General features: G+C 40.7%; 1 protein-coding gene across 1 annotated transcript; it reads left to right on the forward strand.

Annotated features, from left to right (window-relative positions):
- Positions 1–911: 911 nt before the first annotated feature.
- On the forward strand, positions 912–17,640 carry DLL1 (delta like canonical Notch ligand 1). Its single transcript, XM_063307333.1, has 11 exons — positions 912–1,967; positions 2,582–2,929; positions 4,907–4,967; positions 5,370–5,627; positions 11,223–11,283; positions 12,062–12,192; positions 12,325–12,494; positions 12,672–12,888; positions 15,440–16,232; positions 16,346–16,460; positions 16,928–17,640. Exons 1-11 carry the CDS (start codon positions 1,908–1,910, stop codon positions 16,931–16,933), a joined length of 2,220 nt encoding a protein of 739 aa, XP_063163403.1. The 5' UTR covers positions 912–1,907; the 3' UTR covers positions 16,934–17,640.
- Positions 17,641–72,089: the final 54,449 nt, after the last annotated feature.

Raw genomic sequence — 72,089 nt, forward strand, 5'->3', positions numbered from 1 at the left:
TAAAAAGCAAGACTGTTTACCCAGCCAAACTTCCCCCGTCCCTCCCACTTCTCCCCCTCTTGGAACTTAACACAAGGCGAGAGTCTTTCCCGGATTGTTTGCAACTGAAAGTCTTCGGGGTTTATTGCGCGTAAGGATCCAGGAAAAGAGCGCAGGGACTTTTTGGAAGCTTCCCATCCAATTCACCGCCCCTGGCTCTAGGATCCCCAAACTTCGTAGCACAAGCAGCCGAGGGTGGAAGCGCCTTTGAAAAAGCAACAGCCTGTACTCCGACTCTTTTTAAAGGTTGACTGCGTCCACGTCTCCCGAATTCGCGTCTCCTTCCCTTGTCCTGTTTCTCCCACACTGGGACATGATAAAACCTCAAAAATACAGAGTTCAGGAGACGCTGATTCCCAGCGTAAGAAGCTCATCTGCGCTCTATAGATGCGTTGTACTACAGTTCCCATCACTTTGGGTCAAACTGTAATCCAACATCGTCGAAAAGGCTAGAGGTTTGGAAAGGGCAATGGGTGGGCTTACGCATTCATGCAGACTATGTTTAAGAAAAAAACCAAAAAGGAAAAGTTGAACTGTGGGCACGTTAATACATATGCACACTTTAAGACGTTCCAAATCTCGCCGCTTTCCGTTGCTTGAAGCGTCAGGGTTCCTATATTTTTCATGTTCAGAGGAGAGTGCGCGAGGGCGAGGCTGCACTCGGAAAGCAGAAGAGCAAGCGTGCACATGTGGCGGGGAAGGTTGATTCTCGAGGTTACCAAATTTGCAGGAATGGAAATCAGTTCCCCCCGCCTTTTTTTTTTTTGGTGGGAGCTGGAGGGGAGGGGAAGAGGACGAGGGTTGCCCATTTTACAGCTCACTGACCATTTGGTGATCCATTGAGAGGAAGGCTTGGAAAAGTGGTTCCTTTGTGACCGCTCTAGCCAGATTGGGGGGCTGCTCATTTGCATCTCATTAGCCATGCAGGCGGCCGGCGAGATATAAGGCAGGCAGGCGCCCGAACACAGGCAGATCCCTAGCGCTTACAGAGCAAGCCAGCGAGCAAAAAAATAAAAAAAAACCGAAAAAAAACCGAAAAAAAAAGAAAAAGAAAAAAAAGGGGGGAAATTTCGCCCCAATCCAGCAGGCAGTTCCAAGGCGAAAGCAAAGCTCACCCCTGACTAAAGCGGAGAGCAGACATTAACGCGGGCACCGCCAGCCATCGACTTTGGAAACCAACGAAGCAACATTTTGCCAGTATTTTTGCGGGGGGAAAGGCTTGGATTTCTTTGTAAAAAAAGGGAACACATCGATCGGAATTCATTGCCAGAAAGTGGCGACCAGCAAACCTTGGGGGATTTGAAAACGGCTGCTTGTGCGTGATCGCCAATCCCTCCGCAAAAGTAAACACACGCACCCCCCCCCCCCCAAATCGCCACTCTTCGCCTGAAGCCAACGGGAATTATCTTCTCGTCCCCTGAGGGATTTCCAGATCGTTGATTATTTTAATCTGCTTTGGGAAGCCTTTTCTTCGTCCCTGGGAATTAAGTGGCTTTTCTCTCCTTTGCTTTGGTTGGAACAAGAAAACCAAAGCGCCAAGAACTGTATCTGGAGGGGGAAGCCAAGAGGAGGGTAGTTCTTTCCTTGAGCCTAATTCATCTTAAAACAAGATCTGTCAGTCAACTAAAGGGCGTATCTGAAACGCATCGACGAGGGGGGTCGCGGGGGGAGAAAGAGAGAGAGAGAGACTCCAAACGAATAAATCTTCACTCTAATCCTCCTCCGGCCAGGCTCGGAGCGGAGAACCGTCCGGAGCCCTCCACTTGACAGAAGCTCGTCCTGGTTTGCCGTTTCCTCCTTTGGACAGGAAAGCGGGGGACAAGAAGAGAAGCCCAGACCTCTCCCCCCGCTCCACCAGCCCTGCCAAAATGGGAGGGCGGTCCACGCTGGCTTTACTTGTCTTTTGCGTGCTTCAGTTTCCCTGCCAGGTAAGCCTCGGGGTGCGGGGAGGCAGAGGGTGCGCCTGCCGACGGGGCTCTGGAATTCCACCACCAAAGAAAGTTGGCCCCTCTCTGGGAGCGCAGCGGCGCTCACCCTTCCAGGCCCGGCGAAGGTTGGGGTGGGATGCGCGGAGAAAAGCGTCGGAAGACCGCGCCTGTCCTTCTCCCTCGGGAGAAGAGGGCGCGAGAGCCGCTTCCGCACGAGAAGCTTCCGTGTTCTCGTGGAGGAAAGCGCGGCTCGAGCGGGCTCTCAGGGCCTGCGGCATTCCCGGGACTGCGATACTTGGGACACGTGCGCTCCGCCGCGCGTTGGCCCCCTGTCGGAGCGTCGCGAGGTGCTGGGTGGCCCTCAACTGGGCGCTTCGCCACGGACAATTCAGCCTCCGCGATTGACTCGGCGGGAGGTTGCCCATTATGCGCGGCGGGGGGCGCGTCGAACGAGCGCCGCTGTCCGCCTGGAGCGCCGCGGCGGCAGAACTTTCATTGATCCACTCGCTCCGCCCCTTCGAGGCGATCCTGGACCGAGCGCGGCGCTGCCCCGAACAACCCTCGACGCTCCAGCCTCTAACCCTGTGCCGTCTCCCCGCGCCCCTTCTCCGCAGGTTTGGAATTCCGGCGTCTTCGAGCTGAAGCTGCAGGAGTTTGTCAATAAGAAAGGGCTTCTGGGCAACCGCAACTGCTGCCGAGAGGGCCTGGGCTCCGCTAATCCCAGCGCTGGCGCCCCGGCTGGCTTGCAACAGTGCGACTGCAAAACTTTCTTCCGCGTGTGCCTTAAGCACTACCAAGCTAGCGTGTCCCCTGAGCCGCCTTGTACCTACGGCAGCGCCGTCACTCCGGTTCTTGGAGCCAACTCATTCAGCGTCCCCGATAACGCCGCCAGCAGCAGCAGCAGCAGCAGCGACCCGTCCTTCAGCAACCCCATCCGGTTCCCCTTCGGCTTCACCTGGCCGGTAAGATTGCCGGAGCCCCTTAGGAGGGCCCCGGGGCGGAGGGGGGAGGTTTGCATGTGCATGCAAGAGGGTGGACTTGACGGAAGGCCACATCAAGGAGGCATATTGCTAATCTGTAATCAGGTGGCATTTTTATATGCAGTGGTAGAATATGTCAAATATTTGGAAATGGCAGTGCCTCTCTGTTTCTTTGGTCACAGATATAGATGAGAGCTACCTTCTCAGTAGGGATTTATGATGTAACTCAGTCATCTTGGCAGTGGTAAAAAGCCTGCCCATTACTGATAGATTGGCTTTGGTGATCTATGGTGGGATTACACTGCAAAATGCTATAAATCACTAGTGAGGAAATGACCTTGGAATGCCATTCTGTCTAGATTAGGAAATGGATGCTCACAATGGAAAATGCATAGTCCAGAAACCTAGAGAGGATGGATTATTTTTAGTCTTTCCAGAGGGTGGAACTCTTTAATGACACTCTTGAGAATGCACTTAATGGGGAGATTCTGGGTTCAGAACCAAGGCATCCAATTTATTTCAGGTCAAGTCATACCGAAGGAGCTTCCACGTGAGGCTTTTATTGGGCAGTTTTCCTCCCTTATTGACAGAATTTTATGTGGGTTCAGATGTCATTTTGCCTTGGCCAACCTCCAGTGCTGTTTTTTCCCCCTTTCCCTTTGTTTTTCTTTTTCCTCTTCTATTTTTCCTTTTGCCAAAGGAAAGGAAGTAAAAAGGAACAGCTGTGCGCCCATTTTAAACGCTAGAAGCCCCCTGTTTGGATGCTGTAATGTAAGAGCAGGCAACAGTGTAGCTTCTAGATCAGGGTTTCTCAACCTTGGCAACTTTAATGTGTGTGGACTTCAACGCCCAGAATTCCCCAGGCAGCATGGCTGGCTGGGGAATTCTGGGAGTTGAAGTCCACACAGATTAAAGTTGCCAAGGTTGGGAAACCCTGATCTAGATGTTTTGGATTACAGTTCCTGCAGTTCACTCCATTGGCCTTGCTGGCGGTAGTTGATGGGAGTGGAAATCTGAAACACCTGGAGTGCACCAGGTTGCCTTCGGTGGTGTAATCAACATGGGTATCTGGTTCGCAAACCTAGGACTTCTCCCTCGCCCTGCCTTTCTCAAGACCTTCAGCTGGGTGACTACTTTCCTGGTGCTTCAGAGATCATTGCAGCTGAACACTCAGGTTACCAATGCTGTTGAGCCAGAGGTGGTTCTTTCCTTTAAGGGAGCATCATTGCTCTACGGTTCTAGATCAGGGTTCCTCAACTGTGGCAACTATAAGACGTGTGGACTTTCAGCTCCCAGAATTCCATATGCTGGCTTGGGAATTCTGGGAGTTGAAGTCCACATGACTTAAAGTCGCCAAGGTTGAGAAACACTGCTTTAGATTGTATGGCGTGCTGAAACTCTGCCACTAGAAATGCAAAAGCTTTCGCAGCCTGCAATTTGGCAGTGGCAAGTTGACAGTTGATGTCCGTGCATCACTAGCAGCCAGTCCACTGAAGGAAACGCTGAAGGCAGGATTGGCGGATTATCTGAGTGTAAATCCACTCCCCTTGTCTGCCCACTGTGGAAAGACCGGTGTGGTTGCCAGTTCGGCCCAATACTCTTCTAGCATACACCCCCCCCATCCTACCCCACCCCCGCCATCCCTCATGGCTATTCATTACTTGTCAGTGCTGGGAGGCAAAGCAGAGGGGGGAGGATTGGCGATCATGGCTCTTCCCAGCCCCTCCCCGTTTCCCCTCTCTGCTCCATTTTAACACCATATCCTGTATGAACAGGCTGAAAAAACAGGCCAGGAAGCAAGTTTTCAAAAAGTGCTGCCATTTCCTTGAGGGGAAAAAAAAAAGAGGCCTGAGTCAGGGGATCATGCTGACTGCTGTGGCTGGAGTCTCCTGTGATCATATTATTCTGCTGACTGCAGGCCTTCACATTCATTGTTTCTCCGTTCTCTGTATTGTCCAGGGCACTTTCTCTCTCATCATTGAAGCTCTGCACACTGACTCTCCTGATGACCTCAGTACAGGTAAATAGTGTTTTCCCAAGTGGTATTCAGGAGCCTTTCTTAACTTGGTGCCTTCCTACCGCATGACTTCCATGCTGTCTTTCCATGATGGGGAAAACAGTCTGGCACTCCTGGAAGGCATCAGGTTGGGAAGGCCATTTTACACATTCCTGCAAATCTGATTGTCTGTTCAGTCGGCTTATTCTCCACTGTGATCTTCAGCTGCTTGGCTAGAGGTCAAGTCCAATAGAATTCTGGGGCCTGTGTGCCTAAATATCGGGCTTCTGCACACACGTTTTCAAAATACCCCATCCCTCCCAAAGATCTTCTACTGTAAGTCTCCAGTGGTATCCTCACTTTTTTCATTTAATGAGCTGTGTTGTTATTCCATTTCCCTATCCTACCGAACCCTGTCCTCTGCAGAGAATCCAGAGCGTCTCATTAGCCGCCTGGCTACCCAGAGGCATTTGACTGTTGGGGAAGAATGGTCCAGTGACCTGCATAGCAGTGGTCGTACGGACCTCAAATACTCCTACCGATTTGTGTGCGATGAGCATTACTATGGAGAAGGCTGTTCTGTCTTTTGTCGCCCTCGGGATGATGCCTTTGGCCACTTCACTTGTGGAGAGCGTGGGGAGAAGGTCTGCAACCCAGGCTGGAAGGGACAGTACTGCACTGACCGTGAGTATCCACAAATGAAAACGTCACCTTCCTTTCTCATCTTCTGTTAAATCTGATTATTCTTGCATAAATCCAAATATGCCCCATTCAATGAGTAATCAGTGAAATGATCTCTCGTTCCTATTGGACAAAATGATGGTTGCTGCCCATGGGAGATTGTCTGTTGGTATAGCCCATTTCCATGTCCAAATGCTAAGAAGTAAATCAATGCAAATAAAAAAATACTACCCCCCCCACACACATATAGCCATGAATCTGTACTCATTAATACACGGGGCAAGGATCAAATTAAACATGAATAGCATTTGATCCTGAAATGAGGCAAACCAACACATACTAATGATAAAAACAATATCATTATATCATACTAATTATATCAGTAGTTTGATGACTTCACTTAAAGGGAAAAAAGATTAAAGGCCTGTAAACATGGTTCATTATTTACAAAACTATGATCACAGTCCAGCTAACATTATGTCTTAAGGCTGTGTTTGTTCTTAAGAGTGATTTGGAAGAAAGAGCCTGACTGAAAAAAAAGGTCTCTTTGTTTTTAGAGTTGCCTTAACTTTCATGAGCTGATTCCTTAAAACAAACATCTGTTTTCAAATTTTCATAGAACCCTGAAAAAAGTCAAGCTATTATAATGAATAGCAGAGAGATGCTGCAAGATCCAAAACAATTCTTCATAATTTTTGAAATATGCACAGATCTATTAAGTATTAAGCAGTTTAAATTCCCATGGTTTTTGCTGGGAAAGTTGTGTTCTCCCACTAAAAACTGTGAGGATTGCAAGTGCTTAACATGGCTGGATCCTGTTCTTTGAAACTGCAAGTGAAACAAAACAAATCTCTCCAAAATTTAGGATCCTATCTTAAGTTCAAGGTTTTCTTCATAACGCATCAGCAAAACTATGTACAACAGCTTCCTCAACTTAGTATCCTCCAGCAGTTTTGGTTGTCAACTTCCGTACTTCCCAACCACCATAGCTATTCTTGGAGTTGAAGTCCAACACATCTGGAGGACATTACATTGGGGAAGGCTGATACAGAAGCTTTGGAAAAAGTTGGTAGTGTTTAAGAATCCTCATTCCATCTTTCAACAAATGAAGAATCTCATATTCTATCTTGATCAGTAGAACAATGGCCATTGGAGAATCAGAGCAACACTTCACTCAAATTATTTTGTTTGTGGGCCTGACTGCTATTTATTACTCGGTGAATGCAAAAAGGTAAAGAAATGCACACACATGCTCCATGTCAGCTTAAACAAATCTGCTATAGAACAAAGTCTCTTGAAGACCATAACTTTTCTCTTGAATAAATATGAATACATTTGTTTTATAATGGAGATTAAATGAGGCTAGCTATACCATAGGCGTAATGAGGAGATTCCTCGGGTGAAGACCAGTGGGGGCGGGGGATGTGTAGGAGTGCCAGTGCTCCTGCTGCTTCTCTTAGGCTCCTCAGCTGCTCTCTTCTGCTGTGGGAGAGGACTCTGAATGCTGGACTAAACTAACTCGCTGTCTCAAATACTGCTGCATCTTGTTGGCTTCTGCAAATGGCAAAGGAAGATAATGGCATCTTGTCATTCATCTCAGGTGGCAAAATGTCTTTGACAACCCTGACATTAAGGTTACAAACCCTTCAAAGGGCCGTATTATATGTTAATTCATTAGTAAGGTAAACCAAATAGATCCATCTAATTCCCTCTATAATTCACTGAGTATGTCCAACAAACTGAGCAGCTACATGCATCAAAATGGTTACCACAATTTAGCTGTCCTATCAGTTTTTTCTTCTTGCAAGCATTTACTTCTGTTACTAGCAAAGAAGGCAGTTCTTCGTTCAGTAAGTCCTTCTAGCTTGCATCTGCATTCCAATGTTTCTTTTGGATGGTATGCTTATCAGACCATCAAAAATGTCACAGACATTTTTGATGGTCTGATAAGCTTTCAGGTTCTCCAGAATTGTTCAACAGGTTAGATAGTAAACAAAGTGTCTAATTTTTCCCCTTTTCTTAACTTTATCCCCCTTCCCCACCCATTTCTTTCACTTACTGTCTAGCACAGGATTTCTCAACCTTGGCAACTTTAAGATGTGTGGACTTCAATGCCCAGAATTCCCCAGGCAGCATGGCTGGCTGGGGAATTCTGGGAGTTGAAGTCCACGCATCTTAAAGTTGCCAAGGTTGAGAAACACTGGTTTAGCACATAGCTCGGTGATATCTGGGTGGCTTAGTAAGTACCTTGTTGCAATCTGATATTTGGAATAGTTATTATAAACAACAGCAACCCCCTCCCTCATTTTCTGTACTTGGCATTTTAATATTATTTGAGACTATCCTTCCTTCTGAAAGACCAAATCACTATAACAATGGGAGGAGAAGAAACTAACATAGGGGAACTGTCATGAGTACTGATGGCGAGCAGGAGGGGGCCCCTATCCAGGGGGGAAAACGCATGCATAGTACTGAGGAGTTAAGCAGCCATTCAAAGAGACACAGATCAAACCCGCCTTGACTTTTGGGGTTTATCTGTCTGGGTTTTTCCCACGCTTCTTCAGTTTGTTAGGATTTTCTGTCTTATGTAGCAGCAATAAACACTAGAGACCTACTCCTCGTCTCAGCGTGGTTCCTGACTGTTAGGACAGGAACACCAGGGAAGTGCTGAAAGGGGTTAACTTATAAAAGGGAAGATCCCCCAAATCAATGGATGTTTGGCCCTTGATTTCAGTGGGTTGTCAGTAATGCTGTTCTTAAATCAAACAGCTACATTTTGATGCATGTAGTTGCTCAGTTTGTTGGACATACTCAGTGAATAATAGAGGGAATTAGATGGATCTATTTGGTTTACCTTGCTAATGAATTATCATTTTTGAAATCTCTCGAGTTCTGGCAGTTTTATTAAATGTCAATAGTGATAGTGAAATTCAGGAAAGTAAAGTTACAAAATATATCCAATTAAACCCGGAGCTGCTTCCCAGTAATTTGGATTACACCTTCCAGAATTCTTGGCTATCTTCTACGCTAGCTGCTGTTTATAAGAACTGTAGCTCAAAACATCTGGAGGGCATCAGGTGGCCTAACCTTGTACCAGACTGTCTTCATTCAAAGTCACACACTGGCTGCATTACAGGGACATAGCTACAAATATAAATATCTGGGGAAGAGAACAAGTAAGCACTCATATACTTACCTAGCCCGCGTGGATCATAAATAACATGAAAAACAGCCAAGGGCTATACTGGCCAGAATCCAAGGAATTGTATGATTAATTCTTATTCTCAGGAGGTTTTAGGTTTGTACCGCTTAGCAGAATTAAGTAATGTTGGTACCTCTACTTAATGGAATTTGCCCCTCCTCCCAATTTAGTCCTATATTATTTCATTAATTTTCAGATGTGCCCAGCCAGCCCTTGTGAGTTTGGAGCTATCCTTATGTATCTTTGCTTCTTAAAAAGAATTCCTTCATTCTGTGAACTCACAGACTTTCTGAAATAGATTATGATTTAGCATGAAAACCTCTGTTCTTTTGGGAGAAAAAAGTCTCTTCAGGAAGCCCCTTGGGGTTAAAAGTTGCTTGATACCTAGGCTGGTGGGATAGTGTTTAAGAGGTGGTGGTGCAGTCAGGGCAGGAAAAATAAGTGAAAAAAGTCTCACTGGACATCTCAGGTCTTCACTGTATGCCTCAATTTACTCTCTAGATTCTGGCTATCATGATAAGCCATATCCAGTGTGATTGTCACTATTGAGAGCTAGCATGGCATAATGGCTAAGGTACTGGACTAGGAACTGGAGAGATCCAGGTTTGACTCCATCCTGAACCATGCAAATTCCTTGGGTGACTTTGATCGCTCTCTCTTAGCCCATCCTACTACGCAGAGTTATTGTTATGAATAAAAGCCAAAGGGGTGTTTATGATGTATGTTGCCTTGAGCTCCTGGAGGAAATACAAAAAATAAATAAAACAGTGTTATGGATTCATAGGCCCAACATCTACTGGAGTTGTGCAGAGATTTGAAGGGGAACTTCAGCTGGATGAAGCTTTGATCAAAGTGCTTTGGCAAAGCACTAAATTGAAATGTCTCTTTTCTTCAAAGTGATGAATCAGAACAGTTGGCCATTTTAATCCAGGCCCTAAGAGGGCCTGCTCTGTTTATTCAGAGGCCTCTTTCCAGCGGAGGGAAGCAGCCAACTGAATTGAGCTGGCCTGGTTGTATGCTTCCATTTGATGTGTCAAAGTGGAGTCACTTGGTTTTCCCAATTAGGATGCTGCCTTAATGAATGCTGCAATGGTCCAGATCAAGGGGATGCCTCAAGGTGCAGAGAAGCTACTTTGTATAGGCCCAATGTCTACCCTTTGGCAGGAGGGCCAGCATGATTCTGAACTGCTTAGGGGTCAAGTTAGTAAGAAAACTTACATGTAACATGATCCAGTGCTTGCAGCCCCCTTTAATTTAGGTTTAGGGGAGGAGATGAGAAATAAGGTATTGGAAGCAACTGAAGAAAGGAATCCCTCTGAACCCTTCCTGCTTTTCTTTCCAAAATTCTGAGTATTGTGAGCAAGTTGTTAGAATGCATGGTGCATTTGCTTGGTGGGGTTGGGGAGGGGGAAATGATGTCAACCCAAAAGCCTGTCCCAAAATTGGCAAGCTTGTCTCGTCTGCACACTTGCCCCCATTCATTCCTTCTCTCTCTCTCTCTCCCTCTTGCCCTACCTCCCCTTTTAACAATCTGATGATCAGCCCTGTTCTTCTGCGTCTTCTGTTTCTCCTTCTGGGCTTGTCATTGTCTCTGGCTTGCTTTGTGGGGTTAAAACTCACAGTGCCTGCTTAATGAGTTCCATAACCAGGCAAAGTAATGAGCAGAAGTCTTCCCTCCCGCTCTGCTCCCAACCTCCCTCCTGCTGGCCTGCTTACCTCCTTCCTACGTCTGTGTACTTCAGGCTCCACTCCCCCTCCTTCCTTTTGGGGGTGTGTGTGAAAGAACTTTAGACTTAATTATTTGAATAAGAAAAACCCTCCCCCTTTGCCCAGAAATCATGCGCGTGCCATAGATTAGATCTGGGCAGGGATAGGCTGTTGAGAAAGCACATCTTGGCTCCGATTGGCTGTAAGGAGTTGGGGTATTGTTGCAATGGGGCAGCTGCTGGGAGAGAATAGACAATGGAGCAGCTGTCCCGGCTGGCACCCTGCACACCAGCTGTCTATCCTTATCTGTGCATGCATGCGCACACACACACACTCTCATATACTTTCTGAGGATGCTGAGGATACCAAGAGGAGGAGCTGTGGTATTGAATGGGGGTGGGGGGGATAGGACTTCTGACCCTTACTGGGAAGAAAAGGCGGATGGGATTTTGTGCGGAAGGGAGTTATTGTGTGCTTTCTTTTGTTTGTGTGCAACTGTATTAAAGGGAATGTTCATTCCTGGTGATAAGTAAAGCCTTCAGTTACTAAGCACGACCAATACTCTTAGCAAGCTCCGGAGATTCATTTAGCTGCTGTCACCAACTCGACTGTCATGAAAGGAGTTTGACCTAAGCCCACAAGACTCCAAAAGGCTTATGCATATATTTTGGTTTCTTTGTGTTTTGCAGCAATTTGCTTGCCAGGGTGTGATGACCAGCATGGATTCTGTGACAAGCCTGGAGAATGCAAGTAAGTTTCCACACCTCTCTTTCTCCTGCGCCCACCCCCTCCTTCTGCCTCTCAACTTCATTTGAGAATCCCAGATTTGATTATTTTCAGGCCTGCATTACTTCTTGCCTAGTGGCAGGGTAAGTCACATAAGAGGAAGCCAAAGCATCGGTCCAGAATTTATGGATATTTAGAAGAAGGAGTTGAATGGGGCTTACTGTCTAGCAGGAGCACATTAGCTTCAGCCATAATGGATGCACTGTGCCTTGTATCTAGCCTTTTGAAATCATGGAAGAATGATAATTAATTGGATGGAATAATTAGATGGCGGTTTGTGGGAGTGATTACTGGAATCACAGTAAGGGGAGAGTGGGTGTGTTTTAGTCAAGCAGGGAAGTCTATGTCTCTCTGATGAACTATGAAAATATATGGCCCTTGGGAAGTCAGTCTCTCTGTTAGCATAATCTTCTTTGCAGAGTTACTGTGGAGATTAAATGGGATTAGCATCCTTATCTTCTTGGAAGAAGGATGATTTATAAAAGTGATTGATAATAAACCAAGGCTACCAGCAGAAGATCTTGAACTTGGGAATAAGGACAACAAAAATCAAAGAGTGTGTTAACATACCTACAAGTGTTTCAGATAGTGAAAAAGCATCTGAGCTTAATGAGGTCAATGATACCGCAAAGAGTATAATGTTCTTAAGAAGTTTGATTTTTGCTTAGTTTGATTCAAATAAATTTTTGCAGTCTGTGACAGGACTGCCTGTACTAGAATTGTTTAAAATTTATTTTCACAGATGCCGTGTTGGCTGGCAAGGGCGCTACTGTGATGAATGCATCCGGTACCCGGGTTGTCTTCACGGTACCTGTCAACAACCTTGGCAGTGCAATTGTCAGGAAGGATGGGGTGGTCTTTTCTGTAACCAGGGTAAGTTCTTAATTTCTAACTTTAATACAGTCCAGTTTTCTAGGCTTGGGTCTTTCTTGAATTAAATGATGCAGTGTCCTTGCAGAGCCACAGGGACTCTTATGGATGTAACTTTTTTCTTGTCAACTACAGATCTTAATTACTGTACACACCATAAGCCTTGCAAAAATGGTGCCACTTGTACCAACACGGGCCAAGGAAGTTACACCTGTTCTTGCCGTCCTGGTTACACGGGTTCCAACTGTGAGATTGAAATCAATGAATGTGATATCAGCCCTTGCAAGAATGGAGGAAGTTGTACTGTAAGTTAATATTACTGCTACAATTGGTCTGAAAAGAGCATTTTGTTCCAATCAAGTATCGTTAAGTAAAGATTCCTAAATAGTTAAGATAGATTCCTAAATTGTTAAGGAATTTAAAAATAGATTCCTAAATCGTTAAGTAAAGATTCCTAAATAGGGTGGGTCTTTCTTCAACAGGACCTTGAGAACAGCTATTCCTGCACCTGCCCACCTGGTTTTTATGGTAAAAACTGTGAGCTGGGTGCAATGACTTGTGCTGATGGGCCATGCTTCAATGGAGGACGGTGTACAGACAACCCTGAAGGTGGATATAGTTGCCGTTGCCCAGTGGGTTACTCTGGATTTAACTGCGAAAAGAAAATTGACTATTGCAGCTCCAGTCCTTGTGCTAATGGTAAGCCAAATTGGTACCTGCATTTGATCACCCATTCAGTTTTATAGCCAGGTTGCCATAAACATCCATGGGAAATGAATGACCTTCCTGCTGCAGTTCACTTAACTTCTAAGGGGAAGTCAGTAAACTTCTTAGTGCAGTTCACTAGACATGCTATAATGTGAGGTCTTGATTTAATGGAGGAAGAGAGAGATCCAAGCAGAGCTGAACACTGCTAAGCCACACTGGTTTCTGTGGGAGAGAAGCAACAGGTTGTGGGTGGGTGTCATCAGTTCAGAGGAAGCCTCACACTGTTCAGTGATTCTGAAGCAATTCTGAAACTGTTATGCAGCCTATTATAAAACTGCCAAACTGGTAAGAACTCCAGAGAAACCAATCCGTTGCTCTCCTGTTTGGAGAATTTACTTTGGCATTTCTTAAGGAGAGGGATGCATTTAATATGAATGGCATTTTTGTGATAACATTCCTGAGTGGTTTTATCTGCCTTCCCCAGCTTCCTCTAGCCATGTTGGATTTCAATTCCTAAAGTTCCCCAATTCAGCCACCACTGAGCATGCCGGTTGAGGAATTATGGGAGATGAGGTACAACATAGTTGGAGGGCATCAGATTCAGAAAAGCTGAGTTATATGTCAGTTTATTTGTTTCTTCCTTTTCAAACTAGGCTCAAGGCAGATTCCAAAAAGAAACCTAAATACAAAATGTCAGTATGAAAACTAAAATCAATATAACTAAAATCAATATAGCTAGAATGTTCCAGTCACTGTGCAATAGTGTGCATCCAGACTAAAATTTGTCCATCCCCTTTCTCTGAGATAGTCCTAGAGGCTTCTCTGTTCTTTAACTTAACATTTGAAAGTCTGCAGCCTTTATTTGCCAATCTACATGTGTCACAAGACCCTGAAATCAAGTTGGTAAGATTGCAGGCCTATATGCCTTTATGTGGAAATAACCACCAGATTTTCTCTTAAGTGAGCCCTTTAGGATGGCACTGCATAGCACCCTTCTCCAGCAAAAATACTGTGCTTATGAATGTGGTGCCTAATGCCCCCAGTCCCCACATGGCGCCCACTAGATGTGTTGGGTCTCAGCCCATCTGATTGGTGATGAGACTTGCTGTCAACTATTCCTGAAATACCAGATTCTATGACACTGACCTGATAGGTTGGTTCATCCTTTTCAGTTAAAGCAAGCAATGACAATGTTTTCTTGGATTCTCAACTTTAATCTTTGGGTGAAAAGTTACATATTTGGAAGTTTCTTACACATTGGTCCTTTGTTTTCTGGTGGATTCTCATAGCAAATAGTCATATTTGGGAAGTGCAGAATCCCACCCAGTGCCTTTAGGAAGTGCTTGGGATTTCCTGAGCCCCTCAACCCAAAGGCTACTGGCAAAGCTGTATTCCTTTCCCTTTGCCTGGAGAAGCAGCGATGAAGGAGGCTTGAGCACTTCAGCGGTCAATGTTTGGAAGGAATACTGTGTGCTGTTAGCATTGATGGTACCTTTTGTAAGGGAGAAGTTAACTTTTCAGGGGCATGTTCCCTCCCACTCTTGTTCACGAGGTATTTGTGCAAAATAGGGCAGTTGACTAGGATTTGGTGTTCCCACAGTGTGACAGTAGAGTGAAATTATTTTAACTCTATGCAAGACTGGGTCTGATTTTAGCTAAATGTAACCTTTGAGTTAGTTAAATGGTTCAATTAACCCCTCTTTGGTGTTCCCATAACACATTAACCCCCACTTTGATCTAATTAAGAGTGTTGCGGGAACAGGTCCTGGAAAAACAAGAAGTTAAGGGGGAAAAAGATAATCTTATTTTTGCAATGTCCTGGGAGATTTTGTTTGTTTGTTTCATGTATGAAAAAAAGCCTCTTTTCTATTGTGTACAAAAATAGCCTGAGGTGGCACAGTTCAGGATAAGTGCTGCCACATGGTTCTGCTATGTACTTAAAGGAACCTGAAGGTTTTGTTTTATTCTGTTTTAAGGCTTTTGGTCACTTATTTGGCTCTTCTTTGTTGCTTGTACAATATTATGTTAATCAAGTACAACCCCCCCACCATATAAAAGCAGCCTGACAAGTGACCTGATTTTTAAACACATCAAGCATCCATTCATTAGAATAATTGAAACTTCCCTTAACAGTAATCAAAATAGTCATCCAATAATAAATAAAAATAGTCATCAAAATATTCAGGCTGATTTTCATATGAGCTATATGATTGACTAGAAGAATGGGCCATCTCTTTATTCATTCCCGACTGGTCTGTTATTACAAAGAGTCAGCTACATTGTGCCAACAGTAAAAAGCACCATAACAGTAAGCTCTGAGGTACTGATTTTGTAAATCCTGGTCCTCACGAATCCACAAAAAATTGTGGATGACCTTGAGTGGTCACTGTCTCTTATTCTTTGTAAGCTTGTTGTAAAGATGAAATAGGCAGCACTTTCCTCCTCTTTGGATAGGATGCAAAGATAATAGATCATCAGTAGCACTGTCAGTCCCTGTGACCAGTCCCCCCTATTTATCATTGTCCTATCCAATACTGTGCAGGAGCTCAGTGTGTTGATCTTACGAATTCCTACATATGCCAATGTCAAGCTGGCTTCACGGGAAGGCACTGTGATGATAACGTGGACGACTGTGCTTCCTTTCCTTGCTTAAACGGAGGGACCTGCCAGGATGGAGTCAACGACTATTCTTGCACCTGCCCCCCTGGATACAATGGGAAGAACTGTAGCACTCCTGTCAGCAAATGCGAACATGGTCCCTGCCACAATGGGGCTACTTGCCATGAAAGAAACAACCGTTACGTGTGTGAATGCGCACGTGGGTATGGGGGCCTCAATTGCCAGTTCTTGCTTCCTGAACCCCCTCAGGGGGCGGTCGTCGTTGACATCACTGAGAAGTACACGGAAGGTCAGAGCTCCCAGTTCCCTTGGATTGCAGTATGTGCTGGCATCATCCTAGTCCTGATGCTCTTGCTGGGCTGTGCCGCCATTGTTGTCTGTTTTCGCCTCAAAACGCAAAAGCAGCAGCCCCAGCAAGATGCCTGCAGGAGTGAGGTTGAGACCATGAACAACCTGGCCAATTGTCAGCGAGAGAAGGACATTTCCATAAGTGTCATTGGTGCCACCCAGATTAAGAACACCAATAAGAAAATAGACTTCCACAGCGAAAATGCTGACAAAAATGGCTACAAAGCCAGATACCCCTCAGTGGATTACAATTTGGTCCATGACCTCAAGCATGAGGACACTGTTAAAGAGGATCATGGCAGATGTGAAGCTAAAGGTGAAACGTATGATTTGGAAGCAGAAGAGAGAAATACCGTACAACCCAAAAGGTATGGGGGTAGCAAAGTGGCATGGCTGAATGGGTCAGGGCTTTAATTTGCCCGATGGGTGTATTGAAATTGGTCGTGAAACCGCCCCCTCATGTGAATTTTTTTCTTTGCAGTGAAACATCTGAAAGGAAACGGCCAGAATCGGTATATTCCACTTCAAAAGACACAAAGTACCAGTCAGTGTATGTTATATCAGAAGAGAAAGATGAATGCATCATAGCAACAGAGGTGGGTATATTCTCTCCTAGGCTCAAAACCCAAGTCTGCTGATCAAGTTTCCCACCTAATTGCACTAATTGGATCATTTCCTCTGATGCAACTCTGTTCTTTGAATTTGCTCCAATGGCAGCCCTAATTATGGTTTATTTGCTTTGTAGGGTGAGTTAGTAAGGCAACTTCCAAATTACTGCCCATGAGACTATGAAACTTCCCCATAATAATATGTGGTATCATCATCATCATCACAGTTATAACTGGTGAACAGATTCCTCAGTCTTCCAGTCCAGTCCAATCAAATTAGTCCCCTGTCTACACAGGAACTGAAGGGGTGGGGGGGAGTAAAACCTCTTTCCTTAATGTGCCTTATCTGGAGCAGATACTTGATTGCCCCAGTGATCAAATGAATACCCTTTTATGGCTTAACGGGTGTCCTTGGATTTTTTTTTCACCCTGCCTCCCTTCTGAACTCTTTGCAGGTGTAAAAGAAAGATGATACGGCAAAATTGTTGTTTTGAAACAATTTTCAGAGGTGATATGCCCCAATGAATGCTGCTGAACAAGGAAAGGGAGAAAGATTTCTTTGCTGACTGCTGCTGAGAAACTAAATTCAGGCTGAGCTGGTTCTCTACTGAAATTAGCAAAAGGGACTGCAAATAATACACAATGGACACTAAGTCAGGCTCTGTGTTCAAAGATAACTGTTGCACTGCCTTTTATGAAGATTTATCATTGCACTATGGCCAGTTGCTTTTTTCCTATATGTATTTAAATGAACGGACTGAATTCCTGCATAAGAAGTGTGCACTGCCTGGAGTGTGTATTTTGGATTCTTATGAGCCAGTCGATTCTTGAGATACAGACACTGCCTTTATTGTCCTTTTTTATACTAAAATGTGTTTTTATTAGGTGGGGAAAGAAAGCATGTTATTTTTTTTAATCTGTAAAAAAATTATTTTCAGGATACTGTATTTGTAAAGCTTGAGTATTTTGTGATTTTTTTTTAATAATTTAATTTTTTTGGTAAATATGTACAAAGGCACTTCGGGTCTATGTGACTATTTTTTTGTTTGTATATAATGTATTTATGGAATATTGTGCAAAATGTTATTTGAGGGTTTTTTTTACTGTTTTTGTTAATGAAGAAATTCATTTTTAAAATATTTTTCCAAAATAAATATTATTAATGATACCCAGAGCATATGCTTTCTTTGCAAAACACTTCTGCACACTCATGGTCAAGAAGCTGTTCTTGATACAGCAGCAACTTCAAGGGAAATGGAGTTGGCCGTGTATGAAATTCCATGTTCCACTGGTAACTAATCTTAGGATTTAAATGGCTTTAGCAGTAGGGTACATGGGGGAGGTCAAGGAAGGCAAGATGGTAGCTGTGTACAGGTAGTCCTCGCTGAACAATCATTTGTTTAGTGACGGTTCAGACTTACGGCAGTGCTGGAAAAACAACTTAAGGTCTCACACTTGCAACTGTTGCAGCATCCCCACCGATCACAATTTGGGCACTTGGCAACCAGTTCTCATTTATGACCATCACAGCATCCTGTAGTCACATGATCATCATTTTCAACCTTCCTGGCCAGCTTCTGGCGAGCAAAATCAATGGGGAACTGCCTGATTCACTTAACGACCATGTGGTTCACTTAATGACTGCTGCAAAAAAAGTCATAAGATTGGGCCGGATTTGCTTAATGATGGCTTCGCTTAGCAACTGAAATTCTAGTCCCAATTGTAGTTGTTAAGCAAGGACTACCTGTAGTGCAATCAAAGCCTTACCCCTTTGTGCTCCCATGTGATGGTAATCAACAGAAAAGCAGAACAAGGCATATGAAAGGGCAGAGTTATAATGGCACTGCTGCGGCATTGGGAAAGACCAAACAGATTTAGTTAGCTGTGATCAACCTAGCATTGAGCTAGATAGAACAGTTTTATAAACAGTATGACTACAGGCAGTTTCTTACATTTAAATGAGCGTTATGGGCCAAGAAGCACATAAAGCACTGAGAAGGAGGTTGGGTGAAATGACCCCTATGGCACCTTCCAAATTCTATGATTTTATTATTCTTAAACTGATGGTTCAGTTAGGACTTTCCCAGTTTTGGTAGTAGAAAGTGAAAACTTGTCCATTCATGGAATATTGCTATTCTACTTATTCAGTGTTGGTTCTGAGTTACAGTGTTAACAGGGGCCCAGTTAAAATTAAGACTCTTCTTGCCATACTCCTAAAACTTCCTATATACAGTCAAGATTCCTTAAATCCTGTTTTGTTTGTTTTGTTTTGTTTTGTTTTGAAGGAGTGTGTGTTTGTTTATTTATCTATCTATCTAATTTGTCCCTGCTCATCTCCTCCCATCGGGGGACTCTGGGCGGTTTACAACAATCGATTAAAAACAACAACCATAAAATACACAGTATGAAAATACAATAATAAATAATATAAATAAAGGTAAAGATAAAAAGTCCAAGTGGCGAAAGAATCTAAAACAGTCCAAGTGTGGGAGGAGTGGTCTATAGCAGCCATCCCCATGTAGATCTATTCCCCTCTCCACCCCAAGCGAGGCAGCAGAACCAGGTCTTCAGACTCCTCCGAAAGGCCAGGAGTGATGGGGCCAATCTCACCTCACCTTTAATATGTCTATCAATACCAGACTGCAGTGCATGGCAGTGAAACAGGATTTATTTTTGAATAAACATGGATCATAAGTAGATGCCTGCAGCCTCATTTTTGGATATCATATGTGCCTAATCTTGCTTCACACTTTAAAGAAAAACTTTTAAAAAATCCTGGTCTTGTCTTCTGCAAGGATCTCCATCTCTATCTAATCTCTATCGATCTCTATCTCTATCTCTAAAATAAAATAAAAATAATTTAACATACACAGAAACGAAAACATTTATTTATTTATTTTTCAAGTTTCTATCACCGCCCATCTCTCCCAAAAAGGGGACTCTGGGCGATTTACAATAAGATCAAAATTAAAACATATAAATTACAATATAAATAGATCAATAAAAAGATAAAATAGATATAAAATATAAAATCCTATCAGCACAGATCTTATTTTTGGGGAGAGATCTATGATACTAGCCACCACCAAGATGAACTGGTGCCCCTCCCTCCCCTTCTTATATAACAAAAAAATACTTAAAAAAGCAAACAAAAACTAATTTCAACTATATCCAGAGTTCACCTGATCTTTTAAATCTTTAAAAACAACAACTAAGAACTAAGCTTTCAGTGTTGACCAAGCCTATCCAAGATTTTTTTCCAAAGGGAAAGACACTTTCTGCTTAACCAAATATATAATTTTCTCATAAATTGTTAAGTCACACATCTCTGAAATCCAGTCCTTAAATCTGGAATAACAATATTTTCCCATCTCCTAAGGATTATCCTTTTTGCTATTATTTGAGCATGAAAAACCCATCTTTGTTCTAAATATGTTAAATTCCAAGTAGTGCAATTCAGTAAAATATACATGTCTTTAAAAACCAGAACTTGATTGAATGAATATTACTCAGAGCAGGATTAAGAAGACTGTACAAATAATTTTTTCCCATGAAAAAAACCAGAGGAGGAGGAGGGGAGGAGGAGAAAAAGATAAGAAAGAATATTAGGGGAAAAAAGGAAAGTGAATACTTTACCTTTAATATTACTGATGATGTCATAGCTACACAAAGGAATGTAATTAAGTTGTGTAACACCAAATTTAGTAATCAGTAACAAAAATGGCCAGAGATAAGGAATCTGAACCTTAATTAGAACTGCCTTGGTATATCACTGCCAGTCCTTTTACGCAGGCTCTGGGATTCTCAGCTTGGTGTTGCAATGTCGATGTGAGGATCTGCATCTTAACTTAGAAAATTTCCATGCTAGAGTTTGGAACCTGCACTATTTTTTTTTAGTTTAGAGAAAAATAAAAAGAACTTAGAAAGACTGCAGTTGGCTATATTAATGATACAGTATAGGCCCTAATCTAGGGAAAAGAGGAAAATCCTTTTAAAAAGGAAAGAGGCACAGTTCACTGATGGAGAACAAGCTTCCATGTAGAATCACTGGTCTTCCAAATCAGTAGGGTTCTCAGTGGAAGTGAGAAAATATCTGCTGATTATTAACATACTGCTGCCAAGGTATATAGCATTACAATCTAACTGCATAGTCCAATGGCCCAGCTCAGTACAAGGCAGCATCATACAGGTAGTCCTCATTTAGCTACCTCAGTTGGGATGGGCAACTTGGTTGTTAAGCAAAGGGGTTGCTAAGTGAAACTGTCATTGTGCTTACCATCTTACTTTACCTGTCCTTTGCTTCACAGACCTGCGAAGGTCATAAATGTGAGGATTGGTCACAAAGTTACTTTTTCATCATCATTGAAACTAAATAGTTGCTGTATGAGGCAGTCGCTAAATGAGGACTACCTGTATAGTATACATTTATCCAGGAAGCCCATACTTCACATGCAACTAAGAGGCAGCCCAATTCAACATTGTGGGATAGCTGCACATTGTTTCTTTTTTTAATTGTACGGCATAGTAGTTTGGTGTTCATGCTGTTTTTTCTTGCTGGGAAATCCTTGTGAGGTCCAGCAGCCAGATGTGTAAACTATTTAGCCATGACAAGTCACATTGCCTGGGGTGCACCACAAGGAGGCTAGTCTACATTGCACCGAGTTGGGCTGAGAGAAAGGTACTGGCCCAAGGTCACCCAGCTGGCTTTCAAGCCTAAGGCAGGACTAGAACTCATAGACTTCTGGTTTCTAGCCCAGAACCTTAGCCACTAGACCAAACTGGCTGTCGCTGCACATTGGTGATATGATAGTCACAGCTTTAGCATTCTAATTCCTGATCACAGTTCCAGAATCATTAGACATAGATCACATGTTCCTCAAGGGATACTTCAACACATCATTTTATTGTATTTCCTTATTTTGGTCCTAGCAGAGGAGATAGACAGCTCATCCTTTACCCTGTAATTGTAACCCATAGTTGAAACAATAGCTGAGAATATGAGCTTCACTTTACACAATGATTAAGAGGCCCAACAGCAAAAGCAAGAACAGCTAGACTAAAAAACATCAAAGCACAACTAACAACAGTAAAATGGTTAAGTACCAGCTAACCTCAAAGCACTTGGAAATAAATGCTTTCCTTTAGTCTTCTTAGCTCATTTATTTATGATTTGTTATCATAATAGTTTATTTTTCCACTGGTCAGTATCATAGGAACAAGGAGAACAACCAAATGCAATTTCCAAGCCAATGTCAGTGTCTCAAGGATTGTTTCAAGCATTGTGTAATTGATCAGATTATTGCATTTTACACACAACTTCCCCTAAATTGTATCATCAAAAAGTTCAAAATTATATCAATTGATATGCAACTAAAATTCACAAGTACCTATAGCCCACCAACTCATGATACATTTTTGGGATAGTCATTAATGTTGGACATCACTATTCCAACAACAAGAAATGCTTTGAGAAATGCTTAAAATCTAACTCAGAATGAAGCTCACTTAAGTCCCTTGACTTAAGTGGATTCCTCCATGTCCACTTGGTGTTAGATGTGGGCCATTTAATCTGATGAAGTTGTTTTAGACTTCATCTTGCTTTTCTTGCTTCCTAGTTTTAATGAAGAGGAAAGCAATATAACCTTAGATACTGTCAGGCTATTTGTGTAATGCTGCCCAGGTTGGCTTTGAATTAATTCTAGGAAGTGTTATCTATTTGAACAGTAGCTGTGAGCATCCAGGAGTTGGGCAGGTTTATCTAGGTTATTTATCTGTCAAATGCAAGAGTTCTTTTGACATTTCCTCTTGAGAAAGACAATGCCGTGCTTTGTTCAAATTTGCTGTTGAAGGATTGTTGTCTACTTACATTTGTCTTGTGGTATAATTTTGTAACAACATGTTTTCATAAAGTTCAAATGAACAGAACTGTTTTCACAAGTGTGTGGAAAAAACCCAGTGGGTTTGCTTACCTTAACAAAAAAATCACTTTTATTTTTGACATACATTTAGTATGATTAACTAATAAGCTTATAATTCAAACTGATAGAAAAAATGGTTTCACACTTACCTCAATTCGTAAAAGCGAAAAATTAAGCATTTAGATATTTTAAAATGTTGCAACTAAACTAGAGGAATTCTTTTAGGACTTAGGAATTCTCTTACTTTTACCTGCAGTCTTTAAATACAAGGTCTTCCTTCTTGATAACATCTAAACTAAAACTATAATTTAAAGTGGAAAGAGACAGCTCTCAGTTCCTGACTTAGAAAAATCTGATCATTCCAGAAGTTTGTAACAAAAATTGAATCATATCTTCCTATTTGGGCTTTATACATATGGGACATATGATTTAATTATTAGAAGTTTGTCTTCCTGTTACATCCCATGTTCTTAGAATTGATAGGTACCATAATAAATAATAAAGATTTCACTCTAATCCTGTATCTTCCAAGGAACTCATCACAATGCCCCTTCTTCATAAGACCCAAAGAAAACCAATGGAAAAAGGATAAAATAATTTTGATGGAGATGAAAACGGTATTAATAACAATGACCCATAAAGAGCAGAGCTGAAATTGGCTTCTTTCCAGCTTTACCTGGGGAACTACCTGTAGAATGACCAATGTATGCTTAACACAAAAACATTTCATTCCCTTTACCTCTCCCACTTTGTTTATTATCTTAATTCTAAAAGCTCCACTCTGTCTCTGATACTGATGATGACAATGATGTGTTGCACTTCCAATTACAACAAACTTTATTGTAAATATTCATGATTAGATTTCATGTATTCTACAGAATTATTAATCTTTAAGATTAGGGCCATCAGACCTGGCTGAAAAATAGTCGCTAGATGCTGCCATCCAAAGATCATTTAGATTGTTTGCACCACAGAATCTATGTATGCTACGGATCTATTAATCTTTCAGTTTAGGGCTATTAGATGTGGCTGCCATCATAGCTTTCTGGAAGGTGTCACATACCTGGAAGAGCCTGATGAGGGGAGGATAATCTATATAATACAACAATTTAAAGGAGACCTAATTAAGGACTTTGCCCACTAATAGTTGAGCTGCAGCACTCAAGTCCCAGTAACATAGTCCTGTTCTGGGCATCGACTTTGAGTGCTTTTCAAGTAGGAAAATGGAATAAAAATATATTTAAAATAAATAATAAAATAAAATCTTGCAGCCACAATGCTATGTTTGGAATGGTTTATCTTGCTTAAGATGAGTATGGATTCTGCCAATTAACTGCACCTTAGAACACATGATAGAACTGTGTTAGGAACCCCCAGAACATTGTTTGGCTTAATGGCAGCTTCCTTTGGCTACTTCACATACCCTGGTGAAAGGGCAGCTTTCACTCCATGCCCTCCTGCTAAACATTCCTAACAGCAACTTCACTTGATGTGGGGAAACACTCAGACTAAGCTTGGGCAGGGAAACGGGTAGTTTAAATGTGGCTGAACTCCAGATTCATAGAGTCCTGTCTAGTACGGACAATGGTGAAAGGTGCTGGAATCTGAAGTTCAGCAACCGCTGGAGGGCTACAGGTTCCCAAACTTTGAATTAAGTTATCAGGGTTGAGCTAAAGGACTAGCTGGTACCCATGAAACCATTAACAACAGCCCCATTGACAGACTTCCCAGCAACTCCTGCACGGAAACTACAGTAGAGCATTAAGATGGTGTTAACATTATGCAGGGAGAATCGGATTGTTTTTGTTTGGTTGTGAGAAAGGTTTTCTTTGAGCAATTTTTTTAAAAAAAACATATTTCACAGCTGAAATATGCCAATCAATTACCATGGAAATGCCATTGTAAAGAAGCCACTGCTTTTGCAGGAGACAGAGACTCTCTTAGCCCTTTCCAGAAATTTTACAGGAAGTGTAACGATGAGGATAAATAACAGGTGCTGTGAACAGCTGTTAATGCACCACAAGTTGCCTTTTTTCAATTGGTTTTTTGTTAAGGGATCAAGATCTATTTTTTTACAGAGGGGTTCATCATCAAATATTCAAGGAACATTTCTTTCTTGGCTTTTAAAATTCAAGAAAGGGGGGAAAATGCCATTCTTCATTTGGTTAACATGTGGCCTTCAAAGCAATAATGTTTCAACAAAATTAATAATTTTAACTGATTGTTTTCTGCATATGAGCCATACAACTATATCCTTTGGAAACCCAAAGAAGTTTTCTGAGGAGTGACTTGCAGTAAAAAGACCGTAGAATCATTAGGGACACAAACATTACCATAAATATAATGCAACCAAATTTGCAAATGGATAATGGCTCACTTGGTTATATTGCCCTACACTCCAGCTGAATCAGAGCTGAAGTGGCAAAAGGGGAAATTAATATACAGTAAATGCATTCCATAATTTGTTAGACAGATACCTTGGCTTTCCTCCAGGAGCTCAAGGGAGCATACATACCTGTTCCTCACAACTCTGTGAGGGAGATTGTGCCAAAGGATAGTGATTAGCTCAAAGCCACTTAGGAAGTTTCAGTTGGTCCCTAGTCCTACTCCACCCCGTAACCATTACACAGCACTGGATCACCTCTCAGTATCACCTCACAGTTGTTTTATTCAAGTTTGATCAGAGATAAAATGTTGCTGTATATCATTTGCCTCCTTATTATCTGCTCCAAGTTGCGGCTAATTAGCCATCATACCCATTTCTGGTATACTTCATATAACCTTATCGCTCCCTCTGCTTGTCCATTTTTTTGTTTCTGATACTCAACGTTTCCTGGCTACAAACAAACAAACAAACAAGAGGTTATCTTCGCTACCTCCCTGCTCTGGGGAGTGACTTGGGCTGAGGCTTTGGAGGGTTGTGGAGGAGGCCAGTCGTGTTATTGTTGTGTTTTTGGGGAGCGAAGGGGGTCCTGAAACTGTAGATCTGTTACGTTTTTGGTCGCCTCCATGGTGGGAAGCTAGGAATCGATCCTCATCTGTTTCTCTGCTTTGTTGAATTTTTGGGTCCCAGTATCATTACTGGGGCTGGTCTGGATTTTTTTCTTGCCTCTGGATGGCATTTTTGGGCCATAGGGCTAAGCCAGAAGGGGCCAGTCACAATTTAGGAGCTTAGTTCAGGAGCTGCTAGTTGATCACCATCTTTGCTCCTCCCTGTCCTGGCTACTGAATGTATTCAGTTCAATCAGTGCAGACCTGGGGTTCAGAGGAGATTTGGTTTCCTGATAAAAATGTGTGCTGGCAAAGGTGTACTTTTGCCAAGTTAGATTCCACTGAGTTAGATGCCACTCAGTTGGTTAGAAATCACTAGCCAATGGCTTAAAAGAAGTCAAGTATCGGCCCATGCCAGCAATTTTATGCAATCATTTTAATGAGGGGAAGCAGAGAGTAGCAGTTAATGTAATTAAATTTACAAGGAGTATTTGTTGGACCGAATATCATGAATCCAAAATGTGAAATGAAGGCTATGGAGAAGTGCCATGGCTTCTAACAGAGTGGGAAGTAATGAAACACACTACCATTCTTTGCCAGAAAATGTATGCCAAAATTGACTTAGTAAGAGCAGTGTTTTTTTTTTTTTTTGGAGGAGGGGTCAATTGTTACTTCTTGTAGTTATTTTATCATGGATTTCTTCCATGCCATTTTTAAAATGTACTATAAGATGGTGCAAACACAGAATAAGTGACTTGATAACTAAGACAATGTAAACGAACATTATTTTAAAAAATCAAAATGTGTAAAATTTATGCCAGTTTCCTTTATACTTGGCATGGTAAATTCTTTTTTCTTAAAAAGCAAATTTTATATGTTCAAACATGAAATTACTTATTCATGGAGTTCAAACTATTAGGCTTGAACTGGCAGTTTCGACAGCCTGGTATTAACACTTGTCAAATGTAAGGGAATCTTGTTTGGCTTCAGGATAGTTCATACTCCCCTTCTTCTTCAGGATGGGAAAATGATATAAAGCTGTAGAATACTTTTGCCCAGCTTGGTATTCTCTGGATACATGGGATTTCAACTTCCGTAATCCCCAATCATTACAGGAACTGAAAGGATTATGGGAACTGAAATCCAAGATATGGAAGGCACCAGACATGGAAAGGTTGCTACAAAATGCAAAGAAAAAAAAAGTTTTCGAGAGAGAGTATTCCTGTTCCTTCTGTCCTGTTCTTCTGTGTCACACCATTCCCACATCTAGGAGACTGTCTAGGTGTATTGGGTGGATCTGCCATATTGCTGACTTGCAGAACTGTGTGATCTGTCTCATGAATTAAAACATGAAACAGCACTTGAATATTTTCAATCTGTATATGAATATACCTTCAGCAAAGGATCATTACCTTGCCGTGGTGCTGGAGCTTGAGCACCTCAATGATGCCATGAGCTAAACCGTGAAGGGCCACCCAAGACGGGAAGGTCATGACAGAGAGGTCAGACTAAATGCGATCCCTGGGGAAGGTAATGGCAACCCACCCCAGTATTCTTGCCGTGAAAACTCAATGGATCAGTACAACCAGAGATATGTCGGTATACCATTGGAAGATGAGACCCCCAGGTCGGAAGATGGTCAAAATGCTACTGGGGAGGAACAGAGGATGAGTTCAAGTAGCCCCAGACGTGATGATGCAGCTAGCTCAGAGCCGAAAGGACGGCTAGCGGCCGACGGTGCTGGTGGTGAATGGCGAATCCGATGTTCTAAGGATCAACAAACCATTGGAACCTGGAACGTAAGAACTATGAGCCAGGGCAAATTGGATGTGGTTATTGGTGAGATGTCAAGATTAAAGATAGACATTCTGGGCGTCAGTGAACTGAAATGGACTGGAATGGGCCACTTCACATCAGATGACCACCAGATCTACTACTGTGGACAAGAGGACCACAGAGGAAATGGAGTAGCCTTCATAATTAATAGTAAAGTGGCTAAAGCAGTGCTTGGATGCAATCCAAAAAATGATAGAATGATCTCAATTTGAATTCAGGGCAAGCCATCTAACATTACAGTGATCCAAATATACGCCCCAACCACAGATGCTGAAGAAGCTGAAGTAGAGCAATTCTATGAGGATCTGCAGCACCTACTGGACAACACGCCTAAAAGAGATGTTATTTTCATCACGGGAGACTGGAATGCTAAGGTGGGCAGTCAAATGACACCTGGAATTACAGGTAAGCATGGCCTGGGAGAACAAAACGATGCAGGACATAGGCTGATAGAATTTTGCCAAGACAACTCACTCTGCATAACAAACACTTTCTTCCAACAACCTAAGAGACGGCTTTATACATGGACTTCACCAGATGGACAACACCGAAATCAGATTGACTACATCCTTTGCAGACAAAGGTGGCGGACATCTATACAGTTGGTAAAAACAAGACCTGGAGCTGACTGTAGTTCAGATCATGAACTTCTTCTTGCACAATTTAGGATCAGACTAAAGAGATTAGGGAAGACCCACAGATCAGCTAGATATGAGCTCACTAATATTCCTAAGGAATATGCAGTGGAGGTGAAGAATAGATTTAAGGGACTGGACTTAGTAGATAGGGTCCCGGAAGAACTATGGACAGAAGTTTGCAACATTGTTCAGGAGGCGGCAACAAAATACATCCCAAAGAAAGAGAAAACCAAGAAGGCAAAGTGACTGTCTGCTGAGACACTAGAAGTAGCCCAAGAAAGAAGGAAAGCAAAAGGCAACAGTGCTGGGGGAGATATGCCCAATTAAATGCAAAATTCCAGAGGTTAGCCAGAAGAGATAAGGAATTATTTTTAAACAAGCAATGTGCGGAAGTGGAAGAAGACAATAGAATAGGAAGGACAAGAGACCTCTTCCAGAAAATTAGAAACATTGGAGGTAAATTCCAGGCAAAAATGGGTATGATCAAAAACAAAGATGGCAAGGAACTAACAGAAGAAGAAGAGATCAAGAAAAGGTGGCAAGAATATACGGAAGACCTGTATGGGAAGGATAACAATATCGGGAATAGCTTTGATGGTGTGGTCAGTGAGCTAGAGCCAGACATCCTAAACAGTGAGGTTGAATGGGCCTTAAGAAGCATTGCTAATAACAAGGCAGCAGGAGATGACGGCATCCCAGCTGAACTGTTCAAAATGTTGCAAGATGATGCTGTCAAGGTAATGCATGCTATATGCCAGCAAATTTGGAAAACACAAGAATGGCCATCAGACTGGAAAAAATCAACTTATATCCCCATACCAAAAAAGGGAAACACAAAAGAATGTTCAAACTATTGAACAGTGGCACTCATTTCACATGCCAGTAAGGTAATGCTCAAGATCCTGCAGGGTAGACTTCAGCAATTCATGGAGCGAGAATTGCCAGATGTACAAGCTGGGTTTAGAAAAGGCAGAGGAACTAGGGACCAAATTGCCAATATCCGCTGGATAATGGAAAAAGCCAGGGAGTTTCAGAAAAACATCTATTTCTGTTTTATTGACTATTCTAAAGCCTTTGACTGTGTGGACCATAACAAATGGTGGCAAGTTCTTAGTGGTATGGGGATACCAAGTCATCTTGTATGCCTCCTGAAGAATCTGTATAGTGACCAAGTAGCAACAGTAAGAACAGACCACGGAACAACGGACTGGTTTAAGATTGGGAAAGGAGTACGGCAGGGCTGTATACTCTCACCCTACCTATTCAACTTGTACGCAGAACACATCATGCGACATGCTGGGCTTGAGGAATCCAAGGCTGGAGTTAAAATCACTGGAAGAAACATTAACGATCTCAGATATGCAGATGATACCACTTTGATGGCTGAAAGCGAAGAGGAACTGAGGAGCCTTATGATGAAGGTGAAAGAAGAAAGTGCAAAAGCTGGCTTGCAGCTAAACCTCAAAAAAACCAAGATTATGGCAACCAGCCTGATTGATAACTGGCAAATAGAGGGAGAAAATGTAGAAGCAGTGAAAGACTTTGTATTTCTAGGTGCGAAGATTACTGCAGATGCTGACTGCAGTCAGGAAATCAGAAGACATTTAATCCTTGAAAGAAGAGCAATGACAAATCTCGATAAAATAGTTAAGAGCAGAGACATCACACTGACAACAAAGGTCCGCATAGTTAAAGCAATGGTGTTCCCCATAGTAACATATGGCTGCGAGAGCTGGACCATAAGGAAGGCTGAGAGAAGGAAGATCGATGCTTTTGAACTGTGGTGTTGGAGGAAAATTCTGAGAGTGCCTTGGACTGCCAGAAGGTCAAACCAGTCCATCCTCCAGGAAATAAAGCCAGACTGCTCATTTGAGCGAATGCTATTAAAGGCAAAACTGAAATACTTTGCCCACATAATGAGAAGACAGGACACCCTGGAGAAGATGCTGATGCTAGGGAGAGTGGAGGGCAAAAGGAAGAGGGGCCGACCAAGGGCAAGGTGGATGGATGATATTCTAGAGGTGACAGACTCGTCCCTGGGGGAGCTGGGGGTGTTGACGACCGACAGGAAGCTCTGGCGTGGGCTGGTCCATGAAGTCACGAAGAGTCGGAAGCGACTGAATGAATAAACAACAACAATTAGAATACACAGACATTCACAAAGTTCTAGTTCACAACACAACTGCAGATCTCCATGTTCCTGTAATACTTGTTTTTCAAAAGGAAATAGACAACAATGGCATTTATACTCCTACAGCATTGTGCTGAAATACTTGCTTCTGTTATTTATGTGTTAGATATATATCCTGATCTTCCTCCAGAAGCTCCAGGTACTTCTTCCTCTACTTTCTCCCCATACTGACACCTTTAAGGTTATTTGGGCTGAGACATAGTGACAGGCCCCAAATCACCTTCTGTAGTTAGTTTTTCTGGCTGAGGGTGAACTTGAACTTGGATTTCCCTACTCCTAGTTCAACATTTTAGCTATCTCACTAACTGTCCTTTATTACATTCAGTCAATAAAACATGGACCATGGGCCAACCTTCTCACTCTACTGCCCTCTATACATACAGTATTAGACAATTCCCATCTTCCATGATGACTAGAACTAAGGCAGGATGGAGTCACAATACATCAAATGGGCATTGTTTTGATCATAGCCATTCACACAAGGAAGACTCTTGTGATTTTAAATAGTACTGTCTGGAAACACCATCCTTAGTTCTTTGTCATAAAAATTGCGGAGAAGAAAAATGCATAGTTCAACAACCACTTACAGAAACAGGAGTTGCCAAGTAATTAAATGGTTGAGATCCTATACTGCAATGGCTAAGGTTTTAGCACATTTAGAATGATGGTGAATCTAAATGAGCTTTAGACATTAAGTTTTATTCAGCCTGAATTCTTGCATTTCTGCCTGTTGTTAGACGTATGCTTCATTGGAAGCAGCATTTTCAAAGTGAAGAATAAGATAACAAATATACAAGTCTTCTTTCCATAATCTAGTGCAGCCTTTCTCAATCTTTTGACTCTGGAGGAACCCTTGAAATATTTTTCAGGCCTTGGGGAACCCCTGCACATTCAGGCTCAAATAGAGGCCACAAGTTACAAAATTGTTATATTCGTTTCATGGGTAGTCCTGTATATATGCACTAACAGTGTTCTTAAACTAAAAATAAAGAATGAAACTTATGTACCTCTTTAATGTGAAGTTGCCTGAATTTGAAATAAATTTTTAAATAAATCGTGATCTCCCAGGGAACCCCTAGTGACCTCTCACAGAACCCTAGGGTTCCACGGAACCCTGGTCGAGAAACCCTGATCTGCTGCCTTTGACATATGCTGAGATTGCAACTCCTAGAAATCTGAAAGCTGATGAAGTCATTTGACCCAATGTTTAATTCAAAATAGCAGAAAAGCATATTGCAAAGAGTTAGATGGTTTTGATGTTTATGCAGAAGATAGTCATAATGCTTCCCATTTTGTCCTATGTGTTTACCAAAAACATTTATCTCCAAAATCAACCCTGAATTCCTCAGTTTGGGCTACCTTACTGAGGTAGTATCTCAGTAATTTATAGTATCTAAAATGGTTGGAAAAAATATACTCTGTTAAAAAGATTTCTATTTCAGGAAGAACAGATGTTAAATCTAAAGGTAAGAAAGGTCATTTGGATGGTCTGTTGATCACTATGGAAATTATTGGCCATTGGTTAATGATCTTAAAGATGCATTCCTTTTGTCTGCCATAAATCTATCCCATAGTGTTTCCCTTTAGATCCCTTTATATGGAGACAAACAAAAAGACGTGTTTGTAGTGAATAACTGGAGCTGATATTCTTGCCAGCTGTTAGGGGACTTATTAAAAAAAAACCCAAGGGAGAAGTAAGGTCAATGACATCTGGTTAACTATGATGTTTCCAAATACAACTATTTGTTTTGAGATCTGGAAAAAAGGAGGTAATAAGAGATGCTGCCAACTATTTGCTCTGCATTCTCTTTTTGAAAAGTGAAAGTGATGACATGGAATCAAAACTGCTGTAACATTAATAGGAACTTGATAGCAAAGAAATGGTGACATTACATTGGCTCATATTAAATAATGCAAGCATTTGCATTCACACTGTAAACTTCCAAAGTTAGCTTTTTTTCTGTCAAACTATTCAATGGATTCCCCCCCCCTTTTTTTTTTTGTGCTGGGATGGAAAATACTGGAAGACAGGCAGAGAATGAGTTGTTTTGTTCCTTCATCCTGTATCTACCCACCTACCGTTCTTTTTCTTTTCTGCTCAGCAGCTAACCACAAAGATTTGCCCAACTCTTTTGCTCTGTGTTGGCTTCTCAGTTCCCTTTTCACCTTCTTTCCAATTTTGCTGATCACGTCGGAGAAAATGTCACTAATAAACACCTTTCTTTTTAAGTGTTAAAATCTTATTTGTTGTTTTTTAAACTACAGCATAGCTTGGCCACTCTTGGTACTAGGATTTTCAAAGGAAAAGATGAAAAGCCATATTTTTATTCTCTGGTTTTCCTCTCCGGCTCTTCAAGTAGAAGCTTTGTTGACTTTTGCTTAAGACTAAATTGAACTTAGCCTGCCTTTCTCCTCCTGGTTGTTTCACGGAAGTCCAAGCAGCTCAAATCAGTAGATAATGAAAATCCCAAAATGGAAACAAGATTTATTTTTTTCAATAAAGTTATTTCCTGAGGTCAACAAAGGACAGGAAAAGAGATGACAATTACTTGAATAAACAGAACTCAGAGAAACAAAACTCAACATGCAAATGAAACCACAAAGTCACCAAACCATGATCCCTGCAACAAAAGATTGTTGTGCAACCTACTAGAATTTTGTTATTTTTAGCCAAATGGCCTCAAGGAGTATTTTCCATTTGAAAGATTGCTATGCTTTCTTATGCCTACAGCAATAGCATTCCTAGTATTATTACTTCTGTTACTATTAATAAAATACAACACCTTGAAAATATTTTTTCAAGATAATAGCAATACCAATCAGCCAAAAGGGATTCCTGTGGATTAAAGACTAATTTGGGGTTAATGACCTCTTGATAAATCTCAGACTTTTAATCTTCCAAAGAACTTATGGCTCAACCATTACTGCTTATTAATATCAGTATATTGACAGGAGAGTTACTAGATTTACCCTTTACCTCTGCTATTTTAAATTATTTCAAGCAATAAAAACAAGGTATATGACTCATGACACTTGGGAAAAGCACACTGAGAGAAAAACAAAAACAGCTTGAAAACAATCTTTGCTTAGTAATAGAGAAATCCATAAGGATGTCATTTGTCATAAAGAGTTTGTACTGAAATGGCTCAGGTTTTGCTACAAGCCGAAGTGTCCGTCTTTGTACTTCAATAATTGAAGGACCAGGAAGAGGCCAAATAGTTTATTCTGGCTTTGCACAACAGGAAAACCACCCTCCAAAAGGAAGCACTCATATACAGTAGCAGCCTTCCCAAACTTGGTAGCCTCCAGATAATTCTGGATTTTGGGCATTTTACTTCCCAAATGCTGGAGGAACTAAGCTGGGGAGAGCTCTGATGTCTTTGGCAAACAAAGCCACATTTTTCAGATCCTGATAACTCCTTATGGCAGGCCCCTTCTGTACCCCCACATTCGCCAACTCTATGAAAAGAAAACAACATTTCAGATCATTTAAATTCCATGAGTTGAGCTATGACAACTCAAAATATACTGTAGTTATTGAGAAGAATAATTTTCTTATTGAATTAAACCAGTATTCTGGTGAAGCCCACTGAATTACATCGCCTTATTTCTACACTGGTATTTCTGCAAGCTGTCACTGGTTAGTTCAATACCATTGTTTCCTCTTGCTTTCCAGCATCATGACTATGGTAGCATATACATGTGTGATCACTCCGAGCAAAGGACAATATTTGGGAAAACAGTTCTACCACACAATGATTGGAGGCGATGGGTACTGACAAACTAAGCCCCAAATGGAGCTACTGGAAAGAAAGAGCAGACATCACCATAATCTGGGAAGCCCCAAGTTTTGGCAAAAGAAATTCCTAAAAGTGTTTAGGAGAAATAACCTAAGCCAATAACTCCCCTCCAAAGTTAGCAAATAAATAAATAATATTAGCTCTTCACCACTCAACATGTTGAGTGACCACATATTGTTGAATGCTAGGAGCATCTTGAAAACTAGGACAAAAAAAATAGAACTGAGAAGCAGGGGTAGCTGGCTGGAACTCTGGATAGGAGCCCTCCAACCTAAAGCGTTTTATTGCGGGTCATACTGATCAAAGATACATAAATAGGGAGCACATTTATGAGTGGCCAGCTGGACTGTTGCTCCATGCTTCCCCAAATCTGTTTCCCAACGTACATACAGACTGTTGCTATGCAGCCAATATAGTACAAGTATGTCATAAGGCTGCTAGTATGACTTTCAGTGATTGCAGTAATAAGTTGTCAGCAACTGAGATATTCCAGCAATTCCAGGAGCTTCTGCACATAGGAATCCTATCTGGGCATTCCTACACCTGATAAGAATTGCAAACAGAATAATGTTTTCTAACCTTGTTGTCTTCATCATGTCCCTATGCCCAGCCCTACTATTTTTCATCTATTAGAGAAGTCATGGCTAAACTGGGGATTCTCCAGATTTGTGAGCCAACTGCAGAATTCCCCAGCCAGCATGGCCACACATCTGGAAAACGCCAACTTTGGGGGCAGGTTACTTTGAAGAGTGAATATCTGCAGCAGAGAGTTAACACCTCCCTGCTGCAAAAGTTCCATCTCTTCCAAAATGCGGAGGGGACAGAGTTCAAACAGGTTTAAATATTATGTTTCAATGACACCTACAGTGTCTTAATAATCTTAATTCTGAGATGATTCAGGCTCAGTTCTAGAATGGCTGCCTCTGACTTTCCTATCTCAGTTTCTTAACAGCCAACAAATAACCATTACATAGATTAGAAATCTAATATTATGTCATGCTCCTTTTAAAGGTGTTTAATACATCAAATCCTATATAAACAGGTACTGCAAATGGACAATAAGTAAGAGTAAAATTTAATTTGTTTAGAGTCAACTAATGCTTTCTATTCAGATAACTAAATGCCATTTGATTAATGAACTTTCTTCCATCAGATGGGGTTCAGTGTATTTAAATGAACACTCATGGAGTTGGACATTTAGGGGGCTGTGGTTCCAATGTATCTGATGGGCACTCAGTTGAGAAAAAAACGAATGGAGACTAGATTTCTTTTCACTCCTTCTTGGACAATCTAACAGCTGCAAAGACACAAAAGTGAAACAAAATTAAAGTAACTTCAGGGCTACAATTGTATGGTGTGAATGCCTCTTTAACTCCCTCCCCCTGCAGCGCCCCAGATATCCTGACCGACTGCAGTGCATACAATTAAATATTTATAAAAGAAATGGGAGAACTCCGAACCTGGAACCCTTTCCACATTTCACCATATAGAAATCCACAATAACTTTAGCTATACTTGCTAGGTTTGGTGGGATGCCTTCTCAATGCAAAACTGTCTAGGTTTAGATGGTTTACTAAGCCATGAACCAGAGCTTACAGATCATAACGGCTGGGTTTAAACAATATCTTGCGCACAAGATAAACAATTTACATTTGAGTTCAGCACCATGGGTAAGCCCAATCTCAGTTTATAGTGAGGGTATGAAACTTAAAAGCAAAATGAATACTTTCAACCCTTTCCATGAGTCCTTCCAAGATAAAGCTAAGCTTCTCCATAGACAATAAGATGTATGAAAGTCTTTTCCATGGAAGAGTGTGCCCATTATTCTCTGTATATGGGATCTTTGGTTGTTCTAAAGAGAGTAAAAGCGGGGAGTGAATGAGGGATGATATTTCAGAATGCATTCTACCTCTAACGCATAAACTTATTCACTGATAAAAAGTACAATAACAATGCTATCCAGAAAAGTCCTAAGACTGTCTTAACAAGAGACATAAAACCATCACCAGAGCCACAATAAAATATTTGCATTCTGAAGTTTTTTTTAAAACCTTGATGAAATAAAACATTTTTATTTTTTTACCATCTTGTTGGTGTTTTTAGCATTTTTAATCATCATTTTATTTTTTCCCAGTACTTAATTAGGTTTAGTTTTCTTTGGAAGAAAGTCCAAGCAAGTGTATAGGACTCTGTGATACTTCACTACATTTGCAGATAAGACAGGGTGAGCACTGTATGAGTAAACAGAGGAGACCCAGGTTAAAAACTCCAATAAACTTAAAAAATTCACAACCTACACCATAATCCCAAATGCTATTACTTAGAGAACCCAAATACAGCTTTTATCCTTCTTATTGTCTGATTCTAACTGCCAGTTTCTCTAGACAGGCAGAAACGTAGATCATGACATATTCAGGAATGACTTAATAAAGAGAATGACTCTTCTTTTGTATATTTTCAAACTATTTGGTAGGCCAGCTATTCAGATTAATCTTTCTAAGGAAAAGAAGGAACTGACTGGCCAGTTTTGCTAGGAAGATTCAGACAGTCTTAATCCTACTGACTGTCTCATTTTATTCTCAGTTTTACAACAATCCATTTTGAAGTGAGTAAAGAATGGTCCAGATGAATTTCTCGAAGAATGGTCCAGTTTAGTGTTTCCCAACTGTGGCAACTTTAAGATGTGTGGACACTGCCAGATTTTGTTTGTACTCCTTCTGCCAAGGAAGGCCTACAGGTCACAAAAGCCAAGAATCTAGACAACAATTTACACTTTCTCAGGCAAGAACAGAAAAGACACAGGAAACTCCTGACTCCACCTATATATGACTAAGTCCAGTGTTGCTAACAGACAAAAATTCATACTGACACAATCAATACTGTGCTTTTCCTCCAGGATAAGCTGAGACACGATGGCCCAGGTTGCTTGATATACTTAACTACTTGGGGTGGGCTAAGTTTGTTGGGCAAGCTCCAAAGCTGAGTTAAGCAGCTTTGCTATTTAACCCAGAAATAATTAGATGTAGCCCCAAACAACTCCCACCATCCCCTGTCATGCAAATTACTCACTGGAGATGATGTCCATGACTGAAGAAAAATGGGGTCGTTGTTGTTGTTGTTGTTGTTATTATTATTAATGTATTGGCCACCCAACTCCAATGGACTCTGGGTAGCATTCAAAACTAGAAAAAGAAACATAAAAACATCTAAAAACATTAAATCTTGCCTCTATAGTTATCTTAGTTTCTATTTATCTGATCCCAAGAGCAATAAGAGTGTGAATTCATCTCTGTCTACCAAAGCTGTCTGAATTAAATATTGGTCTATCTGTTTGCTATTTTCAAACCTTTATTGTTCTGTATTTGAAAGATCTAAATTACCATCAGAACTAATGTTGTGATATTCTGTTTCCAATATTAGAAGAGCTTTCCCTAGTGTGGCTGCACCCATAAGGCCAAAGGCTGAGAATTATAGAAGCTGAGGTCGAACCCATTTGGAAGAATGGTGTTGTGTAAATTAAATTAGAAAATCAAATCAGATCAGATCAGATCAGATCAAATATGAATCCTCATCAGCTTCATACAGTTTCAAAAAAGGGCAATCTCTTCTAGATCCATGTCTTGAAGAATCACATTATTGCTCCTACTATGTTATTGTTCTTGACTTGTGGACCAGCAAACTACTGTAGTACATATTTAATCTTTAAATATTTTACAAAAAGATTTTTCTATTTAGAAAAAAATAGTTTATGTTAGTTGGTTGCATAGTGCACTATTATCATAATTTGATTTGTCTGGTTTTGCTTAGCACATGACCCCAACCATTATGCTTTGTGAAGCATGTTTATAGCTTAGCATATTTTCTGAATCCAACCAACAATGGCTTGTTCAATACACCATGATTAAGCAAGCCACCTTTTACATGGTCAGTGAACCTGGCTGACAATAAATAAATAAATAAACAAATTCAGACAATAAATCTAAGCAAATTCTTAGATCTGAATGTCAAATTAGCAAAAATCAGCTAAATTGACAAAATGGTGTTTTTAAATAAAATTTCTACTTTCATCAGTTTCCTGAGGCTTATCAAGATCCAAGGGCTTAGCTTAGAGACAAGATAAGTAAAGCATTTTACAATGAAATGTCTGTCATTGTGAGTTAAATAATTCATATTTTTTTATGGGGAAGAAGAGAGACACTCTGCGTGCATTGAGCATACCCACACCACAACAGACCACTGGACGGCATCATGGATCTTGATGATGCACCGTGACTTTCCTGTTTTCGACTGGGTGCTGTGTACATATAGCTACCATCAAACCTAGTAAGTTATTATGTGGTCAAGTGTCTTGATTTGGTGCAAAAACATTGATGTTCCTGTGTCCTGTGTCAATTGGTGCAAGGAAAGGAGCCTGTCTCTGTAGAATAACTTAGAGATATTAATGGGAAAGGTATCAGCTGCTCTTGAAAACACCAATAATATTCATAATTAAAACTATGGTCCCCAGGGCATCTGTCTTTTATACCCTTCTCTGAATCTGGATTTTATTTCCTCTTATTCTTTTGTTTGAACATACACAGGGAGTCCTCCCTTTTCTTGTATCTGCATTAGACAGTGAATGTTTTCTTTCCCCATTATGCCCAAGATATTTCAGTTTTAAATTTAAAATTGTATGAGGGGCTCAAATCAAGATCTTTCTGTGCCTTGGTAACAGGGCCATTTTGTCATAAGAAGAACACACACAGTTCACCTCTGCAGAAATTCAGGTCATGGAGTGGTAGGGTTAGTCTCAATCATGTGACACAAAGATGGGTATCATGATGCTTGCAGTTGACCCCTTAACACCTGGGTGTGGTAGAAAGATCAACTAGGGGTTACTAGAAGTCTGATAACCCTAAGCAGAGGGGAAGAAAGGGGGAACTCTTGTCTCTTGCCACTTCTTTCTCTCTGCTTATACTCTTGAGTGGGAACAGATGTGCTGGAAAATGGCTCCTTTGATGCAGATGGGTCTTCTGCTCTTAGGCACTAAAAGAAATCATTTCCTACCTGGCCTCTCTCTTCGCCTAAGATCTCAGTGAGATAGGACACCTATCTGTTTTGTTGCTGAGGCAGAACAGCAGTCTGTGTTGTGGTCAGCAGTTCCTTGAATTGGCAAATTTTGGGACAGCTCCTGGCATGGATAACAGCACTTTTGCGCTGCTGTATGGAAGAGCCTTCAAGCTCAAAACAGCCATTTTGAATTTGAAATCAGTGATTTCAACCCCAGAGGAAATGTTCTGTTCTTATCTTATTGGAAGTCTTCTGACCTGGAGATCAACATGTCCTTTTTTTGATAAGATCAAAACAGTATCAAACGACTTCCTTTGATGCTGGAGCAGCCTGTTTCAGACATGAAATGTTTTGCACGTCTCTAGGGAAAGAGCATAAATAGTCTAATGAGATTCAATGTAATTAAATCCAAGATGATGTGTATTCTCATCCCCCCACCAAACCCCAAATCTAACTTCACAAAAATCTGCTATTGCCAAAAAAAAAAAAAAGGCAAATTCCATGCTGGAGATTATTAGAAAGGCACTGAAAATAAGATTGCCAAGATCAAGATACCATATTTAAATCTATGATGTGTGGGGCACATCTGGTTTGGCCACAAATCTGAAGAACAATGTTATAAAGTTGACTGAGGTATTGGAGTAGCATCCTTGCAAGAAAAGGTTACAAGATTTGGCACCTTCTCATATAGAAATTGATGAGCCAGAGCAGACATGATACAAAATTATGTACAGATTGGGGAAAATAGATAAGCTTTCTTTCTCATTTGTAAAACACTAATCTTGGCTTTGCTGATGAGGCAGAGCAGTGAGAGTTTCAGGACAGACATTTCCTTATACTCCACATTGTTAAACTGTGGAATTCCCTACCACAAAATGTGGCATGTTTTCTTGTTTTCTCTCTAACTGCTGAACATTTGTGCTGTATCACTATACTGTACTATTGTTTTAAAAGTAAAACAAAACTGAGAATTCCAGTAAGATTGTATTCAGTGGTATTCTATGTAGCCATCAATCTTCACTTTTGTAAAATGAGATGTGGTCATATCTTAGGTGATTAAACCTCTTAAATTAGAGTAGATGAGCAGAAGATCTCCATACAACAAGGAGATCCCTCCAGATCCTCCACCCCAGTGTAATAACAGCCTGCTATGTACCAACAGCACTGAACAGAGGCTGAGGCTAACAAAATCCATATCTCTCCCCTCTCCCACCCCCCAGCTTTTTCTTCTGGAAAAGCTCTTTGATCATTCTCCTTCAGATGATGGCAGGCTGTTAGTATTGATTTTCTGCCTAAGCCTGGCTTTGCTTCACAAAGTCCATTCCAAAATCTATCAGGCTGCTGAAGTACAGAAGTCAATGCATCCCTCTTGAAGGATGAATCTATCGTCACACAAAGCGGAGGGGTGGGGGGAGTACTGAGGCTCTAACAAAACCACAACAGATCTCCATATGGTGCCTTGCAATTAAAAAAGAAGGCACCGGGTGGATTAATAATTTTTTGAGAGAGGTACTGGGGGAAAAAAGGGGAGGTGTGGGCTGTGGCAAGATAATGAGTGAGGTGGAGACAGAAGTGGTGTTTGGCCATACACAAAGTAGAACCCTTTCCCTTTCAGTCTTTTATTTCTGGGTCACTGGTTTCAATCTAAGCCAGGTCGATTGTGAACAAAAATCATTTTCCTCTGATGGCTGCTTGCTGACCTACGTGAAATGAAATGGTCAAGTCAGCCATCTTCTCGGTTGACAACTGTCCCCATAAGCAAATCCAGGGATCGTTAGAAATCACAATCATGTGACATAGCACAGGGGTCATTTAACTCAATCCTCCCAAGCTAAGGGAGGACTTGCTAGGCTGAGTCACATACGATGGATTCTCTCCCCAAATGGTCTTTACATTTAGGAAGACATCTAAAGGCAGCTCTTGAGAGATCATGCAGCAGTTTAGAGGGTGATGGTATCCAGTGGATTTTGCTGCTTTTGTCAGCAGCAGTGAGGAAAGCAGTGTTGCAGCATTGTGCTGCACACTGTGCCACTTTTGTACATGTGTACAACATGATGCACATACAAAAGGAACAAGGCTTGTGTTGTGACACCCTCATGCTGCTTCTGTCAGTCTCATTTATTTATTTATTTATCACAGTTTTCCACCACCCATCTTAACAATGACTCTGGGCGGTTTACAAGCGAGGTTTACTCTGCTCCCCACTCCTGTGGACTCCCTTGGTGGCATGAACATCAAAGTTTATTTTCCTTTTTAAAATCAAATCCCATATTGTGCAGGATGGGATAAATATGAACAAACTCAGCCTGAAGTCTAATGACTAAACAGCTGAGAATAGGCTGGCCTTATAAAACAAGGCAACTTTACTTACCCACTCTTTAATCAGAAATACAAATATGCATTTATGGTATGTTCATAGGGCACATCCTGTTTCTGAGTTTTCAGGAGATGTGTACATCCAGAAGCTTTCCCCACTTGTACCCACTATGGCATGAACATGCCTGGCAACATGTTTCTTCTGCGATATCCTCATGACATTGCCTTCATCTCATCTCATCTTAAACTTGTCCTTCCCTATTCCAGTGTTAAAGTGATGTTTCCCTCTTTAAGCAGGCAACCAGTTGTGACATTTTTTTTACCATGGGTGCAGTCTATTCCACTTCACTAACCATTTGGACAGTGTTGCAATTAATTGACTCCTAAGAGTTAGGGTTAGGGTAAGGATTTTTTTTTTTTTTTGCCATTCAATCATGTCCAATCCTTGGCGACTGCTTGGACAAGTCCCTGCAGTTTTCTTGGCAAGATTTCAGAAGTGGTTGGCCATTGCCTCCATCCTAGGGCTCAGAGAGAGTGACTGGCCCAAAGTCACCCAGCCAGCTTTCATGCTTAAGGCAGGACTAGAACTCACAGTCTTCTGGTTCCTAGCCCGTTGCCTTAACCATTAGACCAAACTGGCTCTCAGGGTGGGATTATCCCAGCAATTATTGGCCATTTTAGGCTAGTGTGGGCATGCCTCCTCCTCTCTGGCCCATGCATGCTGTTTCCAGAGCTATTCTGCTTTCAATAGTAGAGGAGTCCATTCTTTTAACTTGTTGCCCCCTGCTCCCCATAACTGCAAGGTATCTGAGATAATACCTGGCTTGGAGACTTGGATCAGTCTGAACAGCTGCTGACCAGCTGTGGCAGCAGATAGGCTGTCTGGTGAAAAGAGGCACAATTCTCCTTATACTTGTCAGCTGTTCTTGGGGCTGTTTTTGAACACAGGTTTAGCACTTTTCTGGAATACTGCTAAACATGTAACCAAAAGAAACCTGACAACTTAGTTATTTGTCAGAACTTGATCTGGTTTAGCACAAGTGTTTTCTGTAGGTGCACTCAAAGGGAGCCCTATGATCAGTTGATTGTCAGGTTTCTTCTGGACACACTTAATTGCTGTTGAAAAGGAGTTCAACTAACAGCTGATACCATGTCCTTTGAACACACCTGTTCAAAGTACTTGACCCAAACTGGAGTGAGTTTTGACAGATGGCTAAACATGCTGGTCTAGATATCTGTCAAAACTTGTTTCTTTCCAAAGCCCCAGCTCCCATTTAGAATAATTGGTGAATGTTTTCCCATTGGCTGGTGATTTTTGGTGGGAAAAGGGAAACCAAACTGGGAATCCATCAATCCCTTTAATGCCCCCTATAAATGGTAAATAAAGGCAGCACCATTTATTAATGTTGTGCCCATTTTGACATATTTTTCTGCTGGCTAAAGGTCAGGTGAATAGTGCTTCAACTCAGAAGTGAGGAAGAGCCCCAGGAAATACTTTGACAAGCTTTGACTGATGAATTAATTGTCCCTTAAATGAAAATAGGCATTGGGTCACTGTCACCAAATTCTTGCTTTATTGACAAATATCACATGGTCTCAGATATCCAGTTAAGCAGAATGTTGTAGCATATTTATTAATGGGGGTTGACCAGAGAACTGTCTGTGATCCAAAGAACCACACTTGTTTTACACATGTCAGTCTTGTTTCTTGAGCATCTTCCCATGCCTGCTGGCAGTTCATTTTTGCAAATTCAATAGACATTCCAAAGCAGCTGGTGATATTGCATGTAGGAATCTGCTGTTTGAAGTGCAAGAAAAAAGAATTGTGCGAACATGCTCAAGTCTTGGCCATGTTCCTAGCTATAAACTCTGAAATTCTAAAAACTGTCATTTTTTTTTGACATACTACAACATTATGCAAGTCTTGTGGAATCTAAATGTTCTTGAGAGACAGTAGGAAGAAGTAGATATTGTAGCTGAGATTTCCAAAATTCTTGAATCATTTGACATTTTCTAGTTTCTGGAACCCATAGAAAAAAGCCGCCTTGTATTACTTGTGTATTATATCACTGTGAAAAGCTAAGGATAAAAGAATACAAGATTATTCTTTATAATATAGTCTTTTATTCTAATATAATATAATATAATATAATATAATATAATATAATATAATATAATATAATATATCACACAAGAATAAAAGATTTTTGCTGCATCAGTCAAATGCTTAACTAATCCAGCATTGTGTTATTGTAGCAGCCACCAGATACTGGATATCTGGATAAACTGACAATTGAGAATTAAGTGCAATTGTATTAGGAGAGGCATACTGTCTTTGATACTGAGATAATACACCACCATCGTTATTAATGACCATTGCTAGTCTTATCCTTCATAGATTTCTCTAATCCCTTTCAAGAGCTGTCAACTTTGTGCTAGCATTAAGGCCATTGCCAACTGTATAGCTTAAACTGAGCCAGTAACTTGATAAGTCTAAGGAATAAGTCTTCTGGTTCAAATTTGAATTTGATAGATTATTTTTCTGAGTATGTCTGGACATCTGAAAAATAATGCAGAATTGCATTGGATCATTTTTGCCTCAATTATTTGCTTCAGCAACTAGAGGCTTATGGGCAGACCTCACTTGGCTCTGGCAGCAGTAGAACAGGGAGACGTTCCACATCAAGTTGGGTCATGCCATGTAATTCAGGTTAATCCCCATGAATTTGATAGCAGGTTCCACCAGGTCAGACCATCAAAGTGCAACCACATTCCAGACTTCCTTGATTTTGTTCAGATGTTACATGGAGCAGTAAATGAGAATTCAAATTGATTAAAATCTGTGTCACACTGCATTTGAAAGATAAATAAAAGAATCTTCATTATTTCTCCTCCAATGAGAATACCTGTGCTATATCTTTAGTATTTAAAATAGTTAAACAAGTAACACAGCAAAGTTGTGGTGCTTCAGAAGTAATTTTTTAGCCTCTTGTCAGAAGGCAGTGTTATTCTATACAGAAACAGATGCAAATTTCCTGTCGATCTATATTGGTAGGAGGATTATTTTAGATATTCAAAGTCTCACAGTCACAAGAATGCTCAGTGGATTCTGCGCCTACTGGAAATGGTTTATTTGCTTCCTGGTTGTGGAATTGCACTGGGACTTTTCTTTGTGAGAATTCTGCGTTTTCTACATCTTGACACCTCACTGCTTCTATTTTAACTAGCAAAAAACAATTAAGTAACAAGGGAGAAAAAGGAGTACGTCAGTTGTAAGGACAAGCCATTTTTGAAGCTATAATTCATCACAGGTTGACTTAATAATGGATGTTATTTACCAAAAACAGATTCTGATTGAGTGTATGTGTGTGATTGTGTGTGTGTGCATTCATTCCTAGCAATAAGAGTAGTTTGTCAGTAGAACCAATTCCCCAGAGAAGTGGCGGGCTTCCCTTTATTATAGCTGTTTGAAGGGAAGCTTAGACAACCATCTGTCTCTGGGATGCTTTACTTTGGATTCTGCACCAAACAGGGGGTTGCATTTGATAGCCCATATGACTTCTTCTAACATTATTATGGTTGGTCACACTGCCAGCAGGATGTTTAGACTGGATTTGGCATTTGTATCCACCTATCGAGTCCTTCCAAGGACCTAGAATAGGCAAATGTTGTTTGATGGTGTTAAAGGTATTGTCACAGGATGTAAGCTGTTCCAAGTAAAGCTGCCTTTTGCAATTGACTGATGGTGATTTTGTCAATGCCGATAGTCGTCGTCTTCCTCCTCTTCCTCCTCCTCCTCCTCCCTGACTCCCAATGACTCACAAGTAAAAACATTAAAAAAAAAGAGACAAAAAAGGAATAAAATTTGGCAAAGATGACAAGAACCAGAATGGAAAAAAAAAAACCACGCAGTCTGAGGGGCCTTCACTCACCCTTGCCAAAGTCCTGGGTGAACAGCCAGATCTTTAAACCATTTCAAAACACCAGTAGAGTGGGGGGCTATGCAGATCTCAGTGGGAACCTCATTTTAAAAAGTAGGTGCCACAACAGAGGAAGCATGCTTCAGGGGTCCCGATAGATGGCATTGTTCAATCCAAGGAATCCAGAGTGTGCCAACCCTGCCAGATCAAATTGGCCAGGCAGATACTATGGGAGATAGTCAGTCCCTCGAGTAACCAGGCTCTGTGCCATGAAGGATTTTATAGGTAATGACCAGCACCCTGAATCACACCCAGAAGCAAACTGATAATCAGTGCAGTTCGCGAAGCAGAGGTGTTACATAGGCATACCAAGGCTGCCTATCACTGCCCATGCCACTGCATTTTGGACCCGTTGAAGCTTCTGGGTGGTCTTCAAGGGCAGCCCCATGTAGAGCGTTTTACAGTAATCAAGCTGTGAGGTGAACCAGGCTGTGACTGACTGTCTGAAGGGCTTCCCAATCTAGGAAAGGGCACAACTGGCACCCCAGATGTATCTGTGCAAAGGTCTTCCTGGTCACAGCTGCCACCTGTTCATCGAGCAGGAGCTGTATACTTATTATTTATGGTGATAATAATTATTTATTATTTATATTTGCATTTCTTAATGTTTGTTTCCTTCTTAACAAGGCTGTGTTAACCCAAGTGGTTTGTTTCATTTGGGATGGGTGAACTGGCTTGTATATTCTAATTTATGTTTTGTGAACTTGGGAAAGCAACTGTGTATTATCCGAGAAACATGATCCAGGAAACAGTGGCTTAGCTCAGTGCATGAACCAGAGTGCTCTGTGTAGCAAAGGAAGCTACCATTTTTGTGCATGCAATGTTCAATTAAGACTATTTCTGCCTTGCAAAAGAAAGAGCCTGCAGTCAGTTTGGAGACAACTGTTTACCTACTGAAGCCTGTTTCAATCTTGTGCCTTCCAGATGGCCAGGCTAACTGGGAACTGTGAGAATTGCAGTCCAACCCATCCAGACGGTGCCAGGTTGGAATGTTTATAATTAGAGGAAGTGAGGACTCATTTCAGACAATCTATTTTCCCCATCTCCAATCAGTTAATCAATGCTTTGGTTCAGGGCCATGCAATTCAAAGCCAGCAGGGCTTAATGGTAACGTGAATTTTCAGGGGAAGAGTGCATTCAACCTTGCCTTCTCCCTTATTCTTTATTTAACATTACACTCAAGAATCACAAAATAAAAGCTGCTCATGCATTTGAGTGGGACAGTCAAGGTGTACTACCAAGGCAATTTTGGAAGTTCATTCTAGCTAATTATCTATTTTTAAGATCAAATTTGTAATCCTCCCATTAACAATTATTATCATTATGACTCTGGTGAGAACAGTAATCTCTTTGCCCTCATCAGCAGCTGTATCTTCACCTCTATCGTTCATTATCATATGAATCCCCCATAATAAGTGATTCCTTTGGGGTGATTGCGTCTTTGTAAGACTGCCGGCCAGTCCATCACAGAACAGGCAAAGACCAGGAGCTGTATGTGTACACTTAGAATGTGGCCTACACTTTTTTCTTTTTAAAACTTTGTGGAAAAAGAGGCAAAAGAGCTTATTATCTTCACAGACATGTACATACAATACATACACATATTTGGTTGGCCCAGTTGTGAGGACCTTTGAATAGCTTATTATATTCATATAATGATATGAATTATGTACATACACACACATGATATATGCTTGGTTGGCAGTTATGAGGACCTTTGAATTGTTTGATATCTACAAGCCTTGTTTCTGGCTTGTTAAACTATGGTTAAAATTCATGGTTTAAAATTCATAGCCAATGTTGTTGGGAAGTTAAAATATTTATGGGATGGAAGATCACACACTGTACTGTATAACACCTTGGAGAAGAAAACTAATCATTGAATAAAGCTTCATGTTGGACATAGTGGGTGGCAATCCCATGTTTAATTTCTGTATCATACGTAAAATAAATTTAACATTGCTAGCAGCACTGGAGGAAAGGCTCTATTTTTCTTAGAACACCTCTTTATGTGTCTCTCAAAATCTTGTAGGATAGGATCCTCAGAACACCAACAATTCAGTACAATCTTCTACCTACTATATTGTCCCATAACCTTGTGAAATGGGTTGGGCTGAGAGAAAGTCATTGGCCCAAAGTCCCTTAGTTGTCTTCCATGCCTAAGGGAGAAATAGAACTCCTGGCCTCTCCAGCAAAATCCATCATGGATGCTCAGCACCTTTCTCTTTCTTCCCTCCGCTGATTTGTGAATAGCTACTTTGCTAGTGAAAGCATGTGTGCTGGGGGTAGAGCTACCATAATCGGGCTGCAAAAATCTGGACTGCCACTAGATGGTAGGAAAGAAATACAGAAAATGCTGAGGCTGCAAACTTTTGCAGCCCATTTATTGTAGCCCTAGCTTATCACGATGATATAGCAGATAGGACTGAGCAGACTCAAGTTTCAAATCCTTGTTCTCACAATGAGCCAGCCAAAAACTAAACTCTTATAGATGTAGGTTGCCTATTTAATTTAATTTAGCTTAATTTAGCTTAATTTAATTATTTAATTTAATATGTATTTATATTTGTTGTATCTATACTAATTTGAATTATAGTTTGCTATAGATTTTATGTGGTTTTATGGGTTTGGTTTTTATGTTGATATATTGTTTATTGTTAACGTGTTTGCAGTTTTAATTGTATAGTGTGCCTAATATGAATCCTTGTAAAATATGGTGGTATAGAAAGGTAGAAAGTAAGTAGGTAAACAAATAAATAAAAATAAATGTCAGGAGTGCTCAGACTACTATTAGTTTCCTTCAAGATACACAGTGTTAATTCATACTTTCATCAATGCTTGCCTTTCTCGGAATTACAAAAGTGAATCATTGCGGGAACAGGCTTGTCACATCGAGAGGCACCTGTCATTTAATATCTGCTTTTATTTTAAATTGCTGATGCAATGTTGAAAGAGAGGGATGGAGACCGAGGCCACACATTTACAAGGAAGCAGTTCTCATTGAATTTGGTAGATATATTTTTAAGCATAAAATCATACTTGCAAATATTGTAAAAGCGTATTTATAAATAAAAGTGCATTTATAAATACAAAACTACTTACATTCTTCTTTGCTATTGATTGTGAGGCAAAAAACCCACAAAAAACCTTTAAGAAAAATGTAAAAGAAAGAGAGAGAGAAAGAAAGAGATCAAGCATCAACTATTGCCCTATTGGTTTTTACCCTAATCTGTTCCCTTAGCATAACAAGAGCTATAGTAAAGCAATTGTTAACCACAGCAAAAGAGTTGTTTAAGTCAAGCATGTGTTTCGGCTCCACAGGTTGATTAATCTTGTCGCTATTTTTTTTCCCCTTCAAAAAACTTTTCACTGGAGGCAGAGGGGAGGGGAGGGGAGGAAGCAGAATAGGGTGGCCTGCGTCTCTGCCTGCAAGCCTGTCTCGGTGTCTGTCCTTCCTTCTGCCTGGATTGGTCGACATAAAGCTGTTTTCTACAGCCGGGACTCTCAATGGCAAGTTAAATTTACACAGATTGTGAGGAGTGGAGAACATGGGCCTGAGAAAGAAGATTTGGCTCCCGCCCTGACCCACTCTTTGTTCTCGGATAGTGGTCACCTGCCAAAGAACGCGATGGGCCAACCCCGCTCCCTCCTCCCCTGATTCAACCTGACCTTAGCAAAGCTTTCTGATTGGCTAGGATCATGTTTGAGTTGTTGCTGGGGGAGACCCCCGCCCTCAGGGCTTTCCCCTTCTCTTTTGAAGAGTGGGGCGTGTGCGCGTGCGTGCACCCAGTCTCACATGTGTGTGTGTGTGTTTGAGGAAGGGAGAGAAAATCCACCCCATTAAAAATGTAAGGGGGGGGGGTGACACAGGGGAGGTCACTCTTTTGGCAAGTTTCTCAGGTCTATGTGGCCTCCTTTGCAAGAAACAGAAAATGGAGAAGAGGGGAGGTGGTGAGGATGTCTTAAAAACTGGTCAAAAGTCATAGTAAAAACAATCACACTGTACTGAAACTCAGAGAGTGTGGTATTTCTGTTTGCAGGAAAGCGATACCTGGTTTGATAACGATGGCTGACACCTCTGGTTGTCCCACAGCTTTCTTTTTGGGTGGGAGGAAAGGAAGGGCATGTGACTTTGCATCAATGCTTTCCTGTTAAGGCGGCTTCTGCAAAATTAAAAACAATGTCACTGTTTGTGAAGTGCTGGTTCATTTTGCTCCATGCAAATTGTGCCCAGTTTGGGGATAAAGATATAAACCTTTCCCTTGAGCTCTCAGAAACATTAGTCTTTTTATCTGATGTGCACTTGTATCTATATCTAAGTACATACATTTTTTCCCCACAACAGTCCTGTGAGGTAGGTTGTGCTGAGTGACCAGCCCAAAGTCACCCAGTGAGTTTTTGAGGCTTAGGCTGGAATAGAACCTGGGTTTCTCCACTTGTTGTCTGGCACTGTAACTATGACACTATGCTGGTTCTCCGTATGTTTTCCCTGTTCGTTTTTTGGGGCGTGTGGGGATAAATAAACACCATGTGTGTCTCTGTTAAATTTTATGTTAATGTTCAGTTCTCTGATTTTGGCTCCTTGATAGTTTCACTAAATGGGTTTTGTTCATTTTCTTTTCATTTCAGTGCTTCATCTAAATCAGTTTTCCACTCCCCATTTCAACTTAACTATGTTTTATTTTTAATTAAGACATTTAGTGGCCTGTGGCTTGGAGCTGCTGTGAGCAATGATATTAAGAGAAGAAAACATAACTCTTCATCATGTCCAATTAAAAAAAAAAGGCTTAGCACATGTTATGCTAGCAAAATATTAGCTTTCTATACTTCCACTAGAAATGCAGAATAGAATGATCTGCATTCTACTTTCCCTGTTATGCATTAAAATACCTTATTCTAAGGGGTTTTCCACCCTGTAGTCTTCAGTTGCTAGAAATGAAGCTGGTATAAGAAATCCTTTTCTGGATTTTGACTCCCCCTTCCATTTTGGCCATGATGATGGCTTGATGTGTCTGAATGTGTTTACCATGGCCCCTACTTAGTGGATTCCCCTGTTTCTTAGCCGAAGGAAGGAAGGAAGGAGGAAAGGACCATTTTACATTTTTTCCTGTCAGTTGGGCTAGGAGAAAATGGCAGAACTCTTGTCAATTTCACTGGGTTAAAAACAAAAAATTCTGTAACCAAGACAGGTCCATCCTTCCACTGTTTCATCATGAACTTGATACATTTTTATAAAGAGAGCATTTCACCAGTCTGCTGGTAAACTTAAAAAATATTTGACAGAAAGAGCAGCTACTGGTGACTGGAGTGTAGGGGGCATTCTTGCTACTGGCCACAGCAGCCACCTGGAGTAGAGGGATTTATTTACAAGGTAGTGAAGTACAACATACAAACTGGACAGCACAACTTGAGCCAAGGCAGCATGGAAAGCACTATGTCTGATGCAGGTCCAGAAAGCATGGGTGAAGATCGCAGTAGTTGCTGATTGGAATTGGTTGAGAATCATTTCATGCATTCCTACCCTCTAGAAAAGGTGGTGGCTGATCCTCCTGTGGGGAGAAGCTGCAAGTGTGGATCTGTCCTACACCAGATACAATCTCCTTGCTACCAATAAAAGTCCCACAATATAAATGTCAGATGGATAAACAGACTATAGAGCTTACAAATCTTCATATGTATATGAAATCAAATCTAGAGATCTAGTAGAATATACAGTATGTTGAGTGCCATCAATGCAATTTTGAGTGCCTGTTCTTTCCCACTCTGTGGAAAACAACAAGGGTCTAGTCCAATGTTTCTCAAACTTCACAACTTTAAGATGTGGGGACTTCAACTCTCAGAATTCTCCAGCCAGCATGGAAGTTGAAGTTCATAGAACGACTGACATGATGAGTGTAATAAGTTAAGTGAGTCTGAGGTGACCCTGATACTTTTTACTATCATAGTCCGATTTTCATCTAGTTTTCAGGGCAATACCCTTGAAACAATGTTGTGGCTGCTCACTGAGTTTATATTCTAAAAATGGCATTCTTCTAACCAAAGGGGGACAACTTACAGAATGCAATGTATCCCCCAGACTCATGTTTGATGCTCCCAGTCTCTTCCAAGATTATGTTGCTGCAGTTGAATGGGAAGATGTCAGTTTTCAGCAGTGTGATTTTTCATGTTCTGGGTTGAAAATAGAGGCAAAAATAAGTGACCTAAACTCCCATTAAGCTCAATCTCATCTCCCCTATTACTGTTCAATTCCATCTCCCCCAATAAAAACTGGGGAAACATTTTCATCCCTTACCCTCATGTGAAGTCAGTGCATCACTTCCCAGCTTTCTGTGGCCTTTGAAGCCCCCCCCCCACCTTTTTTTTTCTTGCAAGTACACAGAGTTCTCACTAAAGGCACAAATGACCAGGCTCAAATTATCCTACTTTGGACACATTATATGAAGAATTAGTTCTCTTTGGAGAAGGCTCTAATGCTGGGAAAGGTGGAAGGAAAGAGAAGAAGAGGACAACCAGTGGCAAGGTGGATGGACTCAGTTACAGTAGCAATGAGTGCACCAGTGGAAGACCTGAAGGACCAAGTTAGGGACAGATCATTATGGAGAAAACTTATCTATTTGGTCGCTAAGAATCAACATCAACTCGATGGCACATAATCATAATCAATGGGCTTTGGCTGCAAAAAAGGTTTCTAGTTGCTGTTTAAAAAGAGATTATGCTAGAAGCTGGGGTGTTATTTTGCAGTACTGAATTAAAGAGATCTACAGGGGAACTATTCATGGGACACAACTCCTATGGAAACTATCCTGCTGACCTCTAAGTGCAAACTGTTCTAAGCACCAAAAATGGTCCCCAAGGCATTCACATAAGGATTGGATTTTTTCTTGGATTTTTCTCATAGGATGTTGCCTTTTAGTGAGTTAGATTGTTGGTCTATCTAGTGAACTACTGCCTACATTGACAGTGGTTTTCTAGGATTTATGATTGAAACCTTTCCCATCCTTATCTGAAGATGATCTCAAGCAAACTGCAATGTAGACCACTCTTAGGTAAGTAACTTATACTTAATATTTGTCCAGCTGTCGGTCTTGTTATGCTTGAGGGGCAATTTTGTGCAATTAATAGTGAAATCCTACCTTTGGTATGGAGAATTCCAATACTGGAACCCTCTATGAATCCAAGGTCTTTGCTGTCAACAAGCTTGGAAGGATGGATGAGAAAGAGCTTCCCCTGCCCCTTGGGTTTGTCTTTATTTTATTTTATTATTTTAGTACACTGAAACAGGAGAAATGCCAGAAAATCAGTGGCTGTTTTAATTCCATATTTAGGAATTAAAACAAGGGTGAAATAGGCTATACAGTAGACCCTGTGAATCCATTGTCTGTTCCAGTATAGCTCTTGTCTCAGCTTCAAAAATGTTGGAATTATCAGGGGTCAACTCAGCATTGTCTCATAAGTGTAAGGGGGTCTTTCTAGTAAACGCATTTCTAATGTGCTTGTGGGATGTCACATAGGTCACCTGATTTCTACTTCCTCCTTCTTGGGTTTGGGGATTAACAATCTTTGTAAGATTGTTGTTAGCTGCTTGGAGTTCTTTTATTAACCTTTAAAAACTCCATCAGAAAAGTCTCCATTTCCCTCCTTTCCAATTCTGAACTTTTGATGTCAAAAAAAGAATTGCCGTAGACATTTCTGCAATGGCTGGAAAAATATATCTGATGTAGGAACTACCTCCCTCCCTCCTTCAACCCTCTCCCAGAAGCTAGTGGATTTACAGCTGTGTAATGTTATGCACAATCAGAAGTGAGTTCATGTCATGAGTGAGGATGGCGAGCAGGGGGCTCCCATCCAGGCTGTAAAGTGCATGAGTAGTACTGAGGAATTAGGTGGCCATTCAAAGAGACACAGATCGGGCCCGCCTTAGTCTTTGGGGTTTATATGTCTGGGTTTTTCCCACGCTTCTTCAGTTTGTTAGGATTTTCTGTTATGTAGCAGTAATAAAACACTAGAGACCTATTCCTTGTCTCAGCGTGGTCCCTGGCTGTTAGGACAGTTCAACTGAGTTTATTCCTAACTAAGTATATATATGGGATCATAGCCGTAAATCCAAAAGCATTTTGATCCTACAGTAATTATTATTTTTTTATTAATAAGAACTTTATTCAATTTCAACATACATAGTTAAAATACAATATAGAAGTATAAGAAAGCAAGAAAAGATAGCTAAAGAAGATAGCTAACCTGAAGACTTGGCTCTGCTGCCTCACCTGGGGTGGGAAAGGGAGTAGTTGTTCCTGGGGGTGTCTGGTACCCTAGAGCTCTCCTCACTGAATTAGATTGCTTATGGCCACTTGGATTTTATATTTATATTTATTTTTATATTTATATCTGGGAATTCTATCTATATTTTAGATATTTATGGTTATTGTTTTAATGTGTTAGTTTTATTGTAAACTGCCCAGAGTCCTTCTCTTCGGGGGAGATGGGTAGTGGCAAAATTTGAAAAATAAATAAATAAAATAAAATAAAATAACAAAGAACAGACTATAAAAATGAAGAAACGAAAGATGGTTTCCAATTTCTCCAATACAGATATAAATATTTGTATACCTTTATTTATTTATTTAATTTTTATCCTGCCTTTATTATTTATTATTAATTTTTATTTTTTAAATTTATTTATCATATTTTTATTACCTCCCATCTCCCCCACTCGGGGGATCTTGGGTGGTTCACAATAAAACAGTATAAAATACAATAAAATCAGAATAATATCAATAAATATACATATAAAAGATAAAATCCAAGTGATGGCAGATCTAATTTCCCCCAAAGGGGACCGGAACCAGTCCTGGCAGGACTAGGGAACCAACCAGCCCCAAGAGTGGCTCTTCCTCTCCCCACTCCAGGCATGGTGACAAAACCAGGTCTTCAGCCATTTCCTGAAGTCCAGAAGCGAGGAGGCCAACCTCACTTCTGGAGGAAGGATGTTCCAAACGGCGGGAGCTGCTGCAGAGAAGGCCCACCTCCTGGACCCTGCCAGATGGAATTCCCTTGCTGATGGGGTCCGTAGCATGCCCTCTCTGCATGACTGGGTGGGACGGGTTGATGTAATGGGGATGAGACTGTCCCTTAGGTAACCTGGACCCTGGCGATGTAGGGCTTTAAAGGTGATAACCAACACCTTGAATTGGACCCGGAAGCAAACTGGCACCCAATGCAGCTCGCGGAGCAAGGGAGTAATGTGTGCTGATCTTGAGGCACCAAAAACTGTCTGCGTGGCTGCATTTTGGACCAGCTGTAGCTTCCGGATACACTTCAAGGGTAGCCCCATGTAGAGCTCATTACAGTAGTCTATATGGGAGATGACCAGGGCATGAGTGACCGTTCGAAGGGCCTCTTGCTCCAGGAAGGGGCATAAGTGGCGCACAACACAAAGTTGCACAAAGGCCCTCCTGGCCACAACTGCCACCTGCTCTTCAAGCAGAAGTCGTGAGTCCAAGAGGACCCCCAAGTTATGCACTGGGTCTGTCTGGGGCAGTGCAACCCCATCCAGAACCAAAGATAGCAAATTCCTAGGAACTGAGGGGCCATTAACCCACAGCCACTCCATCTTACCAGGGTTCAGCTGAAGCCTGTTGTTCCCCATCCAGACCCCAACAGCCCCCAGACACCTGGAAAGGGCAGTCACAGCATCACTTACTTCCCCCGGGATGGAGATATATAGTTGAGTATCATCAGCATATTGATGATACCTCATCCCATGGAGATGGATGATCTCACCCAGCAGTTTCGTGTAGATGTTAAAAAGGAGAGGGGAGAGTACCGATCCCTGCGGCACCCCACAAAGGAGGGGCTGTGGGGCCAATCTCTCCTCCCTTATTAACACCAACTGGGACTGGCCCTGGATGAAGGAGGTGAACCAGCGCAACACTACGCCGCCCACCCCCAACTCCCTAAGTTGCCCCAAAAGGATACCATGGTCAATGGTATCGAAAGCCACTGAGAGGTCAAGGAGAGCAAGGATGGATGCTCTGCCTCCATCCCGCTCCTGCCAGAGATCATCCATAAGTGCAACCAATGCTGTTTCTGTCCCATATCCGGGCCTGAAACAATGCTGTTTCTGTTTCTGTCCCATATCCGGGCCTGAAACCTGACTGGAAGGTGTCTAGATAATCCGCTTCCTCCAGGATCCTCTGGAGCTGCAGTGCCACCACCTTCTCAACCACCTTCCCCATAAAAGGGAGGTAGGAGACCGGACGAAAATTATCCAGCATGTTAGGATCCAGTGATGGTTTCTTGAGGAGGGGGCGCACCAGAACCTCCTTAAAGGCCGTTGGAAATACCCCCTCCTGCAAGGATGTATTTACCATCCACTGGACCCAACCACACATCACATCCTTCACCAGTCAGGAGGGGCATGGATCTAATTGACAGGTGGTGGCATTTACAGTCTGGAGGATCTTGTCCACTTCTTCAGGTCCAATGGGATCAAACTTTTCCCAGATAACTGGGTAAGTATGTTCCCTAGGCATCTCCCCAGACCCTGTTTCACGCTTGGAGTCCAACTGAGAGTGAATCCGAGAGATTTAATCCTGCAGATGCTCCGAAAACTCCTGTAGATGATTTTCCGGGACCCCTTTCCCTAACAGGGATCATGTGATCCTAAACAGGGCCTCTGGGCAGCATTCTGTGGATGCAATAAGAGCAGAGAAATACTGACATTTCCCCACTCTTACCACCACAAGGTAGGCCTTAATTGTGGCTCTAGCTTGTGTTCGGTTGAGTTCAGTCTTTGTCTTCCTCCAGCAGCTCTCTAGACATCTCTTAAGCCTCTTCAAAACCCTCAACTCTTCCGTAAACCAAGGGGAGTGTCAGGTTGAATGAGGCAAGAGAGGCCGCACAGGCGCGATCCTATCCAGGGCCCCGGCTGCCTCCCTATTCCAGGCTGCAGCCAGGGACTCTACCAGACCATGCAGCAGGTCCTCAGGTATAACCCCCAGCTCCCTCTGAAACTGCATTGGGTCCATCAGTCGCCGGGGGCAGACCGATCGAATAGGTCCTGCCTCCCTCCCTATAAAAAATTATTATTTTTATAAATAACTCAAGGCAGCTAACATACCTAATACTCCTTCCTCCTCCTATTTTCCCCACAACAACCATCCTGTGAGGTGAGTTGGGCTGAGAGAGAGTGACTGGCCCAAGGTCACCCAGCTGGCTTTCATGCCTAAGGCAGGACTCAAATATAATTTGAGATATAACCTCTTACCCATAATTAAACCATATTAATATTGTTTCTTTCAGAGCAAACCATTTAGTCACTAAAACCCACAATTACAGCTTCATTTTTTTCCATCACATGCAAGTATTCTAAAAGTGGTTGCCAAGTAGCAATGAATCTGGAAGCAGTATTCTCTCTCATTAAAGTTGTTAGCTTCGCCATTTGGGCCAAATCCATTAATTTAGTAATCCAGTCTTCCACTGTAGGTATATGTGGATCTTTCCTTTGTTGTGCATATAGAAGCCTTGCAGCCATAATCATATGTAAAAGTAAATTTCCATGTTGTTTCTCTAACTCCTTCTCCATAAAACCCAAAAGAAACATTTCTGGTTTTATTTGTATGTTCACTCTGAGAATCTTTTGTACAATATTACATATTTGGTCCCAAAACTTTTTAGCAGGTCCACCAAAGATGATAAAAAGTTCCTTCCTCCTGTAAATATTTCCAACAAACATTTGTTACACCATTATACATTTTTGACAACTTATCAGGGGTTAAATACCAATGATACATCATTTTATTAAAAAATTCTTTTAGATTATACTGTAATTCAGCGTAAATTACAGTAATTACTATGGACCAGAATACTTTGTTCTTACTTATATTAAACAATACCCTCCTTTGCTAACCCCATGGAACTGAAAGAATATGTTTCTTACTCTTTCTGAAGTTTTGAATAAGAAACTGCAAATGCCACAGTCTTGCCTTTGTGTTACTCTATAGGAACTGCAGCATAAGCATGGTCATGCTTTTATTTTTTGTAATTCTCATATTGGACAATTATTGTTAATTTTTTTTTAAAAAAATCTCAGACATTACATTGCCTAAGAAGGAATTGATACCTGTGGTTAAGATAATGGCAGAGCTAGTAAAGGAGTTAAGGCAATTAAAAAAAAAAACTGTTCTTCATGAGTTTGCTGATGATTTGCATATCCCTTTAAAATCATTTTGAAAGAGGCCATTATGTATTTATTATTTAAAAGTTACCGTAATTGAACGTATGCATTTAAAGGATGTGTCCAATAGGTGCTCTAAAGAAGGAAATCAAATGACTTTATAGGCAAGTTTGCTATTTTATTATTGTACTGATCTCATTCAGCAAAATGGATATAAGCCAGATGAAATTGGGGTGGGAGGAGGGGGACTCAGTGCATTGAGTAGCTGACCTGGTCATCTTTTAAGTCAGTTTTAAACAATGCGGTGTGTAAGGGTGATAACTTTACAGAGTGCAATATGTGTTTTACTAGGAACATCTGTTGTACTTTCCCCCTCCCTTCCCTGACTCACAGTAGGCTATTATGAGCTGACATCAAGGATATTGTCAGGAGTTATAAGTAACTCTCCAAAGAAGGGGCCTGTGAGCACTGAGAATGCCTTCCTATCTAAAAGTTCCCAGGAGAAGCGCCTGACACATTCTCCCTTTGACAGAAGGAGGCGGCCAGATGACAGCCTGGGATGCCTGTGTCCATCAAAAGTATCAGTCCGCATCCCACTAGCCAAGGGTATTTAAAGATCAGACACATAAATAATAGCATTCACACACATTTTGCTACAGTGTTTAATAGCCATAGCACAAATCAGGACAGAGGGAAAGAGAGAGAAACACAATACTTGCTTTATTGTTTTTTTTGGAGTCAGATCTTAAATAGGTCTGTCCCCCAGCAAACTTTCTATTGTATTTCAATGTATATATATCTTTGTAATGGTATAGAGCCCATTTTGCTAAGGCCAACCTATATTAAGTTTAAAGCAAACAAACATACAAACAAGAACAACTGGAAAAATGAATGGATTTTCATTAAACTATGTAAGAAAAGGCAGCAATATGATTTAAAAAAAGGTTAATTGTAGAACTCTCACTGTTTTAGGATAGGAAGGGCTAGGCAGCAAGACTTTGCACTGTGTGGCAAACTGCTGCATCGTGGGAACAGGCTGAGAGAGACAATGATGGAATTGACAATAGGGCACACAAAGGCCACCTTTGGGAGAAACCATATCTCACGGTGCGCTGGGAAAAGTCCAAAATAGTAGCAGATGCTGTCAGGACTATAAGCAACAGATGCCTCCTGGCCAGTGTTCAGCTATTACAACCAGATCACGCTATTCATAAGCAGGGAAGCATTTCCCCCTCCCATTTCCCCTTCTCTTTGTGGGAGGGAGATGGTCACAAATACAAATATTGCAGAGGAATTAAAACCAGCAGATGGTGGCAGGAGGATTTGATGAAATCAGGGTCAGATATGGGTATACATGTGGTACTGGCATTAATCCTTCTTCCCTCCTGGGAATTGAGACTTCAGACTACGAATGCAGCATTAAACCAGTCACCTTCATTTTTCTGTTTTATTTAACCCCTCCCCTTTTTGCCTTCTCATATGAAAACACACACATCCTATACAATCAGATAGATCTTCTATGGGAACATATTCATGAGAATTTAACAGAAGACATATTAAATGCTTTGGTTAATTCACTTTATGTTTATAAATCCAGCCCATCCTAAATGGGGAATTTCTATAACCTCATGCTAATACAGTCACATTGTCCAAAGCACTCTCGTGTGCCATTTACTAGCTTGTATTATCGCCTTGAACTCTTCCTTCCTTCCTTCCTTCCTTCCTTCCTTCCTTCCTTCCATCCATCCATCCATCCATCCATCCATCCGTCTTGTTTTTCTGTTAAAGATATGATTGTAGACCTTTAAAATTTGTGTGAACCTCCTGTGATGCATGTACAGGCATAAAAAGTCCCTACTTGTGTTCAGAGGCAAAAACCAATACATACTCCATAAACTAATATTAATAATTAGTTTTCATTAATTAGTATTTTTGTTATTGTTTTAACAGAAAAAATATTATATTTAGTATTAAAGCAAGTCATGTGTGAGAGGGTTGCTGTAGAAGTTTAGTATGTATGTATGTACGTATGTATAAAACTTAAAAAGTAGTTTCCGACACAACTGTTGTTCTGTTCTGGGTAAAATACTACATCTAAAGATCCATTCTAGCACCGTCCAAATAAATAATAACAACCTGTCATTACAGGATTGCTATAAGGAATATTCAATGAATAATACCACAAGGCATGATACACTACTATTGTACACATAGTAGTGATATTAGTAATTGCCAAACATGAATCCCACTGAGTGGGATTAAAATATTTATTCAGCTGTTTTATGCCACTCTAGTTTCTTTGGAAATAATGAGAAAATGCTTTTCTTTGCCCTGGCAAAAGAACGTGGAGAGGCCTTAGATTAGAGCAGCTTTCCCAAGATGTTCCTTCCAGATGTTGGACAGAAATGATGGGACTGATGTAAATTGTACTTTGAAATGTAATACAGGAACAGTGGAGATAATGAACAACAATATGATAATACATTATCAGTGATGTTTCAGAGTTTTAGCACTTGTTTAGAATGTGTCCTTAACCCTAGAGAAGGATACATACATTTATTGTGAATTAATGGCTATTTTGGCTTTGGTTTTAAGATAAAAAAGGTTTTTCATGGAAAAAAGCAGGTGCAAGATGGGAGGATGGGAAGGAAACACTCCTTCCATGAACATTCTTTCTATTAATTAATCTTAGGCTGCATGACTTTCTATGAAAGTAAACACGTGCTATCATATAAATATTGGATTATTTTATATATGTTTAGTAAGAATGGAGATCGACTATTTCTCTCTTTGCTATCTGAAACACTGTGTAAGAGATGATAGATGAGCTCACTGATCCAGAAGATTATTAGGAGCTCAGGAGCTGAATGCACAAACCAAATTCCCCAATTCATGGATGTTCAAGGAGCCTTTGAGTTCAGTTAGCAGGTACAAATAGGCATTTCTGGGCACATGTTGGAGCACACATGAATCTCTTCATCCAAGTGCAAGTACAATTTAAAATCTCTACTTTTAAACTATGCATGTTGTATGTGATGTATTCAATTTCTTGAACCGTCGTGGAAGCCTAATAGCTGGAAAATGTAATTTTGCATATTGGACTGAATCATGGACAGGAATTGAATGAAAGATTGCAATTAGTATGGGAATCTTTTTAAGGCCTATGTTGCTTTTGGTAGATGATAAATCTATTTCTTTCCCATTTAGGCTTATGCTTTTATTCCATTTTGAGTGACCAGAACAAAATGACCAGGCTTTTTGATCAAGCCCACATATTCCTTTCCTTTTCTGATTGGGAATTAATCTTTCCACCCAATAGGAAACGCTTTTGTTTTAATGTTCTGTGTCAATGAGCCAATTAATTCAACCTCCCTTGAAACTGTCCCTCCCCTGGTATAAGCACCCACAGGTCCAGTTGTCATTAGTCCTTTCTTCTGAAAGGACTCATTTCCATCACTCCATGTCATCCATGAATGAGAAATTAATCAGCATCATTAGGGAGAAAGCTCCCACTTGAATTGCAGGATCCTTTTCTCTACTATTGCCTGATTGTGATTTCATACCTTTTATGTAAAACAGACTGCAAAGCTGTTACCTATTTAAGGAATTTTTCAATTAACATTTTTCCCCTCAAGAGTGACCAAGGCCTTTGCAACCCAACCACAAAGGGATGGCTTGCTTTTTTATATAGACCTCTGCACTGCTCCATTCCTTCATCCTCAAGGCCTTTCATTTAGCAGGGATAATGTAGTTCAAACTCCCTCCAATCAATAGCTGATCAATGCACAGCAGGAGAGAATCTTGGTTTAAAATCCACTATACTTCAAGGCAGTAAAAATGTCTCATTTGAACAAAATGTGCCCTAGTCTTTTCAAAAAATTGGACTAATTGGCCCTTGGTTAAAAATAGAAAGACCTTTGATTTTTTTTTCTTTTTTTAAAAATCATTAATAGAAAATCAAATCTCAAACAATTGAAAGCTACATTCTTCTTTTAGAAAGCAAAACCTATATTGGACTTTAATATAAATTAAACCCATAATGGTACCCTGCAGATTTAATTAAATTCTGTATGAAATGGTAACAGCCAGTTTCTATGAAAGCATTCCATATAGTCTGTTAAAGTAACAGAACATGATAAAAGAATGAAATGTAACATCCTTCCTTTAAAGGCAGCCCAACAAGATGACAACGAAGAAACTCTATTGTATCTTTTATTGTGTGTATTGCATGACATTTTTCTTTTTAGAGAATTGTAATCAACACTAATTTATAAAACAGAAACTCCCTTGTTTTAAGTTTTTTTTACATTTTATTTCAATCATTGACCAGCAAAACAAAACAAAAGGGTCACAACTGATTAGAGTAAAACAAGCTATAAAATCATATAACAATACAAGTAAAATTGTAAGTTAAAGTTTAAGAATTTGGGGCATAATAATTAATATAGTGAAGTATGATACAATTTCTGTAAGACAACTAAATAATTGTTTGGAATAAAAGAATAGTAAAATTACCAATTTGAAATATATAGAACCAATTAAAATACTAAAAGCTATGGAAAAGTTGTAATTAATATTATTATTATATCTAGACAAAATGTAGTGATGTAATGTATAAGGAAGGATAATACATAAATAGTGATTATGGTTTCAAAGCTGAAAGTCAGAGTCCAGTTATAGTGACTATTTATCTGTATTGTTAAAATAACTCTGGCAGCTAATGAAATGAAGACAGAAACGAGATTCAATCAACAGTAAGGACATAAAACATTGATAAAAAGTAGAAACTAAATGGTTAGCTGCATTTGTAATATTTCCAAACAGAAAATATCTAGGAGATTTTTGAAGAGAAATTACAATGTATTACAGACAAATAGAACAGCATTTGGCTGTAATCTCAGAAAGAGAATCAGATTGGTTTGATAATAGCAACTAGAGACAGAAAGGATCAGAGTGACCAGAATATTTGGTAATGAGTGGAAATAGTAATTCCTGGCAAGCATCAGCCTAGGGGGAGCAATACAATATAACATGTTCCACCATTTCAATTGCTTCTCCACCACATGGGCACAATCCCTGTTCAAAAGGGATGTTATCCCTTCGATAACTGCTGTTGGGAGGGCATTGAATCTAGCGAAGGACAAAGCCCTTCTGAATTTGGGGGTCGTTACTCAACTGAGGTATCTGGCTGGGTGAAATAAAGGCGCAGAGTGGCTCAGAAAGATGTTTAAGACTGACAAATCTGATTGAAGCTCTAAGTTGATGGCACATTGTTTATGATCAGCAAGTTTACATTCATAGCCCATCAGGGTGATGGCTGCCCATGAGAAGCCATAAGATTTTAATTTTTCATCCATTGCCTGGCCAAAAGAGACTGGAAGCTGTCAGTCATAATTAAAGGGGCCAAGACAACTGGGAAAAAAATAAAGCGTGAGCCAGTAGGAGAGGATGTGAATCTAGGCAGAAGTATCTATTTTGAGTAGGTCAGCTCACGGCAAAGCACCACATTTGGAACACAGCGGGGTACTTGGAAGATAGATCTCAAGAACTTAGATTGAACTCTTTCAAGGGGAAGAAATGACCTGTAAGGGCCCAACTGGACTCCGAAGAGGAGCTGAGCTCTTATCTTGGCTGAGAAGACTGAGTGCTGTGGTTATGTGCTGGGCTCCTTTGGAGAAGTAGAAGGATTGTAGAGCTGAAGCTGTTTTCTGTGCATTTAAGCTGACATAGTCAGTGTGGGATTTGTGGTTGCCCGTGGTGTGGAAAACAACCTCTAGGTATTTGAAGGTCTTAATTAGGTAGTAGTTAGCCATCAGACTAACGTTAGCCTTAGGGAGCTTGTCAAATACCATGACCTTGGTTTTAGAGTAATTTCTAGTAGGTCTTCTCAACAGCACTCAGCAAGTGTATGAAGTGCCCTTTTCAGGGTGATCTGTGTCTGAGAGAGCAGCACAGCATCATCTGCATATAGAAGAACAGAGAGGTTTCCCAGTTTTGCTGGGTGGAGAGATGGACTGTTCAATTTGTCTATGAGGGAATTGATGACTAGATTAAAAAGGAGAGGAGTTAGAATGCACCCTTGTCTCACACCTCTTTTGACTGGGATTTCCTTGGTGCAATGTCCATGCATATTACATCACACCTCTGTGAATTTTCATGGAGTTTGTAGATAAGAACAAGTAATCTATCCATTGAGGAAGAGTTTAATTTCTCCCATTATTTAGATCTAGAGATGAAATCAAGGCACCTCAAGATCAATGAAGGCTGCATAGAATGCTGATTGGGCTCTGGAGGAATATTTCTCAACTAAATGTTGATGAGTTAAAGTGTCGTCAAGGAGTGAGTGGCCTTCTCTGAAGCCTGCCTGCTCATCAGTTCTTGGTTATGATCCAGTCCAAAAGCTTGTTATACAGGTGTCTAGTAAATAATTTACTGACCACACTGAGAAGGCTGATGGGACAGTAATTGGCAAGGAGGTAAATCTCTACCTTCTTTTTTGTAGATTTGAATCACCAAGGCTAGATCCCAATCTTCAGGGATCTTAGCATTGTTATCTATATATGTAGGTGAATAGAAAAGCCAAGACAGGTACCCACCAATCTAGTTTATTGTGGAGAACCTCTGCAGAGGTGAATTCATAGCCTGGAGCTTTGGTCAATTTCAGTTGCTTGATCAGTTTAGTAATCTCAGACCCTGACACAGGGGGCCAGGAAGGGGGCAGTGTCTTTCGTAGTTGGGATGGCTCCTCCTCTGTGTACAGCAATCTGAAGTGGTCTTCCCAGGCTGAAGCAGGAATAAGAGATGGGGTTCAAAGGCTGGAGGGAGCTGGTTGGAGAGTTACAAGTTTCCAAAATAAAGCTAAATTCTTGGAGTGAGAGGCAGAAATTAGTTCCAGTCAATACAAAAATAGCTGTTTTTATTGACTCTTGAGAAGCAACAGATCTTGAGTTGAATGGGAAAGGGGATTATTTCTGTATTATTTAAAGCAGATGATCAGTTGTTTTTTGGCTGCATGGCATTCACTGTCAAACCAAGGTTGGTTAAAGGAGTACTGATTCATGGACAAGTAGAGAGAATTGGCTGGAGAAGCTGAATTAGCTGGGTGTAGGATGACAAAATTGGGTCAGAAGACATTCCATCTAGTTTGTCTGTGTGTAGTTGAAGTGCCTCTTCGGTGGAGAGCATTCGGGTTAAATTTACCCTTCCATGGGCTGTCCATTTCATGCGTATTGTGTCCCTGAGAATGTCTTCAGATGGAATAGAGTATGTTTCCAGGAAAGGAGCACCAAAAGGTTTCAAAAACAGCACATTGGGACAGTGGTTACTCTGGGGACAGTTGTTGATATGAAATCTAAGAAGTAAGGAACATGGGTTTCTTGAAATGACAGTGTAATTAATCAAAGAGGCCTTGTGCCAGCCCAGTGTGAAAATTCTGCTGGTTGGTGATGGTGGTGCCATTCATGATCTAGAGATCTAACTTGTAAAATGTCTGCAATATACTGTATGTAGAACCCTAAAGTCTCCAACATGGTCCTTAGATTCTCTAGTTAAAAAGGGGGGGACAGCCTGTGAGGTAGGTGGAATTTGCTGGTATTTGGACTTAATCTAGCATTATCATTTGGACCTAATCTAGCATTAAAATCCCCTGCTGTGACAATATGGGCAGGCGGAAAGTGTAGCTGAAGATTGTTCATGTAAATTTCTGCTTTTGAACAGATTTCTGCAATGCACGGATGAGTGATGTTAGGCAGTATGCAGAAGTTAATGAGGAGCAATTTCTCATGAGAAAAGTTAAGAATGGCTGCTTGTGCAAAGTTCTCAAATGAATCTAATGAAATGGTCTCAGTGTTGAGGGCAATTGAAATATGAATGCTCAAGCCAGCATGATGTCTCCCTTGTCTAAAACCAGGAGCTGCTGGGAGGGACAGGGATTTGTATCCCTCAATAAACAAATCGGTGGCTGACCAAGTCTCTTGAAACAAAAGAATGTTGAATTGGGAAATATAGCTTCTGAAAGCTGGGTGTAGAATTTTGAGTCAGCTGGACCTTTCAGGGGAAGACAGGGGGAACCCTTTGTGTCAAACTTTGACCATGGGGTGGAGAGGACTTTAAGGGTAGCAGTTGGTTTGTCATCACCAGTGCAATCTGTCCTTGAAGAGCAATTGGATTCTTCTGGGGCCTTGCACATTAGTAGTTTGTCCATATAGCCAGGTGCGCATAGTTCAGTGAAATCAAAAAAGCAAGAATCACATGCTAGGGTTGTTCCTGGAGCAGTAGAGGAATCATCAGTATCTTCTGTGGGGCAAAAGTCTGATGGTAAACAAGTGTTGAATGGATTAGAAAGGTCCGAGTTAGAAGACTGAGACTTCCTGCCTGTGTCTGGCTCTTGGGGTGTCAAGTCAATGAGTAAAGAGGAGTGTCTCTTCACTTCCATGAATGAAGGAATAGAGTAATCCACAGCATAGGATGTAGTGGAATCAGTTTGATCAGTAACATCAAGTGTTACTAGTGTACTGTTACACCTCTTTTTTCTAATAGGGACAGGGGAAACTTTGTTTGTGTGAGACCGAGGCACAGAGGTGAATAAATCAGTTGGTTGAGTCTCTTTGCCAGAGGCCAGGGCAAAAATTTTAAGTGTCCCTGCTGAGGATATGGAAGATGTTAGAGAGCTTTGGACTTCATTTAAGCTGGAAACAAGTTCATTCCTGGATATGGGGGGAGGAGGTAACTCATCTGTCTTGAGAGTCAGAGAAGAGTGCCTGATTGCAGCTGGCCTTGAGTCCAGCTGATCAGTCCTCCTTATCAGTTGCAGGGAATCAGCGCTGAAGTGTTGTGAGCTGGCTTTTTCTACCAACTCACCCAGGTGGAGGCTGAATCTTGTGCTTTAACAGTGGAAGAATAGAGGAGTCTTTAAAAATTCTAATAGGGATTATTTCAAATGTGTTCAGAAAGTCCTTCATTCTGATTAACATGAAAGGACAGAATGTAGTTTTAAAGGTAAGCACCGATCTCATCTATTTGGCTGGAGAGGGGAGCCGGTCCAAATCCAGTAAGTTACAATGGAGCACTGGGCAGCAAAGAACCTGTGAAAGGAAGAGCTGTCTTTGTCTACCACTTGCCAGAATTAAATTGGTTATTAGCAATCAAAAGCATGAGTCTGTGTGGTTGTAAGAAATGTGGGTTGTTTGAGCTGGTAAAAGTGGAAGTCTGAATGTCAGAGAATTGATCCACAGCAGCATTGGTTTCCTGCTCCCCTCTAACACCCTTCTATAGCTGGATCTTAGTGCTGTCAGGTAGCTGATCTTTGGTGATCTGTTTCTCTGGTCCAAGATATACTGGTCCAGGAGAAGGTTTAGCTCATCAGTCTTGTTATTAGCTGTCAGCAGCTGGTCATAGATTGAGATTACAGTCTGAGAGCTGACAAACAGTTCTTAGCTAGCGGCTCCACATCAGTTTGAGAGTTTCAGATTTTTTTTCCTTCCCAGTCTCAGATTGCCCTCTTTCCTTGAGAAGTGTAAGTTCCTTGCTTTCCCAATCTAACAAGGTGCTGGATGACAAAACACAAGAATTTGAATCACCTACAGAAGCACTGATGGGTAGAAAGTTTTCAAGGATAAGTTGATTAGGGTCAGTGTTCTTTCTTAGTTCACAGTGTTTTCGTCATCTTTCTTGGGTTTTGGTGTACCCACCTTCTTTTTATCTCTGTTATTGCTTTTTCAGGGAAATCTGTTGTTTGAGCTGTTCCCCATCCAACAGCTACTGGCAGGGAAGTTTGGATTTGAATAGTAATTAACAGAGGCTTATCTTCTGCAGTGGGTTAAATCAAAACATCTAAAGGAATTGCTGGAGCTCTTTCCAGTGTCTACTGCCACTTCACCATCTTGCCAGCACCCCACATTTTAATCTATATATTGCAGGGCCTCTCAAACTTTGCAGTATTAGAACTAACCCCTGTGGACTTGCAAAGGCCAAATGAGAAGCAAAACAGAATCTGGATTGCTGTTCAGTTGTGTTGGAGTTCTCAGCTTTTAGTGAAGCCACATCAGCATAGCATCTTTTCTCTCACCATTAATTTACAGTGCAATTTGTAGGGAAAAAGCATCATGTTTATTCAACATTTTTTTAAGTGCACAGAACAGCATTAAAGTGGGTGAAATAAAGCAGTAATATTATAAAATGAAGAGATTGGTTTAGAATGCAATTCTATTCTTAATCTAGACTTCCTATATGGATGGAATAACAATATCACAGCTTTCTACCTTGAGCAAGACAACATTTTGAGAGACATAATAGAGACAAGTGGCACTTACTTGGAATCAGTGGTTGGTCAGCTATCTGTGTCATCAAATACTGAGAAGGTATTAGCCCCCCTCCATGAATAGCAGTCATCAGACATTGTTCTATACCTTATAACAGCTCCAGAATAGTCATTTCATGTTCACAGCAGAAGGAAACAACCCCATAAGATGCCAATGAAACAAGAATGGTGATCTTGCAGCAGAACTGTGGAAGAATCTCCCTGATCCAGTTGAGGGGTAGCAAACCATAGTTAGGCTGCAGCCCATGTTCTTGGAAAGGTGGGATGTGGAAAAGTTTCGACACAATAAATCTTTTGAGATTCCTACTAGTGACTTCTGGTGGGGACATGGCCGACTGAACAACTGTATCCACCGGCTCTGTGGACAGAACTGAAAATGTGGCATTTTTCTGGGCTCAGGCAGACTTTTTCCTGAAGTCCAGAAGCATCTTCATGAATAAAGAAAATGCTCAGAATCATCCCATCTGTCCTCCAGAATGGTGACTTGCAGCCAGAGAACCGCAAACAGTGTTCGCGTCAATCTGGTAAGAGCCACTGGAAGGCCGGATGTCACAATTTCCAAGCCGTGCTGTAGCCTTAAAGAGATACTAAGTTGAGCCACCCCATTTCTAAATCATCCAAAAGAGGCTTTTTACAGCAAGGAGAAGCGATCTCTCTTGGTGCTTATTGTTATTTTTGGGATTAATTTAATTTTTTTTTTAAGTTTTGGCTTGTTTCCCATTCAAAGACTAAGGAGGATTGAGAAAAGATAATTGCCTCCCTGTTATTATTTTTGTATTGAATTTGAAGAATTTAATATTTTCCTACATGTTGAATCTGCTGTTTTGAATCTTCAGCTTTCTGTTGCCGCTTTCCCTGGGAGCTGCCTGTTAGCATACTTTCACTCGTGTCAACATCTTTTGGAAATTTTCCATTAACTCATTAACTCCCACTTTTGCCAGCCAAGTATCTAGGGATGCCATAATCTACTGCCTGAAACATGGAGGATTTCAAACAGACTTTCTCAGAGTTCTGTTGTGAGCTTAAACAGTCTTTTAAACAGATCTTTTTCGATTCCTGTCAAGCTATTTTGCAAGATATTTGGGACATTGTAGAAAATATCAGCTTTAAAATGTGTCATCTGGCTGGGGATGTCATGGAAGAAGTTGAGGAATTCAACAACAATAGAAATGTTTCCACTGATAGTGAGATCGAGGCTTTTGCTGACGACGATCATATTGTGGAACTGAAGGAATTAAATGGACAGATTGAATTGCAAATCATAAATAGAATTGTTTTTCTGATGGAAAGTTATGGGAAAGAAGAGGTTTTTTTCTATGGGAGGTTTTTTGCTGAGAAGTTGGAGTTTTTAAGGGGGGCAGTTGGGCTCTTTGATCTCTGTGAAAAATGCCTTGTGCTTATTGTGGAAATATGTGAATGCTTTGGTCTATTTTGAAGTGGGGTAAGGATTTCAGAATCCTTATCTATCTGGATTGCTTTTAAGGCTTGTTTGACTTTATACTCTTTTTTAATGATTTGGATTAAGATTAATAAGGTATAAACAATAAATGCTGGTTTTAGGTTTAATAGAATTAAGATTGTTATAATTGCAGTATTATTAAGTATAAGAGCGGACAATTTATATGTTTTTTAGTTTGATTTTTATTATAGTGGACAGAAATGTATAGAATAGTGGTAAGAAGGAAATAATTAAATAAATGTTGTTTTTTCGGGGGGGAGTTCATTAGGAGGTTTATATAATTCTTTTTCTTTTAATATAAGGAGAAGGAGCAATTGTATTTAGTGATTTTTATAATGTACCAATGGAATGATTTATAGAAATAATGTGATTATTTGATATAGAATAAGGGATTGATTATGGAAATTGCTGTATATTCTTGTTGTTAAAAGTCTTTATGTAATCTTTAAAAATTCTTTTTTTCTTGTGTTTTTACATGTTTTTAGTTTTTTCTTTTTTCTTTTTGTAGTTTTTTTATGCTTTTTTGTAGTTTTTTTAATCTTTGCTTTAAATCTAATAAAATTCATATATGTATATGTGTATGTATGTATATATATATATATATATATATATATCAAGAGAGATTCCTACTGGTCTCTCTCGGTGAGAATACACTATCCTTCCGAATCATTCCTCTTTGTTAGCCCTTGTATAAGGACGTATCATTATGTACTATCTTTCTGAGGTACCCATGCATCTTATTCACTTTTATAATAGGCACTTGGAAGATCAAATAACTACCATTGTTTTCCTTGGGCAAAAGTCCCCTTGTAAATGTTTATCAGCATGTATGGTCTTGTAAGTTTGCTAGCTAACTTCTATCAGCATATATGATATGCTGAATAATCTCAGACATCAAAAATATGATTCACTGAATAATCTCAGACATCAAAAATAAAACCCATCCCTCTTTCTCTACCCCCACACCACTTCTCCTCTACTTTCTGCATGGTGAGAAATCTCAACCGCATGGTGACACCTAGTTTATAACAAATGGATCTTTTTTCCCTAAAGCACATTGTTTCTCGATGCACTGTTGTTCCAGACAGAAGGCAAAGAAGGCACAATGATGTTTGGCCTGTCAAGCCCTCCTTGAAGGAACTAAACATGTTTCTAAAACATTTCTATCCAGAAGCAAACTTAAATTCTAGTCCAAAGCGCTTACACAGAATGCTTCTTTTAAAAGACAGTATAGTTCAAAAAGAAGTCTCATTTGACCATAAAGCAAAGCCTTGCAAATGTATTGGCATTCCATAAACCTTCATGGCATGATGTGCACTATAGTCCACACTAATTGGAGTACATTTGTTAGTGCAGTGCTTAAAGAACCAAGACACTTTTTTGATTTTGCTGCAACAGACTAACATGGCTACTTCTCTGGAGAGGGAAGAAGTCAGTCTACCAAATTAAGACTGGGGCAAAATGATCAAATAGTATGATAAGTTCTTCTCTATTATAATAATTGCTCTGAATTTTTCTGGATGTCTGTTCTCATTAATACTAAAACAAGGTTTTCAGTACTATATAACTCATCTACAGTACAACTGTTATCTCTTGCTTCATCTGCCAGATGTTCTTGAATAGTCAGTTCCACCGTCTCAGTTTCGCCACTCCCTGCCCTTCATCTTAGAATAACGTTACCTCAGAAATGAGGCAGTTGTGTAGTTTTGGTCTATACAGCTGGACTTACTGCGAGCAGTTCTGTAGTATTTCAGAGACCATTTTATTTCAGTTGTATGTAAAAGTGCCAGAGACAGACGATGCAGCATACTCAGTTATTCAGTTGTAGTAGCTCTGCTATTTGAGTTGGGTTAAATTCTTTGCCTGGCACAACATTAAAACAAAACATTGTATAGTAGCACATTGCATTTATGATATTGCATTTATACTTTTTAATGCAATTCATTATTCTAATGGAAGGTCCTGGATTGGCCCAGATTTTGTATTTTCTTGTACTTTTTCATTAGGATAATTTCTTTATTGGTCCTAATCTATATGTGGAGCTTAAATATCTCTCAAAATCAAACTCATAGTTTGTCGCAGAAATACTTTTTCTTTTTAAAAAAATATTTTATTACTTTTAGGATACAAAAATTAAAAAAACAGATACAAAGAAGCACTAAAACATATCAAAAATAAAGCAAAAAACAACAAAGAAAAAATAATATTTATACCACAGAATAACTTAGGGCCCCTTTTAATAAATTCAACCTTGTCTACACAAAAAGATACCAGTCCATTTTAATTCTATGTTGATACAAAACAAGTTCCTCGGTGAAGAGTGAACATAAATCTCCATCATATGTCAATAAGTTCCATATTTTGGGTAAGTAGTTCAACGTTACATTAAAAAAGGCGTATTGGAAGTTTGCAGAAACATTTATGCTGCATCATGGTGCTGGTGATGACTTATAAAGCCGTTCATGGGATGGGATGGGGTTATTTGAGGTATCGCCTTTCTCTAATCATGTCTACCTGTCCCATCAGGTCCAGCAGGAGTGGCATGTTCCACATCCCATCAACCAGGGAGTATCCTGTAGCAGTGCTCGAGAAGAGAACCTTTTCTGCTGTGGCTCCTGCCTGGTAGAACATCATCCCCCCAGAGATCAGATTGGCCCTGACCCTGCTGGCTTTTCATAAGGCCCTGAAAATGTGGTTTTGCCAATGGACATGAGGACCCAGGAATGTGGTGGAGCTGGTGTAGTGGCTGTATTGATTGTTATTGATGGAAGTTGACTACCTCGACTATGAATTTTGTTGTATGGTTTTCATATTGTTTTCATTCTTCTTAAATCAGTATCAAAGTTCATTTTGAAGAGGACAGACTACCTAGAACAAATTGGGGTTGACTGAAGGGGCGATTTATTATGAATATGTCCATGCCATGAGCACTGATGGTGAGCAGGA

The sequence above is a fragment of the Candoia aspera genome, chromosome 1, assembly GCF_035149785.1.
Source record: "Candoia aspera isolate rCanAsp1 chromosome 1, rCanAsp1.hap2, whole genome shotgun sequence".
Lineage (NCBI taxonomy): Eukaryota > Metazoa > Chordata > Lepidosauria > Squamata > Boidae > Candoia > Candoia aspera.

What these genes read in the sequence shown, in the direction of transcription:
- DLL1 (XM_063307333.1), top strand. Translation starts at nt 1,908, where the DNA reads ATGGGAGGGCGGTCCACGCTGGCTTTACTTGTCTTTTGCGTGCTTCAG. An exon ending in CCTTCGGCTTCACCTGGCCG is followed by an intron (nt 2,930 to 4,906) that starts GTAAGATTGCCG and finishes TGTATTGTCCAG; the next exon opens with GGCACTTTCTCTCTCATCAT. An exon ending in GGGACAGTACTGCACTGACC is followed by an intron (nt 5,628 to 11,222) that starts GTGAGTATCCAC and finishes TGTGTTTTGCAG; the next exon opens with CAATTTGCTTGCCAGGGTGT.